The sequence below is a fragment of the Ranitomeya imitator genome, chromosome 2, assembly GCF_032444005.1.
Source record: "Ranitomeya imitator isolate aRanImi1 chromosome 2, aRanImi1.pri, whole genome shotgun sequence".
Classification (NCBI taxonomy): domain Eukaryota; kingdom Metazoa; phylum Chordata; class Amphibia; order Anura; family Dendrobatidae; genus Ranitomeya; species Ranitomeya imitator.
This window is the reverse complement of record NC_091283.1, coordinates 70,414,048-70,486,136: the sequence shown is the minus strand read 5'-3', so window position 1 is coordinate 70,486,136 and position 72,089 is coordinate 70,414,048.

Sequence of the window (72,089 nt, the reverse complement as noted above, 5' to 3'; positions counted from 1 at the left end):
ATTCCCCAAAAATTGAAAATAAAGAGTATATTTCATACAAACAAGCGCAGAATAATAAATCTGCTGTCGATTTACATGTTTGTGCTCAATTAAATTATAGCTGATTAAATCTGTGAGCAGATACACTGACCAACCAGAGGCAGAAATATGAGATTCCACTGCAGATTTTTGCAGCGGATATGAATTTAGATGTAATCTTTTTTGACTAGGGATCTGTTTCCTTTCATTTTTTTGTTTCATCATTTTGTGCTATACCTTGAATTCTAAAACATTGCAAAATATAATGGCTCTATAAAAATAAAAAAAATTCTAATATCCGAGGAAGAAAGTCACTTCTTAAATTATTGAAACCTGATATTCATAATAAAGCACAGGAAAGAATAAACTGCTCAACAATTTTATGCATCACATGACTCATAGTCAATTGTTCTTTCCTTCCTACCATAAATATTTGTTTTTGTTGTCAGAATTTTAATCTATTTTCCTTCTCACTTTTAGTCCCCAATTTGTTTTGCTACTTTTGACCTTTTAGATGCTAGCTTCAGTAACTTTTTGACAGATTTCATATCCAACCTATATTACTGGGAGGGAAACTCCCATTTTAGCTCATAAATACTGATGTAAAATACTGACCAAATACTGAACGTGTGAATAGGATACACAATATAATAGGCCGATTTCCAGTGAAGAGTTTAAAGAGACAGGACATCCCCTTTAATTGACAAAGTGTATTTACTCTTAATTTTTTTTTTATCATGATTCGTAATTACAATGAACATTTTGGATTATTATTACATTGGAGGAATACAAAACTTATTCTATTCCGACATGAAAAAAAAAGATTGAAACCATCAATTTCTGTGAGCTATAAAACCTTTTCATTTTTTAAATTGGTGCCTGAACATAAAAATATTACCACGTTCCCTGAAAATTATTACTACAGTTCGAGGCAGAAAATCTATTTTGTGAACTCGCTGAAAGATGTAGTAAAGGCTATTCTTCACAAAACATAATAGGCCTTGTATCTAAAATACTGTTATAAAGAATATTTATGACAAACATTTTTTTTCTTTTTGCTTCATTCTTCAGTTTTTCACAATTTTTAAGACCCCTCTGCTTGCTGTCATTGAAAATTGTCTCCCAGAGAGAGAGAGGGATCGTTTTATTGACTATTTGGTTGCTATTTGCAGGGAATTAGAATTTCCCACAGTTATGCAGCACGTCCACAGCCAAAGGCACAGTGTATATATTGTAAAGTGGTAAATAATACATTTTGTTTTATAAAAATTGTTATGTTTAGAATTGTCCATTAGGTGGTGCTATGCACAAGCTTTACTACTAAACCCTAGCGCCTCCCCCAAAACTCAATGCAGGTGATCAACCCTTGCAATTAACATACACTATGCACTTTGTATGCAGTGTCCTTTCTGCAAATTTAGATTTTAAAGGTGATATTTCTCTGATTTATCTACTATGTTTTATATATGGGGAAACTCTGGACAACAGTGAATTATAGATGTATACTATAGCCACTATTAACCACAGAAAAGCTAGAAACTGCATATATAGTGATTGTAATATACAGTTAGGTCCATATATATTTGGACAGAGACAACATTTTTCTAATTTTGGTTATAGACGTTACCACAATGAGTTTTAAACAAAACAATTCAGATGCAGGTGAAGTTCAGACTTTCAGCTTTCATTTGAGGGTATCCACATTAAAATTGGATGAAGGGTTTAGGAGTTTCAGCTCCTTAACATGTGCCACCCTGTTTTTAAAGGGATCAAAAGTTATTGGACAGATTCAATAATTTTAAATAAAATGTTCATTTTTAGTACTTGGGTTGAAAACCCTTTGTTGGCAATGACTGCCTAAAGTGTTGAACTCATGGACATCACCAGACGCTGTGTTTCCTCCTTTTTGATGCTCTGCCGGGCCTTCACTGCGGTGGTTTTCAGTTGCTGTTTGTTCGTGGGCCTTTCTGTCTGAAATTTAGTCTTTAACAAGTGAAATGCTGCTCAATTGGGTTGAGATCAGGTGACTGACTTGGACATTCAAGAATATTCCACTTCTTTGCTTTAATAAACTCCTGGGTTGCTTTGGCTTTATGTTTTGGGTCATTGTCCATCTGTAGTAGAAACGACGACCAATCAGTTTTGCTGCATTTGGCTGGATCTGAGCGCACAGTATGGCGGCTCTGAAGACCTCAGAATTCATTCGGCTGCTTCTGTCCTGTGTCACATCATCAATAAACACTAGTGACCCAGTGCCACTGGCAGCCATGCATGCCCAAGCCGTCACACTGCCTCCGCCATGTTTTACAGATGATGTGGTATGCTTTGGATCATGAGCTGTACCATGCCTTCGCCATACTTTTCTCTTTCCATCATTCTGGTAGAGGTTGATCTTGGTTTCATCTGTCCAAAGAATGTTCTTCCAGAACTGTGCTGGCTTTTTTAGATGTTTTTTAGAAAAGTGCAGTCTAGCCTTTTTATTCTTGATGCTTATGAGTGGCTTGCACCGTGCAGTGAACCCTCTGTATTTACTTTCATGCAGTCTTCTCTTTATGGTAGATTTGGATATTGATACGCCGACCTCCTGGAGAGTGTTGTTCACTTGGTTGGCTGTTGTGAAGGGGTTTCTTTTCACCATGGAGATTATTCTGCGATCATCCACCACTGTTGTCTTCCGTGGGCGCCCAGGTCTTTTTGCATTGATGAGTTCACCAGAGCTTTCTTTCTTTCTCAGGATGTACCAAACTGTAGATTTTGCCACTCCTAATATTGCAGCAATTTCTCGGATGGGTTTTTTCTGTTTTCGCAGCTTGAGGATGGCTTGTTTCACCTGCATGGAGAGCTCCTTTGACCGCATGTTTACTTCACAGCAAAACCTTCCAAATGCAAGCACCACACCTCAAATCAACTCCAGGCCTTTTATCTGCTTAATTGAGAATTACATAACGAAGGGATTGCCCACACCTGTCCATGAAATAGCCTTGGAGTCAATTGTCCAATTACTTTTGGTCCCTTTAAAAACAGGGTGGCACATGTTAAGGAGCTGAAACTCCTAAACCCTTCATCCAATTTTAATGTGGATACCCTCAAATGAAAGCTGAAAGTCTGAACTTCAACTGCATCTGAATTGTTTTGTTTAAAATTCATTGTGGTAATGTCTATAACCAAAATTAGAAAAATGTTGTCTCTGTCCAAATATATATGGACCTAACTGTATGCCCTCTATGAGATGGATATTAATAGGTCACAACATTCTATATCATATCTCCCCTTTTCCTTTTGTCTGAGTATCTATGTATTTCTTTGTTCCTGAGCATTTACCCTTTGTGTACTTGAAGATGTTTAACTGAAAGTTAAAGTAATATTATAGAACAATATTGGTTGACAACCTATAAACAACAGTGTAACGGGGTCACCACAACAGAGAAGAGCCAGAAGACCACAGCGTCAGAGTTAGCTTTTGCTGCATGGCTGAGAGAAGAAGTGTTTATATGAGGAGGAGTTTTGGAGGAGTTATCTGTGACTGTTGCGTGGTTTGTAAGAGGGATAATTCCCTTTCCTCCTCTTACTTTGGTTATTCCCCCATCCTCTACTCCCCAGTGCATTCCTCTGATATATGTGAGTGAATATTTGTATGCATGTTATTTTTAGTTTATCCTTGTTTGTGTTGACTTGTTTGTTGGGTTGGTGTACTGCGGTGCACAGTAGCACCTCTCTTCTCTGGGTGGGGGAAAATAGCAGACAGAGAGCTGATTCAGGAGATAAGGTAATTGTGGTGGCCCTGGCATCTTCACCTTCAGAAGTATCCCAGAGAATAGGGCAAGCAAGGGAGCCCCCTAGTGGTAGGGACGAGGAAGGAGCCCCGGGTCCCGGGTCACCTGACACCTGAGTCATGACAGATAGTGAAAAATTTAAAATGGCAATTTTTTTTTTCTTTTCCTGCATAAATTGAAAAATTTATTTAAATAAAAATTACAATTTAAAAAAAAAATTGTACAAAAATGGGTCAGATAATAAAACTCTGAAAAGAATGTAAGAATTGAGAATTAATAACATTGCAGAGTAGGGTAATGTTTGTGGATAGAGCTCACCCATCAAATATATGTATGTTGTTCAATCTGGTTCCTGGGCAATCCTCTCCACACAACCAATAGTTGTTTTTCATTTCAAAAAGAAGCTAGTCCAGCGTGGAAATGCGTTGTGGAAATAAAAATAAAAACTGTTTATCTCCTCTTGGTCCCAAGGATTCTTTATTACAGCAGCGCGGCCTGATATCGTGTTATCATCCAAACTGGTCATTCAAATAGTATGATTGGCATAGAAAATATCTGACAGTCAGCGAGACTCGAAATGCATCAGTATTTTTTATACCCATACTTTTTTTTTCTTTTACTTTCTTGGATTGAAAAACCTTTTTTATCACTTCAAATTAATTGCATTGTAATGAAAAACACAAATACACAAGGTAAAAGCGACACGATCTATGTAAACATGGATCCTTCTCATATGAAATATCACAAATTGTACATGTACTGCTCAAATCGTGTCTCCCCCTTTGATGTGGGCTCCGGCGGTGAGCCCACATCAAAGTCGCGACATGTCAGCTGTTTTGTACAGCTGACATGTGCGCGCAATAGCGGCGGGTGAAATCGCTATTCACCCGCAGCTATTAACCTGTTAAATGCCGCTGTCAAACACAGACAGCGGCATTTAACTACCGCATCCGGCCGGGCGGCCGGATATGACGTCATCGCCGACCCCCGTCACATGATCGGGGGTCGGCGATGCATCAGGAAGGTAACCATAGAGGTCCTTGAGACCTCTATGGTTACTGATCACCGGTGGCTGTGAGCGCCCCCCTGTGGTCGGCGCTCACAGCACACCTCCATTTCTACAACATAGCAGCGATCTGATGATCGCTGCTATGTAGCAGAGCCGATCAAGTGGTGCCAGCTTCTAACCTCCCATGGAGGCTATTGAAGCATGGCACAAGTAAAAAAAAAATGTTTTTAAAAATATGAAAAAAATATAAAAAATATAAAAGTTTAAATCACCCCCCTTTCGCCCCATCCTAAATAAAACAATAAAAAAAAACCAAACCTACACGTATTTGGTATCGCCGTGTTCAGAATCGCCCGATCTATCAACTAAAAAAAAGCATTAACCTGATCGCTAAACGGCGTAGCGAGAAAAAAATCCGAAACGCCAAAATTACGTTTTTTGGTCGCCGCGACATTGCATTAAAATGCAATAACGGGCGAGCAAAAGAACGTATCTGCGCAAAAATGGTATCATTAAAAACATCAGCTCGGCACGCAAAAAATAAGCCCTCACCCGACCCCAGATCACGAAAAATGGAGACGCTACGGGTATCGGAAAATGGCACTTTTTTTTTTTTTTTTTTTTTTAGCAAAGTTTGGAATTTTTTTTCACCACTTAGATAAAAAATAACCTAGTCATGTTTGGTGGCTATGAACTCGTAATGACCTAGAGAATCATAATGGAAGGTCAGTTTTAGCATTTAGTGAACCTAGCAAAAAAGCCAAACAAAAAACAAGTGTGGGATTGCACTTTTTTTGCAATTTCACCGCACTTGGAATTTTTTTCCCGTTTTCTAGGAAAAGACATGGTAAAACCAATGGTGTCTTTCAAAAGTACAACTTGTCCCGCAAAAAATAAGCCCTCATATGACCATATTGACGGAAAAATAAAAAAGTTATGGCTCAGGGAAGGAGGGGAGCGAAAAACGAAAACGCAAAAATGAAAAAGGGCCGCGACTTGACGTTTTATACTGAATTATTCCCTTTTAAATAAAGCCATGAAGGAACACTATCATCAGGCTTTTGCTACCTAATCTGAGAGCAGCATAATGTAGAGACAGAAACCCTGATTCCTGTGATGCTTAGTTTTAATAAAATCACAGTATTAACAGCAGGAGAGTTTTTCTCAGAAAAGCAACAGCATCTTAGAGTCAGACATATTAGTAAATCATGCAGCCAGTGCCGGATACATGATGCCGTGGATCGGGCGTCAGGTATCCGCTGTCAGTTTCCTTTTAAAGAATGGGAAGATAACTCTTTAAGGGCATCCATCAACATTGTCTGACAATTTCATCCTGCACAGTCATTTGAAAATATTCCTTGCATAAGACTACGGAAATCTTCTCCTTTCTATTCTGCCTTGCCTCCTTCCTTTCCAATTGGTATTCTTTAATACAATACCCCCATTGTTTGTCTACGTCTTATTGGCTCTTTTTTTTTCAAGAAAATGGCCATAATGCATTTTTACTGCCGGGTATTATTCGTACGAGGAATATTGGGAATACTTTGTGACAGCTTCTATTCATTGTAAGGTTAGAAGAAGATAGTAACTTAAGATCTGCTCAAGTTTCTAAGAAGTTATCAAGTGAATTACTAAATGGATTTTCTCCCAAGTAGCAATGGGTAACCATATGAACACTTTTAATAACCTACTATATCATATACAATATTGAGCTCTGAAGGTCTATAGTATACAGTAATCGGCCCTATATTAATCGCTAATCACATCTATGTCTAGATTATTTGGTATTAATTACTATATCAGATACTAGACACTTTATTTCTGTGCTTTTTTTTACTAATTGTAGAAAGAGTTCATATATTTGGCTGAGGATTCATAGTCCTTTAACTTCCATAAAGCCATTCAATTAATAGAAATATTTCAAGGCCATTTCTCTCTTTTCATGACGGTATTTCTATGGGACATGAATGATACATAGTTTCTTCTGTCATCGTGCATATTTTCTCTGGGCGATCAGGATAAATAAATGATGGGATGGATTTCTGACAGGTACGAGGGTGTGCAGAAAGCTAAATAGAATTGGACATTGAAGGCGTATTACCAATAAACCTCCGGAGCTGCCTTGTTTTTTTGTGGTCTTTGCTGCTTATTGATGGAAATGAATGAGATTTTTGAATATCGTTTATAGCAGGCTAGCATCATTGAAAAATCATGAAGGATTTCTTAATGTGCTGCCCTTTAGCAGCAAGGATACAACACCTATACAGTAGAAATATGGAGCCAGCTAGATAGGAATTAGTCCTAGTCAGAATCTTGCAAATTCCTGCTCGGATTGCACCCCAAACATGTCAAACATTGCCAATTTTTCATAAAAGTTAGTACCCTTGTTCCCTTAAAATTAGGATTGTTGGTACATGTGTTTTCCTTATTTTTTCCCCCCATGGGTAGATGTAATGTCCCATTTTTTCCCCCATAATTTTCTATAGGTCAGTTTTTTGGTGATCCAGAACTGGTATTCTGGGGTTGCAAATTTGGCTATAGACCCAATGATGTAACCTAAAGGTACCGATATACTAAACGATTTACCAACGATCACGACCAGCGATACGACCTGGCCGTGATCGTTGGTAAGTCGTTGTGTGGTCGCTGGAGAGCTGTCACACAGACAGCTCTCCAGCGACCAACGATGCCGAAGTCCCCGGGTAACCAGGGTAAACATCGGGTTACTAAGCGCAGGGCTGCGCTTAGTAACCCCATATTTACCCTGGTTACCATTGTAAATGTAAAAAAAAAACAGTACATACTCACATTCCGGTGTCTGTCATGTCCCTCGCCATCAGCTTCCCGCACTGACTGTGAGCACCGGCCGTAAAGCAGAGCACAGCGGTTGACGTCACCGCTGTGCTTTATGGCCGGCGCTCACAGTCAGTGCGGGAGGCTGATGGCGAGGAACGTGACAGACACCGGAATGTAAGTATGTAGTGTTTTTTTTTTTTAAATTTACAATGGTAACCAGGGTAAATATCTGGTTACTAAGCGCGGCCCTGCACTTAGTAACCCGATGTTTACCCTGGTTACAAGTGAACACATCGCTGGATCGGCGTCACACATGCCGATTCAGCGATGACAGCGGGCGATCCAGCGACGAAATAAAGTTCTGGCCTTTCTGCTCCAACCAGCGATGTCACAGCAGGATCCTGATTGCTGCTGCGTGTCAAACACAACGAGATCGCTATCCAGGACGATGCAACGTCACGGATCGCTATTGTTATCATTCAAAAGTTGCTCAGTGTGAAGGTACCTTTAAGGTACCGTCACACTAAGCGACGCTGCAGTGATACCGACAACGATCCGGATCGCTGCAGCGTCGCTGTTTGGTCGCTGGAGAGCTGTCACACAGACAGCTCTCCAGCGACCAACGATGCCGGTAACCAGGGTAAACATCGGGTTACTAAGTGCAGGGCCGCGCTTAGTAACCCGATGTTTACCCTGGTTACCATCGTTAAAGTAAAAAAAACAACCACTACATACTTACCTACCGCTGTCTGTCACCGGCGCTGGGCTTCTCTGCTCTGGCTGTGAGCACAGCGGCCGGAAAGCACAGCGGTGACGTGACCGCTCTGCTTTCCGGCTGCCCGGCGCTCACAGCCAGAGCAGAGAAGCCCAGCGCCGGGGACAGACAGCGGTAGGTAAGTATGTAGTGGTTGTTTTGTTAACGTTTACGCTGGTAACCATGGTAAACATCGGGTTACTAAGCGCGGCCCTGCGCTTAGTAACCCGATGTTTACCCTGGTTACCAGCGAAGACATCGCTGAATCGGCGTCACACACGCCGATTCAGCGATGTCAGCGGGAGAGCCAGCGACGAAACAAAGTGCTGGACTTTCTGCCCCGACCAGCGATATCACAGCAGGGGCCTGATCGCTGCTGCCTGTCACACTGGACGATATCGCTAGCCAGGACGCTGCAACGTCACGGATCGCTAGCGATATCGTCCAGTGTGACCGGTACCTTTAGAGTAACCTAAAGATGGTCACATGCTTATAGCTATGTCTCCTGACTCCCGCATATGCTGAATGTTCAGTTCAAGGCCATGTTCATTGGTTTTCAATGGGAAAAAGTGGACAAAGTGGCTGCCATATAACTCTCATGACAGCTTATCTCAGGGAGAACAAAGTAATTGGGCAGTTAATGTCACATTGCCCATTCTTTCGCTCTTTAAGACATTATTTGAGAGGGACTTGTGGAGCAGATAAACAAAACATGGCTAGTTAGTCCCTTAAAAATTTGTGACTTTAAAAGGGTTGTTTGGTATTTTAACATTTAGACTAGGTGCAGACGATCATCCGAGAGAATCAGTTTAAGGGCTCATATTCATCATCATGAAAAAAGTTCCGATTTCAGTCCGGAAAAGTAGGACTAGTGATTCATAAGGGCCATGTGATTTTCATATGAGTACAATCACAATGCTTTACACCTAATATCTGAATGCCATGCGATTTTAACATGAGCTTTTACATAGAGCAATATATAAATATATATACTGTGAGGGGTTGACTTACTCAGCTGTTTCTCAAGGTAGACACAGGAACGCTTCTTGTGATAAAACACCTGCTGGTTTACTGTGGAACAGCATAAACCATAGCAGGATTCAACAATGTAAACAGAGCCTTTCTGGCATAACGGCTAAGCAAAAGGATAACGTACTACAAAGTCCAACTATCTGAGGGATTCGCCCTCTCAGACCACCATGGTTCTTCAGCTCCACCTGGAGTCACCGTTTGTAGTCTTTCCTCTCCAAAACAACACACAGACTGCCTGTCAAGGCCAGCCATTTAAACCCAGACTATGCGACTGATCACATGACCGTGACATCACACAGGATCTATTAGCACATGGGTGTGCCGACTCCACCCACTCTATAGATGTCCACCTAAAAGGAGCCCATGTATGCAACTTTAATTAAACCCTCACAACACGTAGTTTGCTGGAGGAAAATACTCTTGTTTCACATCACTGACACCATTATGCGCAGTGACACATATCTGTTGTGAATTCTGTGGCAGAGCTCCCTCCTGTGGTCACAAGTGGTACTTCGGCTGATTCTCTCTGTGAGCTTCCGTTGGTGGAGGAAAGTGGTACTGCGGCTTCTGAGTTTCCTTCCTCAGGTGATGTGGTGAAGTTGTTAGGTGCTGCTCTATTTAACTCCACCTAGTGCTTTGATCCTGGCCTCCAGTCAATGTTCTAGTATTGGACCTGTTTCCTCCTGGATCGTTCCTGTGGCCTGCTGCTCTGCATAGCTAAGTTCTGCTTTGCTATTTTGTTTGCTGGTTTTTTCTGTACAGCTTGTCTATTTGTTTTTTCCTGCTTGCTGGAAGCTCTGGGACGCAGAGGGTGTACCTCCGTGCCGTTAGTTTGGTACGGAGGGTGTTATGTTTGCTAATGACAGGTGTTATGAAGGCAATCCAGAAACACAGTGTGCTTAGCGATCAGAGCGCACACAGTGATCTGACAAATACCCAAAAATACAAGAACGAGCTCTGAGACGTGGAAACTCTGTAGACTGCACACCTGATCCTATCCTAAACACAACTAAAAGCGGCTGTGGATTGCGCCTAACAACTACCTAGGCAACTCGGCACAGCCTAAGAAACTAGCTAGCCTGAAGATAGAAAAATAGGCCTGACTTGCCCCAGAGAAATTCCCCAAAGGAAAAGGCAGCCCCCCACATATAATGACTGTGAGTAAGATGAAAAGACAAAACGTAGGGATGAAATAGATTCAGCAAAGTGGGGCCCGATGTTCTAGGACAGAGCGAGGACAGTAAAGCGAACTTTGCAGTCTACAAAAAACCCTAAAGCAAAACCATGCAAAGGGGGCAAAAAAAACCCACCGTGCCGAACTAACGGCACGGCGGTACACCCTTTGCGTCTCAGAGCTTCCAGCAAAAAAAAAAGACAAGCTGGACAGAAAAAAAGCAACAAAAAAAGCAAAAAGCACTTAGCTATACAGAGCAGCAGGTCACAGGAACAATCAGGAGAAGCTCAGATCCAACACTGAAACATTGACAAGGAGCAAGGATAGCAGCATCAGGCGGAGTTAAGTAATGAAGCAGTTAACGAGCTCACCAGAACACCTGAGGGAGGAAGCTCAGAAGCTGCAGTACCACTTGTGACCACAGGAGTGAATTCAGCCACAGAATTCACAACAGTACCCCCCCCTTGAGGAGGGGTCACCGAACTCTCACCAGAGCCCCCAGGCCGACCAGGATGAGCCGCATGAAAGGCACGAACAAGATCGGAAGCATGAACATCAGAGGCAAAAACCCAGGAATTATCTTCCTGAGCATAACCCTTCCATTTAACCAGATACTGGAGTTTCCGTCTAGAAACACGAGAATCCAAAATCTTCTCCACAATATACTCCAATTCCCCCTCCACCAAAACTGGGGCAGGAGGCTCAACAGATGGAACCATAGGTGCCACGTATCTCCGCAACAACGACCTATGGAATACATTATGTATGGAAAAGGAGTCTGGGAGGGTCAAACGAAAAGACACAGGATTGAGAACCTCAGAAATCCTATACGGACCAATAAAACGAGGTTTAAATTTAGGAGAGGAAACCTTCATAGGAATATGACGAGAAGATAACCAAACCAGATCCCCAACACGAAGTCGGGGACCCACACGGCGTCTGCGATTAGCGAAAAGTTGAGCTTTCTCCTGGGACAAGATCAAATTGTCCACTACCTGAGTCCAGATCTGCTGCAACCTATCCACCACAGAATCCACACCAGGACAGTCCGAAGACTCAACCTGTCCTGAAGAGAAACGAGGATGGAACCCAGAATTGCAAAAAAATGGAGAAACCAAGGTAGCCGAGCTGGCCCGATTATTAAGGGCGAACTCAGCCAACGGCAAAAAGGACACCCAATCATCCTGGTCTGCAGAAACAAAACATCTCAGATATGTTTCCAAGGTCTGATTGGTTCGTTCGGTCTGGCCATTAGTCTGAGGATGGAAAGCCGAGGAAAAGGATAGGTCAATGCCCATCCTACCACAAAAGGCTCGCCAGAACCTTGAAACAAACTGGGAACCTCTGTCAGAAACAATATTCTCAGGAATGCCATGCAACCAAACCACATGCTGAAAGAACAAAGGTACCAAATCAGAGGAGGAAGGCAATTTAGCCAAGGGCACCAGATGGACCATTTTAGAAAAGCGATCACAGACCACCCAAATGACTGACATCTTTTGAGAAACGGGAAGGTCAGAAATGAAATCCATCGAAATATGTGTCCAAGGCCTCTTTGGGACCGGCAAGGGCAAAAGCAACCCACTGGCACGAGAACAGCAGGGCTTAGCCCTAGCACAAATCCCACAGGACTGCACAAAAGTACGTACATCCCGTGACAGAGATGGCCACCAGAAGGATCTAGCCACTAACTCTCTGGTACCAAAGATTCCAGGATGACCAGCCAACACCGAACAATGAAGTTCAGAGATAAGTTTATTAGTCCACCTATCAGGGACGAACAGTTTCTCTGCTGGACAACGATCAGGTTTATTCGCCTGAAATTTTTGCAGCACCCGCCGCAAATCAGGGGAGATGGCAGACACAATGACTCCTTCCTTGAGGATACCCGCTGGCTCAGATAAACCCGGAGAGTCGGGCACAAAACTCCTAGACAGAGCATCCGCCTTCACATTTTTAGAGCCCGGAAGGTACGAAATCACAAAGTCGAAGCGGGCAAAAAATAACGACCAACGGGCCTGTCTAGGATTCAAGCGCTTGGCAGACTCGAGATAAGTCAAGTTCTTATGATCAGTCAATACCACCACGCGATGCTTAGCTCCTTCAAGCCAATGACGCCACTCCTCGAATGCCCACTTCATGGCCAGCAACTCTCGATTGCCCACATCATAATTACGCTCAGCGGGCGAAAACTTCCTGGAAAAGAAAGCACATGGTTTCATCACTAAGCAATCAGAACCTCTCTGTGACAAAACCGCCCCTGCTCCAATCTCAGAAGCATCAACCTCGACCTGGAACGGAAGAGAAATATCTGGCTGACACAACACAGGGGCAGAACAAAAACGACGCTTCAACTCCTGAAAAGCTTCCACAGCAGCAGAAGACCAATTAACCAAATCAGCACCCTTCTTGGTCAAATCGGTCAATGGTTTGGCAATGCTAGAAAAATTACAGATGAAGCGACGATAAAAATTAGCAAAGCCCAGGAACTTTTGCAGACTTTTCAGAGATGTCGGCTGAATCCAATCCTGGATGGCTTGGACCTTAACTGGATCCATCTCGATAGTAGAAGGGGTAAAGATGAACCCCAAAAATGAAACTTTCTGCACACCGAAGAGACACTTTGATCCCTTCACAAACAAAGAGTTAGCACGCAGGACCTGAAAAACCATTCTGACCTGCTTCACATGAGACTCTCAATCATCTGAGAAGATCAAAATGTCATCCAAGTAAACAATCAGGAATTTATCCAGATACTCACGGAAGATGTCATGCATAAAAGACTGAAACACAGATGGAGCATTGGCAAGTCCGAACGGCATCACTAGATACTCAAAATGACCCTCGGGCGTATTGAATGCAGTTTTCCATTCATCTCCTTGCCTGATTCTCACCAGATTATACGCACCACGAAGATCTATCTTAGTGAACCAACTAGCCCCCTTAATCCGAGCAAACAAGTCAGATAACAATGGCAAGGGATACTGAAATTTAACAGTGATCTTATTAAGAAGGCGGTAATCAATACACGGTCTCAGCGAACCATCCTTCTTGGCTACAAAGAAGAACCCTGCTCCCAGTGGTGATGACGATGGGCGAATATGTCCCTTCTCCAGGGATTCCTTCACATAACTGCGCATAGCGGCGTGTTCGGGCACGGATAAATTAAATAATCGACCTTTAGGGAATTTACTACCAGGAATCAAATTGATAGCACAATCACAATCCCTATGCGGAGGTAGAGCATCGGACTTGGGCTCTTCAAATACATCCTGATAATCAGACAAGAACTCTGGGACCTCAGAAGGGGTGGATGACGAAATCGACAAAAATGGAACATCACCATGTACCCCCTGACAACCCCAGCTGGATACCGACATGGAATTCCAATCCAATACTGGATTATGGGTTTGTAGCCATGGCAACCCCAACACGACCACATCATGCAGATTATGCAACACCAGAAAGCGAATAACTTCCTGATGTGCAGGAGCCATGCACATGGTCAGCTGGGCCCAGTATTGAGGTTTATTCTTGGCCAAAGGTGTAGCATCAATTCCTCTCAATGGAATAGGACACCGCAAAGGCTCCAAGAAAAACCCACAACGTTTAGCATAATCCAAATCCATCAGATTCAGGGCAGCGCCCGAATCCACAAACGCCATGACAGAAAACGACGACAAAGAGCATATCAAGGTAATGGACAGAAGGAATTTGGACTGTACAGTACCAATGACGGCAGACCTAGCGGACCGCTTAGTGCGCTTAGGACAATCAGAAATAGCATGAGTGGAATCACCACAGTAGAAACACAGACCATTCAGACGTCTGTATTCCTGCCGTTCAACTCTAGTCATAGTCCTATCGCACTGCATAGGCTCAGGTTTAACCTCAGGCAGTACCGCCAAATGGTGCACAGATTTACGCTCGCGCAAGCGTCGACCGATCTGAATGGCCAAAGACAAAGACTCATTCAAACCAGCAGGCATAGGAAATCCCACCATGACATCCTTAAGAGCCTCAGAGAGACCCTTTCTGAACAAAGCTGCCAGCGCAGATTCATTCCACTGCGTGAGTACTGACCATTTCCTAAATTTCTGACAATATACTTCTATATCATCCTGACCCTGGCACAAAGCCAGCAAATTTTTCTCAGCCTGATCCACTGAATTAGGCTCATCATACAGCAATCCGAGCGCCAGGAAAAACGCATCGACACTACTCAATGCAGGGTCTCCTGGCGCAAGAGAAAATGCCCAGTCTTGAGGGTCGCCGCGCAAAAAAGAAATAATAATCAAAACCTGTTGAATAGGATTACCAGAAGAATGAGGTTTCAAGGCCAGAAATAGCTTACAATTATTTTTGAAACTAAGAAACTTAGTTCTATCTCCAAAAAACAAATCAGGAATAGGAATTCTTGGTTCTAACATAGATTTCTGATCAATAGTATCTTGAATTTTTTGTACATTTATAACGAGATTATCCATTGAAGAGCACAGACCCTGAATATCCATGTCCACACCTGTGTCCAGAATCACCCAAATGTCTAGGGGAAAAAAAAAAAAAAAAAAAAGTGAACACAGAGCAGAAAAAAAAAAAAAAATGATGTCAGAACTTTTTCTTTCCCTCTATTGAGAATCATTAGTTTGGCTCCTTGTACTGTTATGTTTGCTAATGACAGGTGTTATGAAGGCAATCCAGAAACACAGTGTGCTTAGCGATCAGAGCGCACACAGTGATCTGACAAATACCCAAAAATACAAGAACGAGCTCTGAGACGTGGAAACTCTGTAGACTGCACACCTGATCCTATCCTAAACACAACTAAAAGCGGCTGTGGATTGCGCCTAACAACTACCTAGGCAACTCGGCACAGCCTAAGAAACTAGCTAGCCTGAAGATAGAAAAATAGGCCTGACTTGCCCCAGAGAAATTCCCCAAAGGAAAAGGCAGCCCCCCCACATATAATGACTGTGAGTAAGATGAAAAGACAAAACGTAGGGATGAAATAGATTCAGCAAAGTGGAGCCCGATATTCTAGGACAGAGCGAGGACAGTAAAGCGAACTTTGCAGTCTACAAAAAACCCTAAAGCAAAACCACGCAAAGGGGGCAAAAAAAACCCACCGTGCCGAACTAACGGCACGGCGGTACACCCTTTGCGTCTCAGAGCTTCCAGCAAAAAAAAAGACAAGCTGGACAGAAAAAAAGCAACAAAAAAAGCAAAAAGCACTTAGCTATACAGAGCAGCAGGTCACAGGAACAATCAGGAGAAGCTCAGATCCAACACTGAAACATTGACAAGGAGCAAGGATAGCAGCATCAGGCGGAGTTAAGTAATGAAGCAGTTAACGAGCTCACCAGAACACCTGAGGGAGGAAGCTCAGAAGCTGCAGTACCACTTGTGACCACAGGAGTGAATTCAGCCACAGAATTCACAACAGGAGGGTCTTTTTGCCCCCTTTGCGTGGTTTTTGTAGGGTTTTGTGTTGACCGCAAAGTTACCTTTCCTATCCTCGCTCTGTTCAGAAAGTCGGGCCTCACTTTGCTAAATCTACAGTTAGGGCCAGAAATATTTGGACAGTGACACAATTTTCGCAAGTTGGGCTCTGCATGCCACCACATTGGATTTGAAATGAAACCTCTACAACAGAATTCAAGTGCAGATTGTAACGTTTAATTTGAAGGGTTGAACAAAAATATCTGATAGAAAATGTAGGAATTGTACACATTTCTTTACAAACACTCCACATTTTAGGAGGTCAAAAGTAATTGGACAAATAAACATAACCCAAACAAAATATTTTTATTTTCAATATTTTGTTGCAAATCCTTTGGAGGCAATCACTGCCTTAAGTCTGGAACCCATGGACATCACCAAACGCTGGGTTTCCTCCTTCTTAATGCTTTGCCAGGCCTTTACAGCCGCAGCCTTCAGGTCTTGCTTGTTTGTGGGTCTTTCCGTCTTAAGTCTGGATTTGAGCAAGTGAAATGCATGCTCAATTGGGTTTAGATCTGGAGATTGACTTGGCCATTGCAGAATGTTCCACTCTTTGGCACTCATGAACTCCTGGGTAGCTTTGGATGTATGCTTGGGGTCATTGTCCATCTGTACTATGAAGCGCCGTCCAATCAACTTTGCAGCATTTGGCTGAATCTGGGCTGAAAGTATATCCCGTTACACTTCAGAATTCATCCGGCTACTCTTGTCTGCTCTTATGTCATCAATAAACACAAGTGACCCAGTGCCATTGAAAGCCATGCATGCCCATGCCATCACGTTGCCTCCACCATGTTTTACAGAGGATGTGGTGTGCCTTGGATCATGTGCCGTTCCCTTTCTTCTCCAAACTTTTTTCTTCCCATAATTCTGGTACAGGTTGATCTTTGTCTCATTTGTCCATAGAATACTTTTCCAGAACTGAGCTGGCTTCTTGAGGTGTTTTTCTGCAAATTTAACTCTGGCCTGTCTATTTTTGGTATTGATGAATGGTTTGCATCTAGATGTGAACCCTTTGTATTTACTGTCATGGAGTCTTCTCTTTACTGTTGACTTAGAGACAGATACACCTACTTCACTGAGAGTGTTCTGGACTTCAGTTGATGTTGTGAACGGGTTCTTCTTCACCAAATTAAGTATGCGGCGATCATCCACCACTGTTGTCATCCGTGGACGCCCAGGCCTTTTTGAGTTCCCAAGCTCACCAGTCAATTCCTTTTTTCTCAGAATGTACCCAACTGTTGATTTTGCTACTCCAAGCATGTCTGCTATCTCTCTGATGGATTTTTTCTTTTTTTTCAGCCTCAGGATGTTCTGCTTCACCTCAATTGAGAGTTCCTTTGACCGCATGTTGTCTGCTCACAGCAACAACTTCCAAATGCAAAACCACACACCTGGAATCCACCCCTGACCTTTTAACTACTTCATTGATTACAGGTTAACGAGGGAGACGCCTTCAGAGTTAATTGCAGCCCTTAGAGTCCATTGTCCAATTACTTTTGGTCCCTTGAAAAAGAGGACGCTATGCATTACAGAGCTATGATTCCTAATCCCTTTCTCCGATTTGGATGTGGAAACTATCATATTGCAGCTGGGAGTGTGCACTTTCAGCCCATATTATATATATAATTGTATTTCTGAACATGTTTTTGTAAACAGCTAAAATAACAAAACTTGTGTCACTGTCCAAATATTTCTGGCCCTAACTGTATTTCATCTCTACGTTTGTCTTTTCATCTTAACTCACAGACATTATATGTGGGGGCTGCTTTTTCCTTTGGGGTATTTCTCTGAGGCAAGGTAGGCTTATTTTCTATCTTCAGGCTAGCTAGTTTCTCAGGCTGTGCCGAGTTGCATAGGGAGCGTTAGGCGCAATCCACGGCTGCCTCTAGTGTGGTTGGAGAGGATTAGGGATTGCGGTCAGCAGAGTTTCCACGTCTCAGAGCTCGTTCTATGTTTTTGGGTTATTGTCAGGTCACTGTATGTGCTCTGACCTCTATGTCCATTGTGGTACTGAATTACCTTATCATAACAGTACTGGAGGCCTAAAGTACTAATGATTCTCAATAGAGGGAAAAAAGAAGTTCTGAGACCATTTTTTTTTCTCTGCACTGTGTTTTGCCTTTTTTTTCCCCTAGACATTTGGGTGGTTCAGGACACAGGTGTAGCGATGGACATTAAAGGTCTGTCTTCATGTGTGGATCAGCTCACGGCAAGAGTACAAAATATTCAAGACTTTGTGGTTCAGAATTCTATGTTAGAACCGAGAATTCCTATTCCTGATTTGTTTTTTGGAGATAGAACTAAATTTCTGAGTTTCAAAAATAATTGTAAACTATTTCTGGCTTTGAAACCTCGCTCCTCTGGTGACCCAGTTCAACAAGTTAGGATCATTATTTCTTTTTTACGTGGAGAAAAATTTGCTGGCTCTGTGTCAGGGTCAGGATGAGATAGAGGTATATTGTCAGAAATTTAGAAAGTGGTCTGTACTCACTCAATGGAATGAAGGTGCGCTCGCAGCTATTTTCAGAAAAGGTCTCTCTGAAGCCCTTAAGGATGTCATGGTGGGATTTCCTATGCCTGCTGGTCTGAATGAGTCTATGTCTTTGGCCATTCAGATCGGTCGACGCTTGCGTGAGCGTAAATCTGTGCACCATTTGGCGGTATTACCTGTCATGATCCCAATGGCAGGGGATCACAAAAGGACAACCACAAAAAACAAAACAAGCTCTAGGGTGATGGAAACTGAGCTGACCGCGATCCTGAACCTAACACACAACTAGCTGTAGCCGGGGAACGTGCCTACGATGATTCCTAGACGTCTCGCGCCAGCCGAAGGACTAACTTCCCCTATTAGAAGAAACACAGACCTCTCTTGCCTCCAGAGAAACACCCCACAGAAATAGCAGCCCCCCACATGTAATGACGGTGAAATGAGAGGAAGGCACATACGTAGTTATGAAAACAGATTCAGCAAAATGAGGCCCGCTAAAGCTAGATAGCAGAGGATACAAAAGTGAACTGCGCGGTCAGCGAAAAACCCTACAAAAAAAACATCCTGAAATTACTTGAACTCATGTGCCAACTCATGGAACATGAGGAGTAATATCAGCCCATTAGAGCAACCAGCAAAAAGGAATCACATATCTGCAAGCTGGACTAAGACAAAAATTAAGCAAAACGTGGAACAGGAAAATCAAAAACTTAGCTTGTCCTGAAGAATACAGAAGCGGGAAGCAGAGGTAACAAGACACACTGATTACATTGATAGCCGGCGAGGAAATGACAAGAAAGCCAGGTTAAATAGGAAACTCCCATATCCTGATAGAACAGGTGGACACCAGAGACCGCAGAAAACACAAGTCACCCAGTACCATCTGTAACCACCAGAGGGAGCCCAAAAACAGAATCCACAACAGTACCCCCCCCCTTGAGGAGGGGTCACCGAACCCTCACGAGAACCACTAGGGCGACCAGGATGAGCCCTATGAAATGCACGGACCAAATCAGCAGCATGAACATCAGAGGCAACCACCCAAGAATTATCCTCCTGACCATAACCCTTCCACTTGACCAAATATTGAAGTTTCCGTCTGGAAACACGAGAATCCAAGATCTTCTCCACAACATACTCCAATTCTCCCTCCACCAGCACCGGAGCAGGAGGTTCAAGCGAAGGAACAACAGGTACTCATACCTCCGCAACAACGACCGATGGAACACATTATGAATAGCAAACGATGCCGGGAGATCCAAACGAAACGACACAGGGTTAAGAATTTCCAAGATCCTATAGGGACCGATGAACCGAGGCTTGAACTTAGGAGAAGAGACCTTCATAGGAACAAAACGAGAAGACAACCACACCAAGTCCCCAACATGAAGTCGAGGACCCACGCGGCGACGGCGATTAGCAAACTGCTGAGCCCTCTCCTGGGACAACTTCAAATTGTCCACCACATGACTCCAAATCTGATGCAACCTATCCACCACCATGTCCACTCCAGGACAATCAGAAGGCTCCACCTGACCAGAGGAAAAACGAGGATGAAACCCCGAATTACAAAAGAAAGGAGAAACCAAGGTAGCAGAACTAGCCCGATTATTATTAAGGGCAAATTCGGCAAGCGGCAAAAAGGTAACCCAGTCATCTTGATCAGCAGAAACAAAACACCTTAAATAAGTTTCCAAGGTCTGATTAGTTCGTTCCGTCTGGCCATTCGTCTGAGGATGGAATGCAGACGAAAAGGACAAATCAATGCCCATCTTAGCACAGAACGTCCGCCAAAATCTAGACACAAACTGGGATCCCCTGTCAGAAACGATGTACTCCGGAATCCCATGCAAACGATCCACGTTCTGAAAAAACAGAGGGACCAACTCAGAGGAGGAAGGTAACTTAGGCAAGGGTACCAGATGAACCATCTTAGAAAAGCGGTCACACACAACCCAGATGACGGACATTTTTTGAGAGACAGGGAGATCCGAAATAAAGTCCATGGAAATGTGCGTCCAAGGCCTCTTCGGGATAGGCAAAGGTGACAACAATCCACTGGCCCGAGAACAGCAAGGCTTAGCCCGAGCGCAAACTTCACAAGACTGCACAAAAGAACGCACATCCCTCGACAAGGAAGGCCACCAAAAAGACCTGGCCACCAAGTCTCTAGTACCAAATATTCCAGGATGACCTGCCAACACAGAAGAATGGACCTCGGAGATGACTCTACTGGTCCAATTATCCGGAACTAGAGTTGAGCGACCTTGACCTTTTTAGAGTCGAGCCGGGTTTCGCGAAACCCGACTATCTCAAAAGTCGGGTCGAGTGAAATCGGCCGATTATGACGTAAAGTCGGGATTGACCGAAACACGAAACCCAATGCAAGTCAATGGGGCAGCATAGTCGGCAGTGAGTGGGGGCCAGGAAAACACCTAGAGTGCCCATTTTAATGTCAAAACCATCCATTCTTCTTAATGAAGCTTGTCAAGCGTAATTTACCTTATAATAATTGGAAGGCATTTGAAATTGGGGGTCATTTGGCTAAAGTTGTGGTGGGTAGGGCTGGTTCAAGTAATTAGTGGGCCCAGGAAATCTGGACCACGTCACGGCAGTGGAGCAGGGAGAGGTAAGTATTTCAACTTTGCAAGTGCTGTGAACCTGAGCAAGCAGGGGGGGCCCACTCGTTGGCATTGGCACTGGCACAGGGCCCCTCAAAGTACAGCGGTGTGTTTGCACGGCGGGGGCGCCTCCCACCGGCAGCAACACTTTTGCGTACTATGAGAGGCCCTGTGCCAGTGACGTCGCCAACTAGTATTCCTCCCCCCACCTGATGAAGGAACCTGCACTTTCATCTGCACCTTCCTCTTTGTCCCCGTGTAAGGTGGTATGGTATGCGGGAAGAGCAACCTGACTTTCAGCAGGGTCACAATGTTGTTGTGTAGCGTGCACGGGGAATGTTGCGTTATGGGTCAATGTACCAGCAGACTCATCTATCACTGGCTGGGCAATGGGCAGGATGAGGAGGAAACACAGATATAGGCCCAAAGAATAAAGTTGGCTAAATGCAGTTCAAAATTGGTAACACAGGAATAACCAGGGGGCATTGCAGTGGAGGACAACTGAAATGAGAGGCTGACACAGAGAGTAGGCCCAAATCAGTAAGTAGTCGAAATGCAGTTCAAAATTGGCAACCGTAGTAAACAGGCGGCACAGCTTTGTTCAGTGGAGGAGAACAGCAAGGAGTGGCAGACACCGATAGTAGGCCCCAACCCAACTAGCAGGCCAAATGCAGCCTAACATTAACAACTACTTAACGAGCGCCTGAAAACGGAATTTCAGGACAGGAAACCAGGAGAACAGCAAGGAGTGGCAGACACCGATAGTAGGCCCCAAACCAACTAGTACGCCAAATGCAGTTGTTCCGTTTAACCACAATTTAATGAGAGCCTGAAGATAGAAGTTCAGGAAAGGCAACCTGGAGAACACCTTGGAGTGGAACACACCATCTCTCTACACCCCATACCCAATTTGTAGGCCTAATGCAGTGTAGTTTCCAAGAACTACTAAATGAGAGCCGGAAGATCGAAGCTCAGGAAAGGCAACCTGGAGAACACCTTGGAGTGGAACACACCATCTCTCTACACCCCATACCCAATTTGTAGGCCTAATGCAGTGTAGTTTCCAAGAACTACTAAACGAGAGCCGGAAGATCGAAGCTCAGGAAAGGCAACCTGGAGAACACCTTGGAGTGGAACACACCATCTCTCTACACCCCATACCCAATTTGTAGGCCTAATGCAGTGTAGTTTCCAAGAACTACTAAACGAGAGCCGGAAGATCGAAGCTCAGGAAAGGCAACCTGGAGAACACCTTGGAGTGGAACACACCATCTCTCTACACCCCATACCCAATTTGTAGGCCTAATGCAGCGTAGTTTCCAACAACTACTAAACGAGAGCATGAAGATCGAAGCATTGGCGAGGAAACCTGGGGAACACCTTGGAGTGGAACACACCATCTCTCTACACCCCATACCCAATTTGTAGGCCTAATGCAGCGTAGTTTCCAACAACTACTAAACGAGAGCATGAAGATCGAAGCATTGGCGAGGAAACCTGGGGAACACCTTGGAGTGGAACACACCATCTCTCTACACCCCATACCCAATTTGTAGGCCTAATGCAGTGTAGTTTCCAACAACTACTAAACGAGAGCCGGAAGATCGAAGCTCAGGAAAGGCAACCTGGAGAACACCTTGGAGTGGAACACACCATCTCTCTACACCCCATACCCAATTTGTAGGCCTAATGCAGTCTAACATTAACAACTACTTAACGAGCGCCTGAAAACGGAATTTCAGGACAGGAAACCAGGAGAACAGCAAGGAGTGGCAGACACCGATAGTAGGCCCCAAACCAACTAGTACGCCAAATGCAGTTGTTCCGTTTAACCACAATTTAATGAGAGCCTGAAGATAGAAGTTCAGGAAAGGCATCCTGGAGAACACCTTGGAGTGGAACACACCATCTCTCTACACCCCATACCCAATTTGTAGGCCTAATGCAGTGTAGTTTCCAAGAACTACTAAACGAGAGCCGGAAGATCGAAGCTCAGGAAAGGCAACCTGGAGAACACCTTGGAGTGGAACACACCATCTCTCTACACCCAATACCCAATTTGTAGGCCTAATGCAGTGTAGTTTCCAAGAACTACTAAACGAGAGCCGGAAGATCGAAGCTCAGGAAAGGCAACCTGGAGAACACCTTGGAGTGGAACACACCATCTCTCTACACCCCATACCCAATTTGTAGGCCTAATGCAGTGTAGTTTCCAAGAACTACTAAACGAGAGCCGGAAGATCGAAGCTCAGGAAAGGCAACCTGGAGAACACCTTGGAGTGGAACACACCATCTCTCTACACCCCATACCCAATTTGTAGGCCTAATGCAGCGTAGTTTCCAACAACTACTAAACGAGAGCAGGAAGATCGAAGCATTGGCGAGGAAACCTGGGGAACACCTTGGAGTGGAACACACCATCTCTCTACACCCCATACCCAATTTGTAGGCCTAATGCAGCGTAGTTTCCAACAACTACTAAACGAGAGCATGAAGATCGAAGCATTGGCGAGGAAACCTGGGGAACACCTTGGAGTGGAACACACCATCTCTCTACACCCCATACCCAATTTGTAGGCCTAATGCAGCGTAGTTTCCAACAACTACTAAACGAGAGCCGGAAGATCGAAGCTCAGGAAAGGCAACCTGGAGAACACCTTGGAGTGGAACACACCATCTCTCTACACCCCATACCCAATTTGTAGGCCTAATGCAGCGTAGTTTCCAACAACTACTAAACGAGAGCATGAAGATCGAAGCATTGGCGAGGAAACCTGGGGAACACCTTGGAGTGGAACACACCATCTCTCTACACCCCATACCCAATTTGTAGGCCTAATGCAGCGTAGTTTCCAACAGCTACTAAACGAGAGCCGGAAGATCGAAGCTCAGGAAAGGCAACCTGGAGAACACCTTGGAGTGGAACACACCATCTCTCTACACCCCATACCCAATTTGTAGGCCTAATGCAGCGTAGTTTCCAACAACTACTAAACGAGAGCATGAAGATCGAAGCATTGGCGAGGAAACCTGGGGAACAACTTGGAGTGGAACACACCATCTCTCTACACCCCATACCCAATTTGTAGGCCTAATGCAGCGTAGTTTCCTACAACTACTAAACGAGAGCCGGAAGATCGAAGCTCAGGAAAGGCAACCTGGAGAACACCTTGGAGTGGAACACACCATCTCTCTACACCCCATACCCAATTTGTAGGCCTAATGCAGTGTAGTTTCCAAGAACTACTAAACGAGAGCCGGAAGATCGAAGCTCAGGAAAGGCAACCTGGAGAACACCTTGGAGTGGAACACACCATCTCTCTACACCCCATACCCAATTTGTAGGCCTAATGCAGCGTAGTTTCCAACAACTACTAAACGAGAGCATGAAGATCGAAGCATTGGCGAGGAAACCTGGGGAACACCTTGGAGTGGAACACACCATCTCTCTACACCCCATACCCAATTTGTAGGCCTAATGCAGCGTAGTTTCCAAGAACTACTAAACGAGAGCCGGAAGATCGAAGCTCAGGAAAGGCAACCTGGAGAACACCTTGGAGTGGAACACACCATCTCTCTACACCCCATATCCAATTTGTAGGCCTAATGCAGCATAATTTCCAACAACTACTAAACGAGAGCATGAAGATCGAAGCATTGGCGAGAAAACCTGGGGAACACCTTGGAGTGGAACACACCATCTCTCTACACCCCATACCCAATTTGTAGGCCTAATGCAGTGTAGTTTCCAACAACTACTAAACGAGAGCCGGAAGATCGAAGCTCAGGAAAGGCAACCTGGAGAACACCTTGGAGTGGAACACACCATCTCTCTACACCCCATACCCAATTTGTAGGCCTAATGCAGTGTAGTTTCCAACAACTACTAAACGAGAGCCGGAAGATCGAAGCTCAGGAAAGGCAACCTGGAGAACACCTTGGAGTGGAACACACCATCTCTCTACACCCCATACTCAATTTGTAGGCCTAATGCAGCGTAGTTTCCAACAACTACTAAACGAGAGCCGGAAGATCGAAGCTCAGGAAAGGCAACCTGGAGAACACCTTGGAGTGGAACACACCATCTCTCTACACCCCATACCCAATTTGTAGGCCTAATGCAGCGTAGTTTCCAACAACTACTAAACGAGAGCATGAAGATCGAAGCATTGGCGAGGAAACCTGGGGAACACCTTGGAGTGGAACACACCATCTCTCTACACCCCATACCCAATTTGTAGGCCTAATGCAGCGTAGTTTCCAACAACTACTAAACGAGAGCCGGAAGATCGAAGCTCAGGAAAGGCAACCTGGAGAACACCTTGGAGTGGAACACACCATCTCTCTACACCCCATATCCAATTTGTAGGCCTAATGCAGCATAATTTCCAACAACTACTAAACGAGAGCATGAAGATCGAAGCATTGGCGAGAAAACCTGGGGAACACCTTGGAGTGGAACACACCATCTCTCTACACCCCATACCCAATTTGTAGGCCTAATGCAGTGTAGTTTCCAACAACTACTAAACGAGAGCCGGAAGATCGAAGCTCAGGAAAGGCAACCTGGAGAACACCTTGGAGTGGAACACACCATCTCTCTACACCCCATACCCAATTTGTAGGCCTAATGCAGTGTAGTTTCCAACAACTACTAAACGAGAGCCGGAAGATCGAAGCTCAGGAAAGGCAACCTGGAGAACACCTTGGAGTGGAACACACCATCTCTCTACACCCCATACCCAATTTGTAGGCCTAATGCAGTGTAGTTTCCAACAACTACTAAACGAGAGCATGAAGATCGAAGCTCAGGAAAGGCAACCTGGGGAACACCTTGGAGTGTAACAAGCCCTCTCTCTACACCACGGAAGGGCTGATTCTTAGGAAGGAAGGCTGTCGGAAAGAAGCAGGGCGCGTCCGAGGGTGATTATATTCTTATTAGGTATATACTCACCCTCGGACGCGCCCTGCTTCTTTATTTGTAATGAATGTTTATTTGCAATGTTGTTTTGACTTACTCTATTTTTTTGGTAAATAATGATTTTATTATTTTCATTGTTTTGCATCTTCTTGGCAATAATATAAAGAAGACGCGACAGGACAACACTCGGTGGATGCCATATCTGTGTTTTAAATTGAAAAAAACTTTCAGTTAACTACTTGCAGGAGAAAGTTATTGTAGCTGGTGGCCATTTTTAGCACTGTACCAGATTTTTGTTGTATGTGTTTGTTTTTAATGTTAAAATGTCTGTATTTGATATCTCTCCAGTATTTTCTTTTTTATAAGCAAAATACTTATTTTTATATTTTCTGATGTTGGTTCAAGGGGTACACGGGCAGCAGTAGACAGGTCAGTGGAGGCCTAGTGGAAGGAGGGACCACAGACAGGCTTCGAAGCCCTAACATAATAAATTGGGCTGGCTGTAGGCAATTTAAAATTGGTTCCAGGGGCACACGGGCGGCAGTAGACAGGTCAGTGGAGGCCTAGTGGAAGGAGGGACCGCAGACAGGCTTCGAAGCCCTAACATAATAAATTGGGCTGGCTGTAGGCAATTTAAAATTGGTTCCAGGGGAACACGGGCAGCAGTAGACAGGTCAGTGGAGGCCTAGTGGAAGGAGGGACCGCAGACAGGCTTCGAAGCCCTAACATAATAAATTGGCCTGGCTGTAGGCAATTTACAATTGGTTCCAGGGGAACACGGGCAGCAGTGGCCTGGTCAGTGTAGTAGTAGTGGAAAAACGGGCCGCAGACAGGCTTCGAAGGCCTAACATAACAAAAATTGGGATGTAGGCAATTTACAATTGATTCCAGGGGAACACGGGCAGCAGTAGACAGGTCAGTGGAGGCCTAGTGGAAGGAGGGACCGCAGACAGGCTTCGAAGCCCTAACATAATAAATTGGCCTGGCTGTAGGCAATTTACAATTGGTTCCAGGGGAACACGGGCGGCAGTAGACAGGTCAGTGGAGGCCTAGTGGAAGGAGGGACCGCAGACAGGCTTCGAAGCCCTAACATAATAAATTGGGCGGGCTGTAGGCAATTTAAAATTGGTTCCAGGGGAACCCGGGCAGCAGTAGACAGGTCAGTGGAGGCCTAGTGGAAGGAGGGACCGCAGACAGGCTTTGAAGCCCTAACATAATAAATTGGGCTGGCTGTAGGCAATTTACAATTGGTTCCAGGGGAACACGGGCGTCAGTAGACAGGTCAGTGGAGGCCTAGTGGAAGGAGGGACCGCAGACAGGCTTCGAAGCCCTAACATAATAAATTGGGCGGGCTGTAGGCAATTTAAAATTGGTTCCAGGGGAACACGGGCAGCAGTAGACAGGTCAGTGGAGGCCTAGTGGAAGGAGGGACCGCAGACAGGCTTCGAAGCCCTAACATAATAAATTGGGCTGGCTGTAGGCAATTTAAAATTGGTTCCAGGGGAACCCGGGCAGCAGTAGACAGGTCAGTGGAGGCCTAGTGGAAGGAGGGACCGCAGACAGGCTTCGAAGCCCTAACATAATAAATTGGGCTGGCTGTAGGCAATTTAAAATTGGTTCCAGGGGAACCCGGGCAGCAGTAGACAGGTCAGTGGAGGCCTAGTGGAAGGAGGGACCGCAGACAGGCTTCGAAGCCCTAACATAATAAATTGGGCTGGCTGTAGGCAATTTAAAATTGGTTCCAGGGGAACCCGGGCAGCAGTAGACAGGTCAGTGGAGGCCTAGTGGAAGGAGTGACCGCAGACAGGCTTCGAAGGCCTAACATAAGAAAAATGTCAATACAATGGTATTGACAGTGCCAGGCATTGAAGGATGTCAGCGCATAGACTAAACATTGGTGGAGCTGTGAGAGAAAATTTTGCAAGTGGTAGAGCACTGTTTGACCTGGGGGGGGGGACTGTCTTGTGGCCGGCGGTACAGGCCCAGGGCCCCTCATATTACAACGGTGTGTCTGACGTTGGGTGCGCACCACCACCGCCAGACACTTTATTGTACTATGAGGGACCTAGTGGCAGTGCCGTCGACCAAAAGCGGGCACACCCACCTCTTCAGACAAACAGTACTCTCACGGGTGCTGACGCCAAGTGGCGATACCACGGCCCCGTGTGGGGACTTTGGCCATTTAGGGAGGTGTTAACATGTCGGATGCTGGACAATCAGGTGCTGCAAATTACGAGATTGGAAAAGTCGTTTAGAATAGTCCACAGGCAAGACCTTTACATAGGAAAGCTAGGTGTCAGCCGGGCAAGGTGGGGCAAAAGATTTCGAAATTCAGTTGTGGTTCATTTTAATGAAGGTTAGATCATCTACATTTTGGGTAGCCAGACGAGTCCTTTTTTCTGTTAGTATTGAACCTGCAGCACTGAATACTCTTTCTGATAGGACACTAGCTGCCGGGCAAGCAAGCTCCTGCAATGCATATTCTGCCAATTCTGGCCAGGTGTCTAATTTTGATGCCCAGTAATCAAATGGGAATGACGGTTGAGGGAGAACGTCGATAAGGGATGAAAAATAGTTAGTAACCATACTGGACAAATGTTGTCTCCTGTCACTTTGAATTGATGCTGCAGTACCTGTCCTGTCTGCGGTCATAGCAAAATCACTCCACAACCTGGTCAGAAAACCCCTCTGGCCAACGACACTTCTGATTTCTGCCCCTCTAACACCTCTGGTCTGCTGGCCCCTGCAGCTCGTGCTAGAACAATCACGGGCGCTGTGTGCAGGGAATGCCAGAAGCAAACGGTCAACAAGATTTGATTGTTTGGTTGCTAATATTAGTTCCAAGTTCTCATGTGGCATTATATTTTGCAATTTGCCTTTATAGCGAGGATCAAGGAGGCAGGCCAACCAGTAATCGTCATCGTTCATCATTTTTGTTATGCGTGTGTCCCTTTTGAGGATACGTAAGGCATAATCCGCCATGTGGGCCAAAGTTCCAGTTCTCAAATCTGTGGTTGTGCTTGGTTGAGGGGCAGTTTCAGGCAAATCCACGTCACTTGTGTCCCTCCAAAAACCAGAACCCGGCCTTGCCGCGCCAACAATTTCCACTGGCCCCGGAAAAGCTTCCTCATTAAAAATATAATCATCCCCATCATCCTCCTCGTCCTCCTCCTCCTCTTCGCCCGCTACCTCGTCCTGTACACTGCCCTGGCCAGACAATGGCTGACTGTCATCAAGGCTTTCCTCTTCCTCAGCTGCAGACGCCTGATCCTTTATGTGCGTCAAACTTTGCATCAGCAGACGCATTAGGGGGATGCTCATGCTTATTATGGCGTTGTCTGCACTAACCAGCCGTGTGCATTCCTCAAAACACTGAAGGACTTGACACATGTCTTGAATCTTCGACCACTGCACACCTGACAACTCCATGTCTGCCATCCTACTGCCTGCCCGTGTATGTGTATCCTCCCACAAAAACATAACAGCCCGCCTCTGTTCACACAGTCTCTGAAGCATGTGCAGTGTTGAGTTCCACGTTGTTGCAACGTCTATGATTAGGCGATGCTGGGGAAGGTTCAAAGAACGCTGATAGGTCTGCATACGGCTGGAGTGTACGGGCGAACGGCGGATATGTGAGCAAAGTCCACGCACTTTGAGGAGCAGGTCGGATAACCCCGGATAACTTTTCAGGAAGCACTGCACCACCAGGTTTAAGGTGTGAGCCAGGCAAGGAATGTGTTTCAGTTGGGAAATGGAGATGGCAGCCATGAAATTCCTTCCGTTATCACTCACTACCTTGCCTGCCTCAAGATCTACAGTGCCCAGCCACGACTGCGTTTCTTTCTGCAAGAACTCGGACAGAACTTCAGCGGTGTGTCTGTTGTCGCCCAAACACTTCATAGCCAATACAGCCTGCTGACGTTTGCCAGTAGCTGCCCCATAATGGGAGACCTGGTGTGCAACAGTGGCAGCTGCGGATGGAGTGGTTGTGCGACTGCGGTCTGTGGATGAGGTCTCGCTTCTGCAGGAGGACGAGGAGGAGGAGGAGGGGGTGCGAATGGCTACAGCCAACTGTTTCCTAGACCGTGGGCTAGGCAGAACTGTCCCAAACTTGCTGTCCCCTGTGGACCCTGCATCCACCACATTTACCCAGTGTGCCGTGATGGACACGTAACGTCCCTGGCCATGCCTACTGGTCCATGCATCTGTTGTCAGGTGCACCTTTGTGCTCACAGATTGCCTGAGTGCATGGACGATGCGCTCTTTAACATGCTGGTGGAGGGCTGGGATGGCTTTTCTGGAAAAAAAGTGTCGACTGGGTAGCTCGTAGCGTGGTACAGCGTAGTCCATCAGGGCTTTGAAAGCTTTGCTTTCAACTAACCGGTAGGGCATCATCTCTAACGAGATTAGTCTAGCTATGTGGGCGTTCAAACCCTGTGTACGCGGATGCGAGGCTAAGTACTTCCTTTTTCTAACCATAGTCTCATGTAGGGTGAGCTGGACTGGAGAGCTGGAGATCGTGGAACTAGCGGGGGTGCCGGTGGACATGGCAGACTGAGAGACGGTGGGAGATGGTATTGTTGCCGCCGGTGCCCTAGATGCAGTGTTTCCTACTACGAAACTGGTGATTCCCTGACCCTGACTTCTTTGGCCTGGCAAAGAAACCTGCACAGATACTGCAGGTGGTGCAGAAAATGGTGGGCCTACACTGCCGGAAGGGATGTTGCATTGATGACTAGCTTCATTGGCCGAGGGTGCTACAACCTTAAGGGACGTTTGGTAGTTAGTCCAAGCTTGCAAATGCATGGTGGTTAAATGTCTATGCATGCAACTTGTATTGAGACTTTTCAGATTCTGCCCTCTGCTTAAGGTAGTTGAACATTTTTGACAGATGACTTTACGCTGATCAATTGGATGTTTAAAAAAATGCCAGACTGCACTCTTTCTAGCATCGGATACCTTTTCAGGCATTGCAGACTGAGCTTTAACCGGATGGCCACGCTGTCCTCCAACAGGTTTTGACTTTGCCACGCGTTTTGGGCAAGATACGGGCCCGGCAGATGGAACCTGTTGCGATGTTGATGCCTGCTGCGGCCCCTCCTCCTCCGCTTCAGAACTGCTGCCGCCTGCACCCTGTTCCCCCAATGGCTGCCAATCGGGGTCAAGAACTGGGTCATCTATTACCTCTTCTTGTAGCTCGTGTGCAACTTCGTCTGTGTCACCTTGTCGGTCGGTGGTATAGCGTTCGTGATGGGGCAACATAGTCTCATCAGGGTCTGATTCTTGATCAGCACCCTGCGAGGGCAATGTTGTGGTCTGAGTCAAAGGACCAGCATAGTAGTCTGGCTGTGGCTGTGCATCAGTGCACTCCATGTCAGATTCAACTTGTAATGGGCATGGACTGTTAACTGCTTCACTTTCTAAGCCAGGGACGGTATGTGTAAAGAGCTCCATGGAGTAACCCGTTGTGTCGCCTGCTGCATTCTTCTCTGTTGTTGTTTTTGCTGAAGAGGACAAGGAAGCGACTTGTCCCTGACCGTGAACATCCACTAACGACGCGCTGCTTTTACTTTTACCAGTTTCACGAGAGGAGGCAAAAGAGCTAGAGGCTGAGTCAGCAAGATAAGCCAAAACTTGCTCTTGCTGCTCCGGCTTTAAAAGCGGTTTTCCTACTCCCAGAAAAGGGAGCGTTCGAGGCTTTGTGTAGCCAGACGACGAACCTGGCTCCACAGCTCCAGACTTAGGTGCAATATTTTTTTCCCACGACCACCTGATGCTCCACCACTACCACTACCCTCATTACCAGCTGACAATGAACGCCCCCGGCCACGACCTCTTCCACCAGACTTCCTCATTGTTTTAAAAACGTTACCAAACTAACGGTATTTGTTGCAGTCACACAACTTACACGGTGAGCTATAACTTCAGTATGATTTAGCTACCCCTTTACAGGTGGGTGAGACCACAACGAAAATCAGGCACAATGTTACACACTCTGATGTTGGTGGCAACAAATGAGAGAGATGGCACACACGCAGGACTGTCACTGAAGCGCAAATGTAAATATTAATCTCCCACTGATTTGTGTTTTTTTTTTTAAAAAGAGACTTTAGAAAAAAAAAAAAATAAAAATGATTTTTTAAGGAAGAATTTATAAACCAAATAAAATGAAATGATTTTTTCAGGGAGAATTTAGAAAACAAATAAAACATAAAATAGCCTTTCTAGGGCCCAGTGAGTGAGAGAGGACGCACACAGGAGTCAGGAGTGGCACACAAGCCCAGAGGCCAATATTTATCTCCCACTGATTGATTTAGTGATTTTTTCAGGTAGATTTTGTAACCCAAATCAAGCAAAAAAATTAATAGGCTTTCTATGGCCCACAATTGGAGAGAGAGAGATGGCACACCCAGGAGTCAAGACTGGCACACAAGCAGAAAGGGCAATATTAATCTCCCACTGATTTGATTTTTTTTTTTTTCAGGGAGACTTTAGAAAAAAAAATACAAAAAAATGAATTTTTCAGGAAGAATTTAGAAACAAAATAAAATAAAATGATTGTTTCAGGGAGAATTTAGAAAACAAATTAAAAAAAAATAGGCTTTGTAGGGCCCACTGAGTGAGAGAGGACGCACACAGGAGTCAGGAGTGGCACACAAGCCCAGAGGCCAATATTTATCTCCCACTGATTGATTTAGTGATTTTTTCAGGTAGATTTTGGAACCCAAATCAAGCAAAAAAATTAATAGGCTTTCTTTGGCCCACAATTGGAGAGAGAGAGATGGCACACCCAGGAGTCAAGACTGGCACACAAGCAGAAAGGGCAATATTAATCTCCCACTGATTTGTTTTTTGTTTTTTTTTCAGGGAGACTTTAGAAAAAAAAAATACAAAAAAAATGATTTTTTTCAGGAATAATTTAGAAACCAAATAAAATAAAATGATTTTTTCAGGGAGAATTTAGAAAACAAATAAAACAAAAAATAGGCTTTCTAGGGCCCACTGAGTGAGAGAGGACGCACACAGGAGTCAGGAGTGGCACACAAGCCCAGAGGCCAATATTTATCTCCCACTGATTGATTAAGTGATTTTTTCAGGTAGATTTTGGAACCCAAATCAAGCAAAAAAATTAATAGGCTTTCTATGGCCCACAATTGGAGAGAGAGAGATGGCACACCCAGGAGTCAAGACTGGCACACAAGCAGAAAGGGCAATATTAATCTCCCACTGATTTGTTTTTTTTTTTTTTTCAGGGAGACTTTAGAAAAAAAAAATACAAAAAAAATGATTTTTTTCAGGAATAATTTAGAAACCAAATAAAATAAAATGATTTTTTCAGGGAGAATTTAGAAAACAGATAAAACAAAAAATAGGCTTTCTAGGGCCCACTGAGTGAGAGAGGACGCACACAGGAGTCAGGAGTGGCACACAAGCCCAGAGGCCAATATTTATCTCCCACTGATTGATTTAGTGATTTTTTCAGGTAGATTTTGGAACCCAAATCAAGCAAAAAAATTAATAGGCTTTCTATGGCCCACAATTGGAGAGAGAGAGATGGCACACTCAGGAGTCAAGACTGGCACACAAGCAGAAAGGGCAATATTAATCTCCCACTGATTTGTTTTTTTTTTTTTTTTTTCAGGGAGACTTTAGAAAAAAAAATAAAAATGATTTTTTTCAGGAATAATTTAGAAACCAAATAAAATAAAATGATTTTTTCAGGGAGAATTTAGAAAACAAATAAAACAAAAAATAGGCTTTCTAGGGCCCACTGAGTGAGAGAGGACGCACACAGGAGTCAGGAGTGGCACACAAGACCAGAGGCCAATATTTATCTCCCACTGATTGATTTATTGATTTTTTCAGGTAGAATTTAGAACCCAAATCAACCAAAAAAATAAATAGGCTTTCTATGGCCCACTATTTGTGAGAGAGATGGCACGCTCAGGACTGGCACACAAGCCCAGAGGCCAATATTAATCTCCCACTGATTGATTTAGTGATTTTTTCAGGTAGATTTTGGAACCCAAATCAAGCAAAAAAATTAATAGGCTTTCTATGGCCCACAATTGGAGAGAGAGAGATGGCACACTCAGGAGTCAAGACTGGCACACAAGCAGAAAGGGCAATATTAATCTCCCACTGATTTGATTTTTTTTTTTTTCAGGGAGACTTTAGAAAAAAAAAATACAAAAAAAATGATTTTTTTCAGGAATAATTTAGAAACCAAATAAAATAAAATGATTTTTTCAGGGAGAATTTAGAAAACAAATAAAATAAAAAATAGGCTTTCTAGGGCCCACTGAGTGAGAGAGGACGCACACAGGAGTCAGGAGTGGCACACAAGCCCAGAGGCCAATATTTATCTCCCACTGATTGATTAAGTGATTTTTTCAGGTAGATTTTGGAACCCAAATCAAGCAAAAAAATTAATAGGCTTTCTATGGCCCACAATTGGAGAGAGAGAGATGGCACACCCAGGAGTCAAGACTGGCACACAAGCAGAAAGGGCAATATTAATCTCCCACTGATTTGTTTTTTTTTTTTTTTTTCAGGGAGACTTTAGAAAAAAAAAATACAAAAAAAATGATTTTTTTCAGGAATAATTTAGAAACCAAATAAAATAAAATGATTTTTTCAGGGAGAATTTAGAAAACAAATAAAACAAAAAATAGGCTTTCTAGGGCCCACTGAGTGAGAGAGGACGCACACAGGAGTCAGGAGTGGCACACAAGCCCAGAGGCCAATATTTATCTCCCACTGATTGATTTAGTGATTTTTTCAGGTAGATTTTGGAACCCAAATCAAGCAAAAAAATTAATAGGCTTTCTATGGCCCACAATTGGGGAGAGAGATATGGCACACCCAGGAGTCAAGACTGGCACACAAGCAGAAAGGGCAATATTAATCTCCCACTGATTTGTTTTTTTTTTTTTCAGGGAGACTTTAGAAAAAAAAAAAAAAATGATTTTTTTCAGGAATAATTTAGAAACCAAATAAAATAAAATGATTTTTTCAGGGAGAATTTAGAAAACAAATAAAACAAAAAATAGGCTTTCTAGGGCCCACTGAGTGAGAGAGGACGCACACAGGAGTCAGGAGTGGCACACAAGCCCAGAGGCCAATATTTATCTCCCACTGATTGATTTAGTGATTTTTTCAGGTAGATTTTGGAACCCAAATCAAGCAAAAAAATTAATAGGCTTTCTATGGCCCACAATTGGAGAGAGAGAGATGGCACACTCAGGAGTCAAGACTGGCACACAAGCAGAAAGGGCAATATTAATCTCCCACTGATTTGTTTTTTTTTTTTTTTTCAGGGAGACTTTAGAAAAAAAAAAAAATGATTTTTTTCAGGAATAATTTAGAAACCAAATAAAATAAAATGATTTTTTCAGGGAGAATTTAGAAAACAAATAAAACAAAAAATAGGCTTTCTAGGGCCCACTGAGTGAGAGAGGACGCACACAGGAGTCAGGAGTGGCACACAAGACCAGAGGCCAATATTTATCTCCCACTGATTGATTTATTGATTTTTTCAGGTAGAATTTAGAACCCAAATCAACCAAAAAAATAAATAGGCTTTCTATGGCCCACTATTTGTGAGAGAGATGGCACGCTCAGGACTGGCACACAAGCCCAGAGGCCAATATTAATCTCCCACTGATTGATTTAGTGATTTTTTCAGGTAGATTTTGGAACCCAAATCAAGCAAAAAAATTAATAGGCTTTCTATGGCCCACAATTGGAGAGAGAGAGATGGCACACTCAGGAGTCAAGACTGGCACACAAGCAGAAAGGGCAATATTAATCTCCCACTGATTTGATTTTTTTTTTTTTCAGGGAGACTTTAGAAAAAAAAAATACAAAAAAAATGATTTTTTTCAGGAATAATTTAGAAACCAAATAAAATAAAATGATTTTTTCAGGGAGAATTTAGAAAACAAATAAAATAAAAAATAGGCTTTCTAGGGCCCACTGAGTGAGAGAGGACGCACACAGGAGTCAGGAGTGGCACACAAGCCCAGAGGCCAATATTTATCTCCTACTGATTGATTAAGTGATTTTTTCAGGTAGATTTTGGAACCCAAATCAAGCAAAAAAATTAATAGGCTTTCTATGGCCCACAATTGGAGAGAGAGAGATGGCACACCCAGGAGTCAAGACTGGCACACAAGCAGAAAGGGCAATATTAATCTCCCACTGATTTGTTTTTTTTTTTTTTTTTCAGGGAGACTTTAGAAAAAAAAAATACAAAAAAAAATGATTTTTTTCAGGAATAATTTAGAAACCAAATAAAATAAAATGATTTTTTCAGGGAGAATTTAGAAAACAAATAAAACAAAAAATAGGCTTTCTAGGGCCCACTGAGTGAGAGAGGACGCACACAGGAGTCAGGAGTGGCACACAAGCCCAGAGGCCAATATTTATCTCCCACTGATTGATTTAGTGATTTTTTCAGGTAGATTTTGGAACCCAAATCAAGCAAAAAAATTAATAGGCTTTCTATGGCCCACAATTGGGGAGAGAGATATGGCACACCCAGGAGTCAAGACTGGCACACAAGCAGAAAGGGCAATATTAATCTCCCACTGATTTGTTTTTTTTTTTTTCAGGGAGACTTTAGAAAAAAAAAAAAAAAATGATTTTTTTCAGGAATAATTTAGAAACCAAATAAAATAAAATGATTTTTTCAGGGAGAATTTAGAAAACAAATAAAACAAAAAATAGGCTTTCTAGGGCCCACTGAGTGAGAGAGGACGCACACAGGAGTCAGGAGTGGCACACAAGCCCAGAGGCCAATATTTATCTCCCACTGATTGATTTATTGATTTTTTCAAGTAGAATTTAGAACCCAAATCAACCAAAAAAATAAATAGGCTTTCTATGGCCCACTATTTGTGAGAGAGATGGCACGCTCAGGACTGGCACACAAGCCCAGAGGCCAATATTAATCTCCCACTTTTTTTTTTTTTTTTACAGGGAAAATTTATAAACCCAATAAAAAAAATAATAAATAGGCTTTCTATGGCCCACTATCTGAGAGAGAGAGATGGCACGCTTAGGACTGGCACACAAGCCCAAAGGCCAATATTAATCTCCCACTGATTGATTTATTGATTTTTTAAGGTAGATTTTGGAACCCAAATCATGCAAAAAAATAAATAGGCTTTCTATGGCCCACTGAGAGATGGCACACACAGGAGTAAGGAGTGGCACACAAGCCCTGAGGCCAATATTTTTCTCCCACTGATTGATGTAGTGATTTTTTCAGGTAGATTTTAGAACCCAAATCAAGCAAAAAAATAAATAGGCTTTCTATGGCCCACTGAGTGAGAGATGACACAGACAGGGATGGCACTCTAGCAGAAATGCCAATCTTAATCTCCCACAAAAAAAAAAAAAAAAAGGAACTGTCCTTCAATTACTATCTCCCTGCAGTAATCTCAGCCAGGTATGGCAGGCAGCAATAAGGAGTGGACTGATGCACAAATTAAATAAAAAGTGTGGACAAACAAACAAGATAGCTGTGCAGAAAGGAAGGAACAAGAGGATTTGTGCTTTGAAAAAAGCAGTTGGTTTGCACAGCGGCGTACACACAGCAATGCAGCTATCAGGGAGCCTTCTAGGGCAGCCCAATGAGCTACAGCGCTGAGGGGAAAAAAAAAAAAAAATGTAGCTTCCACTGTCCCTGCACACCGAAGGTGGTGTTGGGCAGTGGAAATCGCTACAGCACAAGCGGTTTGGTGGTTAATGGACCCTGCCTAATGCTATCCCTGCTTCTGACGAAGCGGCAGCAACCTCTCCCTAGGCTCAGATCAGCAGCAGTAACATGGCGGTCGGCGGGAACGCCCCTTTATAGCCCCTGTGACGCCGCGGACAGCAAGCCAATCACTGCAATGCCCTTCTCTAAGATGGTGGGGACCAGGACCTATGTCATCACGCTGCCCACACTCTGCGTTTACCTTCATTGGCTGAGAAATGGCGCTTTTCGCGTCATTGAAACGCGACTTTGGCGCGAAAGTCGCGTACCGCATGGCCGACCCCGCACAGGGGTCGGATCGGGTTTCATGAAACCCGACTTTGTCAAAAGTCGGCGACTTTTGAAAATGTTCGACCCGTTTCGCTCAACCCTATCCGGAACAAACAGTCTTTCAGGCGGACAACGATCAGGTTTATCCGCCTGAAACTCCTGCAAAGCACGTCGCAAGTCTGGGGAGACAGCCGACAAAATCACCCCATCCCTAAGGATACCAGTGGGCTCAGAATTTCCAGGGGAGTCAGGCACAAAACTCCTAGAAAGAGCATCCGCCTTCACATTCTTTGAACCTGGCAGGTATGAAACCACAAAATCGAAACGGGAGAAAAACAGTGACCAACGAGCCTGTCTAGGATTCAGACGCTTGGCAGACTCAAGGTAAATCAGATTTTTGTGATCAGTCAAGACCACCACACGATGTCTAGCACCCTCAAGCCAATGACGCCACTCCTCAAATGCCCACTTCATGGCCAAAAGCTCCCGATTACCAACATCATAATTCCGCTCAGTGGGCGAAAACTTTCTAGAAAAGAACGCACATGGCTTCATCACTGAGCCATCGGAGCTTCTCTGCGACAAAACCGCCCCCGCTCCAATCTCGGAAGCATCAACCTCAACCTGAAAAGGAAGCGAGACATCTGGCTGACGCAACACAGGAGCAGAAGAAAACCGGCGCTTAAGTTCCTGAAAGGCCTCCACAGCCGCAGGAGACCAATCAGCAACATCAGCACCCTTCTTAGTCAAATCCGTCAAAGGCTTAACAACACTAGAAAAATTAGTTATGAAACGACGATAAAAATTAGCAAAGCCCAAGAACATCTGCAGACTCTTAAGAGATGTAGGCTGCGTCCAGTCACAAATAGCCTGAACCTTGACGGGATCCATCTCAATTGTAGAAGGGGAAAAAATATACCCCAAAATAGAAATCTTCTGGACTCCAAAGAGACACTTTGAACCTTTTACAAACAAAGAATTGGCCCGCAGGACCTGAAACACCTTCCTGACCTGCTGAACATGGGACTCCCAGTCATCAGAAAAAAACAAAACATCATCCAAATACACAATCATAAATTTATCCAGATATTCACGGAAAATATCGTGCATAAAGAACTGAAAGACAGAAGGAGCATTAGAAAGTCCAAAAGGCATCACCAAATACTCAAAATGGCCCTCAGGCGTATTAAATGCGGTTTTCCACTCATCACCCTGCTTTATCCGCACAAGATTATACGCACCCCGAAGATCAATCTTAGTGAACCATTTAGCCCCCTTAATGCGAGCGAACAAATCAGTCAACAATGGCAAAGGATACTGATATTTGACTGTAATCTTATTCAAAAGACGGTAATCTATACAAGGCCTCAAGGAACCATCTTTTTTGGCCACGAAAAAAAAACCTGCTCCCAAAGGGGACGAAGATGGACGGATATGTCCCTTTTCCAAGGACTCCTTAACATAATCCCGCATAGCAGTATGCTCTGGCACTGACAGATTGAACAAACGTCCTTTAGGAAATTTACTGCCAGGAATCAAATCTATAGCACAATCGCAATCCCTGTGAGGAGGAAGCGAATTGAGCTTAGGCTCCTCAAAAACATCCCGATAATCAGACAAAAATACAGGAACCTCAGAAGGAGTAGATGAAGCGATAGAAATCGGAGGTGCATCATCATGAACCCCCTGACATCCCCAGCTTAACACAGACATCGTTTTCCAGTCCAAGACTGGGTTATGAGTTTGTAACCATGGCAGACCAAGCACTAAGACATCATGTAAATTATACAGTACCAGGAAGCGAATCACCTCCTGATGAACGGGAGTCATACGCATGGTCACTTGTGTCCAGTACTGAGGTTTGTTCATAGCCAAAGGTGTAGAGTCAATTCCTCTCAAAGGAATAGGGACTTCCAGAGGCTCCAGACTAAACCCACAGCGGTTGGCAAATGACCAATCCATAAGACTCAGGGCAGCGCCTGAATCCACATAGGCATCGACGGAAATGGCTGATAATGAACAAATCAGAGTCACAGACAGAATGAACTTAGACTGTAAAGTACTAATGGCAACAGACTTATCAACCTTTTTTGTGCGTTTAAAGCATGCTGATATAACATGAGCTGAATCACCACAATAAAAACACAACCCATTTTTCCGCCTATAGTTTTGCCGTTCACTTCTGGACTGAATTCTATCACATTGCATTGTCTCAGGTGCCTGTTCAGAAGACACCGCCAAATGGTGCACAGGTTTGCGCTCCCCTAAACGCCGATCAATCTGAATAGCCATAGTCATAGACTCATTCAGACCTGTAGGCGCAGGGAACCCCACCATAACATCTTTAAAACCCTGCTGTTCTGTTCGGTCTGGGGAGACCTATTTTGAACTTTGGTATTTTTTGGGGTGTTCAAGATGCGGTTCTGAAACTTGTGGTTGATTGACTTAAATGAGGATGGGTCGGTCGGCCACGGGTTTCAGAGCCGCATCTTGAATATTTTAAAGAATATTGAAGTTCAAAGTCGGTCATTTTTGACCAACAGAACAGCAGGGTTAATGGCCTCAGAAAGGCCATCTCTGAATCTTGCAGCCAGGGCGCACTCATTCCACTGAGTAAGCACCGACCATTTCCGAAATTTCTGACAATATATTTCTGCTTCATCTTGCCCCTGAGAGAGAGCCAATAAAGCTTTTTCAGCCTGAATCTCTAGGTTAGGTTCCTCATAGAGCAAACCCAATGCCAGAAAAAACGCATCCACATTGAGCAACGCAGGATCCCCTGGTGCCAATGCAAATGCCCAATTCTGAGGGTCACCCCGCAGGAATCATATAACAATTTTGACTTGCTGCGCAGGGTCTCCAGAGGAGCGAGATTTTAAAGAAAGAAACAACTTGCAATTGTTCCTAAAATTCAGAAAACTAGATCTATCTCCAGAAAAAAACTCTGGGATAGGAATTCTAGGTTCAGACATAGGAGCATGTACAACAAAATCTTGTATATTTTGAACCTTAGCAGCAAGATTATTCAGGCTGGTAGCCAAACTCTGGACGTCCATGATAAACAGCTGAGGTCAGAGCCTTTCAGGGATTAAGAGGAGGTAAGACGCAGCCAGGCTGCAATTAAGGCTAGGCAGCAAACTCTGAGGGGAAAAAAAAACTCAGACTACTTTTCCTCCTACTTCAGCCAATACGATTACCACTTTTTTGGCCGGCTATACTGTCATGATCCCAATGGCAGGGGATCACAAAAGGACAAGCACAGAAAACAAAACAAGCTCTAGGGTGATGGGAACTGAGCTGACCGCGATCCTGAACCTAACACACAACTAGCTGTAGCCGGGGAACGTGCCTACGATGATTCCTAGACGTCTCGCGCCAGCCGAAGGACTAACTTCCCCTATTAGAAGAAACACAGACCTCTCTTGCCTCCAGAGAAACACCCCACAGAAATAGCAGCCCCCCACATGTAATGACGGTGAAATGAGAGGAAGGCACATACGTAGTTATGAAAACAGATTCAGCAAAATGAGGCCCGCTAAAGCTAGATAGCAGAGGATACAAAAGTGAACTGCGCGGTCAGCGAAAAACCCTACAAAAAAACCATCCTAAAATTACTTGAACTCATGTGCCAACTCATGGAACATGAGGAGTAATATCAGCCCACTAGAGCAACCAGCAAAAAGGAATCACATATCTGCAAGCTGGACTAAGACAAAAATTAAGCAAAACGTGGAACAGGAAAATCAAAAACTTAGCTTGTCCTGAAGAATACAGAAGCGGGAAGCAGAGGTAACAAGACACACTGATTACATTGATAGCCAGCGAGGAAATGACAAGAAAGCCAGGTTAAATAGGAAACTCCCATATCCTGATAGAACAGGTGGACACCAGAGACCGCAGAAAACACAAGTCACCCAGTACCATCTGTAACCACCAGAGGGAGCCCAAAAACAGAATCCACAACAATTACCTGAGCTTAAACCTGAGCCTATGCAGTGCGATAGGACTTTGACCAGAGTTGAACGGCAAGAACACAGACGTCTGAATGGGCTGTGTTTCTACTGTGGTGATTCCACTCATGCTATCTCTGATTGTCCTAAGCGTACTGAGCGGTTCGCTAGGTCTGCCACCATTGGTACGGTACAGTCAAAATTTCTTCTGTCCGTTACCTTGATCTGCTCTTTGTCATCGTATTCTGTCATGGCATTTGTGGATTCAGGCGCTGCCCTGAATTTGATGGACTTGGAGTATGCTAGGCGTTGTGGGTTTTTCTTGGAGCCCTTGCAGTGTCCTATTCCATTGAAAGGAATTGATGCTACGCCTTTGGCCAAGAATAAGCCTCAGTACTGGACCCAGCTGACCATGTGCATGGCTCCTGCACATCAGGAGGTTATTCGCTTTCTGGTGTTGCATAATCTGCATGATGTGGTCGTGTTGGGGTTGCCATGGCTACAAGTCCATAATCCAGTATTAGATTGGAAATCCATGTCTGTGTCCAGCTGGGGTTGTCAGGGGGTACATGGTGATGTCCCATTTCTGACTATTTCGTCATCCACCCCTTCTGAGGTTCCAGAGTTCTTGTCTGATTACCGGGATGTATTTGATGAGCCCAAGTCCGATACCCTACCTCCGCATAGGGATTGTGATTGTGCTATTGATTTGATTCCTGGTAGTAAATTCCCAAAAGGTCGACTGTTTAATTTATCTGTGCCTGAGCACGCCGCTATGCGGAGTTATGTGAAGGAGTCCTTGGAGAAGGGGCATATTCGCCCGTCATCGTCGCCATTAGGAGCAGGGTTCTTTTTTGTAGCCAAGAAGGATGGTTCACTGAGACCTTGTATAGATTACCGCCTTCTAAATAAGATCACGGTTAAATTTCAGTACCCCTTGCCGTTGTTATCTGATTTGTTTGCTCGGATTAAGGGGGCTAGTTGGTTCACCAAGATAGATCTTCGTGGTGCGTATAATCTTGTGCGTATTAAGCGAGGCGATGAATGGAAAACTGCATTTAATACGCCTGAGGGACATTTTGAGTATCTAGTAATGCCATTCGGACTTGCCAATGCTCCATCAGTGTTTCAGTCCTTTATGCATGACATCTTCCGAGAGTACCTGGATAAATTCCTGATTGTGTACTTGGATGACATTTTGATCTTCTCGGATGATTGGGAGTCTCATGTGAAGCAGGTCAGAACGGTGTTTCAGGTCCTGCGTACTAATTCTTTGTTTGTGAAGGGATCAAAGTGTCTCTTTGGTGTTCAGAAGGTTTCATTTTTGGGGTTCATCTTTTCCCCTTCTACTATCGAGATGGACCCTGTTAAGGTCCAAGCCATCCATGATTGGACTCAGCCGACATCTCTGAAAAGTCTGCAAAAGTTCCTGGGCTTTGCTAATTTTTATCGTCGCTTCATCTGCAATTTTTCTAGTATTGCTAAACCATTGACCGATTTGACCAAGAAGGGTGCTGATGTGGTCAATTGGTCTTCTGCTGCTGTGGAAGCTTTTCAAGAGTTGAAGCGTCGTTTTTCTTCTGCCCCTGTGTTGTGTCAACCAGATGTTTCGCTTCCGTTCCAGGTCGAGGTTGATGCTTCTGAGATTGGAGCAGGGGCTGTTTTGTCGCAGAGAAGTTCTGATTGCTCGGTGATGAAACCATGCGCCTTCTTTTCCAGGAAGTTTTCGCCTGCTGAGCGAAATTATGATATGGGCAATCGAGAGTTGCTGGCCATGAAGTGGGCATTCGAGGAGTGGCGTCATTGGCTTGAAGGAGCTAAGCATCGCGTGGTGGTCTTGACTGATCATAAGAACTTGACTTATCTCGAGTCTGCCAAGCGGTTGAATCCTAGACAGGCTCGTTGGTCGCTGTTTTTTGCCCGTTTTGACTTTGTGATTTCGTACCTTCCGGGCTCTAAAAATGTGAAGGCGGATGCTCTGTCTAGGAGTTTTGTGCCCGACTCTCCGGGTTTATCTGAGCCGGCGGGTATCCTCAAAGAAGGAGTAATTGTGTCTGCCATCTCCCCTGATTTGCGGTGGGTGCTGCAAAAATTTCAGGCTAATAAACCTGATCGTTGCCCAGCGGAGAAACTGTTTGTCCCTGATAGGTGGACGAATAAAGTTATCTCTGAGATTCATTGTTCGGTGTTGGCTGGTCATCCTGGAATCTTTGGTACCAGAGAGTTAGTGGCTAGATCCTTTTGGTGGCCATCTCTGTCATGGGATGTGCGTACTTTTGTGCAGTCCTGTGGGATTTGTGCTCGGGCTAAGCCCTGCTGTTCTCGTGCCAGTGGGTTGCTTTTGCCCTTGCCGGTCCCGAAGAGGCCTTGGGCACATATCTCTATGGATTTTATTTCAGATCTTCCCGTCTCTCAAAAGATGTCAGTCATTTGGGTGGTCTGTGATCGCTTCTCTAAGATGGTCCATTTGGTACCCTTGTCTAAATTACCTTCCTTCTCTGATTTGGTGCCATTGTTCTTCCAGCATGTGGTTAGTTTACATGGCATTCCAGAGAATATCGTTTCTGACAGAGGTTCCCAGTTTGTTTCGAGGTTTTGGCGAGCCTTTTGTGGTAGGATGGGCATTGACTTGTCTTTTTCCTCGGCTTTCCATCCTCAGACTAATGGCCAGACCGAACGAACCAATCAGACCTTGGAAACATATCTGAGATGCTTTGTTTCTGCTGATCAGGATGACTGGGTGTCTTTTTTGCCCTGAGTTCGCCCTTAATAATCGGGCCAGCTCGGCTACCTTGGTTTCGCCGTTTTTCTGCAACTCTGGGTTCCATCCTCGTTTCTCTTCAGGGCAGGTTGAGTCTTCGGACTGTCCTGGTGTGGATACTGTGGTGGACAGGTTGCAGCAGATTTGGACTCATGTAGTGGACAATTTGACCTTATCCCAGGAGAAGGCTCAACGTTTCGCTAATCGCAGACGCTGTGTGGGTTCCCGACTTCGTGTTGGGGATTTGGTTTGGTTATCTTCTCGTCATATTCCTATGAAAGTTTCCTCTCCTAAGTTTAAACCTTGTTTCATTGGTCCGTATAGGATTTCTGAGGTTCTTAATCCTGTGTCTTTTCGTCTGACCCTTCCAGATTCTTTTTTCATACATAACGTATTCCATAGGTCATTGTTGCGGAGATACGTGGCACCTATGGTTCCATCTGTTGATCCTCCTGCCCCGGTTTTGGTGGAGGGGGAGTTGGAGTATATTGTGGAGAAAATTTTGGATTCTCGTGTTTCAAGACGGAAACTCCAGTATCTGGTTAAGTGGAAGGGTTATGCTCAGGAAGATAATTCCTGGGTCTTTGCCTCTGATGTCCATGCTCCCGATCTTGTTCGTGCCTTTCATATGGCTCATCCTGGTCGTCCTGGGGGCTCTGGTGAGGGTTCGGTGACCCCTCCTCAAGGGGTGGGTACTGTTGTGAATTCTGTGGCAGAGCTCCCTCCTGTGGTCACAAGTGGTACTTCGGCTGATTCTCTCTGTGAGCTTCCGTTGGTGGAGGAAAGTGGTACTGCGGCTTCTGAGTTTCCTTCCTCAGGTGATGTGGTGAAGTCGTTAGGTGCTGCTCTATTTAACTCCACCTAGTGCTTTGATCCTGGCCTCCAGTCAGTATTGGACCTGTTTCCTCCTGGATCGTTCCTGTGGCCTGCTGCTCTGCATAGCTAAGTTCCGCTTTGCTATTTTGTTTGCTTTTTTTTTCTGTCCAGCTTGTCTATTTGTTTTTTCCTGCTTGCTGGAAGCTCTGGGACGCAGAGGGTATACCTCCGTGCCGTTAGTTCGGTACAGAGGGTCTTTTTGCCCCCTTTGCGTGGTTTTTGTAGGGTTTTGTGTTGACCGCAAAGTTAGCTTTCCTATCCGCGCTCTGTTCAGAAAGTCGGGCCTCACTTTGCTAAATCTATTTCATCTCTACGTTTGTCTTTTCATCTTAACTCACAGTCATTATATGTGGTGGCTGCTTTTTCCTTTGGGGTATTTCTCTGAGGCAAGGTAGGCTTATTTTCTATCTTCAGGCTAGCTAGTTTCTCAGGCTGTGCCGAGTTTCATAGGGAGCGTTAGGCGCAATCCACGGCTGCCTCTAGTGTGGTTGGAGAGGATTAGGGATTGCGGTCAGCAGAGTTTCCACGTCTCAGAGCTCGTTCTATGTTTTTGGGTTATTGTCAGGTCACTGTATGTGCTCTGACCTCTATGTCCATTGTGGTACTGAATTACCTTATCATAACACATATCTCCCCTCATATACCATGCCAGTGACCCTGTCACAATATATATACATATATATCGGTTAGTTAGATCGATGAAAAACTGGCAATTCATCTGCCGCGTACAGTAAAATTACAGCGTGATAAGTTAGCATGAAATAGATAGAATAGATACATACATACATACATATGCAATAGATAGACATAAAGATGTCAGTTACAACTTTTCTCACGGCACTTGTGCTGATGTCAGTGAGTTGAACTGAGTTTATTGGCGGGTCGCAGGACCTTTCTGATGGCACCGCGAGCGTGTGAACTTTCTCATGCTTGCAGTGACATCAGTGAGGTGAAAGGAGTTCACCGGGAGCCACTGAGCTGAGCAATCATGTACAACTCAGAGCTTCTGCTGGATGACAGGCTGTAAGTATGGTTTAATTTAGATTCATTAAAGGAGTCTGTCATTATTTCAACTAAAGGACTATATTCTGAGTGTGTGTATTTTTTTTACAATATCACTATGGGGTTATAGATTCTCTATGGGTTTAAGGTCAGGCGAGTTTGCTGGCCAATCAAGCACAGTGAGATTTCTGTTTTTAAACTAGCTATTTGTACTTTTGGCGGTGTGGACACGTGCCAAAGCTTGTCGGCAGTGGGAAGCATGAAGTGCTCTAAAATTTCCTGGTAGACGGCTGCGATGACTTTGATAAAACACAGTGAAATTGCACAACAAATTTTGGGGTCCATTTTTACCTGTTACCCTTGTGAAAATAAAAATAATGGGGTCTAAATTAAAATCTTTGTGAAAAAAAGTTTATTTTTTTCCACATTCCAAAATTTCATAAAGTGCTCTAAAATTTCCTGGTAGATGGCTGCGCTGACTTTGGTGTTGATAAAAGACAGTGGATACCAGCTGATGACATGGTTCCCCAAATCATCAATGATTGTGGAAACTTTACACTAGCCCTCAAGCAGCTTGGATTGTGGCCTCTCCACTCTTCCTCCAGACTCTGGGACCTTGATTTCCAAATAAAATGCAACATTTACTTTCATCTGAAAACAACACCTTGGACCACTGAGGAACAGTCCAGTTCTTTTTCTCCTTGGCCCAGGTAAGAGGCTTCTGGCATTGTCTATTGGTCATGAGTGGCACAAGGAATGCGATACTTGTAGCCCATGTCCTGGATACGTCTGTGTGTGGTGGCTCTTGAAGCAATGACTCCAGCAGCAGTCCACTCCCTGTGAATCTCCCCTAAATTTTTGAATGGCCTTTTCTTAACAATCCTTTCAAAGCTGCGGTTATCCCAGTTGTTTGTGCACCGTTTTCTACCACACTTTTTCCTTCCACTCAACTTTCCATTAAAATGCTTGGACACAGCACTCTGTGAACAGCCAGCTTCTTTAGCAATGACCTTTTGTGGCTTACCTGTTGTGAATTCTGTTGTCAGGCTCCCTCCTGTGGTCATGAATGGTACTTCGGCTGGTTCTGTCCATGGACTTCCTCTGGTGGGTGTTTCTGAGTTTCCTTCCACAGGTGACGAGGTTAATTCGTTAGCTGCTGCTCTATTTAACTCCACTTAGATCTTTGCTCCATGCCACCTGTCAATGTTCCAGTATTGGTCTAGTTCACTCCTGGATCGTTCTTGTGACCTGTCTTCCCATCAGAAGCTAAGTTCCAGCTTGTATTTCTTTGGTTTGCTATTTTTCTGTCCAGCTTGCTATTTAGTTTGTTGTCTTGCTTGCTGGAAGCTCTGGGACGCAGAGGGAGCGCCTCCGCACCGTGAGTCAGTGCGGAGGGTCTATTTGCGCCTTCTGCATGGTCTTTTTGTAGTTTTTTTTGCTGACCGCAAAGTAACCTTTCCTATCCTCGGTCTGTTCAGTAAGTCGGGCCTCACTTTGCTTAATCTATTTCATCTCTGTGTTTGTATTTTCATCTTTACTCACAGTCATTATATGTGGGGGGCTGCCTTTTCCTTTGGGGAATTTCTCTGAGGCAAGGTAGGCTTTATTTTTCTATCTTCAGGGCTAGCTAGTTTCTTAGGCTGTGCCGAGTTGCATAGGGAGCGTTAGGCGCAATCCACGGCTATTTCTAGTGTGGTTGATAGGTTTAGGGATTGCGGTCAGCAGAGTTCCCACGTCCCAGAGCTCGTCCTTTATTATTAGTAACTATCAGGTCATTCCGTTTGCTCTTAACCACCAGGTCCATTATTGTCCTGACCTCCAGGTCATAACAGTACAGGTGGCCCAAAGTACTAATGCATCTCAATAGAGGGATAAGAGAAGTTCTGAGACCATTTTTTTTTCTTTGCAGTGTGTTTTGTCTCAATTTTCCCCTTTACCTCTGGGTGGTTCAGGACACTGGTGTAAACATGAACATTCAAGGTCTGTCCTCTTGGATGGATAATCTCACTACAAGGATACAAAACATTCAAGATTATGTGGTTCAGAATCCGATGTCAGAGAATAGGATTCCTATTCCTGATTTGTTTTTTGGTGATAGATCTAAGTTCTTGAATTTCAAAAATAATTGTAAATTGTTTCTTGCCTTGAAACCTTGCTCCTCAGGTGACCCTTTTCAACAAGTAAAGATCATTATTTCTTTGTTACGTGGTGACCCTCAAGACTGGGCATTTTCCCTTGCGCCAGGAGATCCGGCATTGCGTGATGTTGATGCGTTTTTCCTGGCGCTTGGATTGCTTTATGACGAACCTAATTCAGTGGATCAGGCAGAGAAAATCTTGCTGGCTCTGTGTCAGGGTCAGGATGAAGCGGAGATATATTGTCAGAAGTTTAGAAAGTGGTCTGTGCTCACTCAGTGGAATGAATGTGCCCTGGCAGCAATCTTCAGAAAGGGTCTCTCTGAAGCCCTTAAGGATGTCATGGTGCGATTTCCCATGCCTGCTGGTCTGAATGAGTCTATGTCCTTGGCCATTCAGATCGATCGACGCTTGCGTGAGCGTAAAGCTGTGCACCATTTGGCGGTACTATCTGAGCATGGGCCTGAACCTATGCAATGTGATAGGACTTTGACCAGAGCTGAACGGCAAGAACACAGACGTCGGAATGGGCTATGTTTTTACTGTGGTGATTCCACTCATGCTATCTCCGATTGTCATAAGCGCACTAAGCGTTTTGCTAGGTCTGCCACCATTGGTACGGTACAGTCTAAATTTCTATTGTCTGTTACTCTGATTTGCTCTTTGTCATCCTATTCTGTTATGGCATTTGTGGTTTCAGGCGCTGCCCTGAATTTGATGGACTTGGAGTATGCTAGGCGCTGTGGTTTTTTCTTGGAGCCCTTGCAGTATCCTATTCCATTGAGAGGAATTGATGCTACGCCTTTGGCCAAGAATAAGCCTCAGTTTTGGACCCAATTGACCATGTGCATGGCTCCTGCACATCAGGAGGATATCCGCTTTCTGGTGTTGCATAATCTGCATGATGTGGTCGTTTTGGGGTTGCCATGGCTACAGGTTCATAATCCAGTATTGGACTGGAAATCTATGTCTGTGTCCAGCTGGGGTTGCCAGGGGGTACATGGTGATGTTCCATTTTTGTCTATTTCGTCTTCCACTCCTTCTGAAGTTCCAGAGTTTTTGTCGGATTATCGGGATGTATTTGATGAGCCCAAAGCCAGTGCCCTACCTCCTCATAGGGATTGCGATTGTGCAATTAATTTGATTCCTGGTAGTAAGTTTCCTAAGGGCCGATTGTTCAATTTATCTGTGCCAGAACACGCCGCTATGCGGAGTTATATAAAGGAATCCTTGGAGAAAGGCCATATTCGCCCGTCGTCATCACTATTAGGAGCAAGGTTCTTTTTTGTGGCCAAGAAGGATTGTTCTTTGAGACCTTGTGTTGATTACCGCCTTCTTAATAAAATTACAGTCAAATTTCAGTATCCTTTGCCGTTGCTGTCTGATTTGTTTGCTCGTATTAAAGGGGCTAGTTGGTTCACCAAGATAGATCTTCGAGGGGCGTATAATCTTGTGCGTATTAAACAAGGCGATGAATGGAAAACAGCATTTAATACGCCCGAGGGCCATTTTGAGTACCTGGTTATGCCATTCGGGCTTTCCAATGCTCCATCAGTATTTCAGTCCTTTATGCATGACATCTTCCGAGAGTACCTGGATAAATTCCTGATTGTGTATTTGGATGATATTTTGGTCTTTTCGGATGATTGGGAGTCTCATGTGAAGCAGGTCAGAATGGTGTTCCAGGTCCTTCGTGCGAATTCCTTGTTTGTGAAGGGGTCAAAGTGTCTCTTTGGAGTTCAGAAGGTTTCATTTTTGGGGTTCATTTTTTCCCCTTCTACTATCGAGATGGACCCTGTTAAAGTCCAGGCCATTTACGATTGGACTCAGCCGACATCTGTGAAGAGCCTGCAAAAGTTCCTGGGCTTTGCTAATTTTTATCGACGCTTCATCGCTAATTTTTCTACTGTTGCTAAACCGTTGACTGATTTGACCAAGAAGGGTGCTGATGTGGTCAATTGGTCTTCTGCGGCTGTAGAGGCTTTTCAGGAGTTGAAGCGTCGTTTTTCTTCTGCCCCTGTGTTGTGCCAGCCAGATGTTTCGCTTCCGTTTCAGGTTGAGGTTGATGCTTCTGAGATTGGAGCAGGGGCTGTTTTCTCGCAAAGAAGTTCTGATGGCTTGGTGATGAAGCCATGTGCTTTCTTTTCTATAAAGTTTTCGCCTGCTGAGCGTAACTATGATGTTGGTAATCGTGAATTGTTGGCCATGAAGAGGGCATTCGAGGAGTGGCGTCATTTTCTGGAGGGAGCCAAGCATCGCGTGGTGGTCTTGACAGATCACAAGAATTTGACTTATCTTGAGTCTGCCAAACGGTTGAATCCGAGACAGGCTCGATGGTCGTTATTTTTCTCCCGTTTTGATTTTGTGGTTTCGTACCTTCCGGGCTCTAAGAATGTGAAGGCTGATGCCCTGTCGAGGAGTTTTGTGCCTGACTCTCCGGGTGTTCCTGAGCCGGCGGGTATTCTCAAAGAGGGGGTAATTTTGTCTGCCATCTCCCCTGATTTGCGGCGGGTGCTGCAAAAATTTCAGGCTGATAGACCTGACCGTTGCCCAGCGGAGAAACTGTTTGTCCCTGATAGATGGACTAGTAGAGTTATCTCTGAGATTCATTGTTCAGTGTTGGCTGGGCATCCTGGAATCTTTGGTACCAGAGATTTGGTGGCTAGATCCTTCTGGTGGCCGTCTTTGTCGCGGGATGTGCGTTCTTTTGTGCAGTCCTGTGGGACTTGTGCTCGGGCTAAGCCCTGCTGTTCTTGTGCCAGTGGGTTGCTTTTGCCCTTGCCGGTCCCAAAGAGGCCCTGGACGCATATTTCTATGGATTTTATTTCGGATCTCCCCGTCTCTCAAAAGATGTCGGTCATTTGGGTGGTTTGTGATCGCTTCTCTAAGATGGTCCATTTGGTCCCTTTGTCTAAATTGCCTTCCTCCTCTGATTTGGTGCCATTATTTTTCCAGCATGTGGTTCGTTTACATGGTATCCCGGAGAACATCGTTTCTGACAGAGGTTCCCAGTTTGTTTCAAGGTTTTGGCGATCCTTTTGTGCTAGGATGGGCATTGATTTGTCTTTTTCCTCGGCTTTCCATCCTCAGACAAATGGCCAAACTGAACGAACTAATCAAACTTTGGAAACATATCTGAGATGCTTTGTTTCTGCTGATCAGGATGATTGGGTGTCCTTTTTGCCGTTGGCTAAGTAAGCCCTTAATAATCGGGCCAGCTCGGCTACTTTGGTTTCGCCGTTTTTCTGCAATTCTGGTTTCCATCCTCGTTTCTCTTCAGGGCAGGTTGAGTCTTCAGACTGTCCTGGTGTAGATACTGTGGTGGATAGGTTGCAGCAGATTTGGACTCATGTGGTGGACATTTTGACATTGTCCCAGGAGAAGGCTCAACGTTTCGCTAACCGCCAGCGCTGTGTGGGTCCCCGATTTCGTGTTGGGGATTTGGTTTGGTTGTCGTCTCGTTATGTTCCTATGAAGGTTTCCTCTCCTAAGTTTAAGCCTCATTTCATTGGTCTGTATAAGATTTCTGAGGTTATCAATCCTGTGTCATTTCGTTTGGCCCTTCCTGCTTCTTTTGCCATCCATAATGTGTTCCATAGGTCGTTATTGCGGAGATACGTGGCGCCTGTGGTTCCATCCGTTGATCCTCCTGCCCCGGTGTTAGTTGAGGGGGAGTTGGAGTATGTGGTGGAGAAGATTTTGGATTCTTATGTTTCGAGACGGAAACTCCAGTACCTGGTCAAGTGGAAGGGTTATGGTCAGGAAGATAATTCCTGGGTTTTTGCCTCTGATGTTCATGCTGCCGATCTGGTTCGTGCCTTTCATTTGGCTCATCCTGGTCGGCCTGGGGGCTCTGGTGAGGGTTCGGTGACCCCTCCTCAAGGGGGGGGGGTACTGTTGTGAATTCTGTTGTCGGGCTCCCTCCTGTGGTCATGAATGGTACTTCGGCTGGTTCTGTCCATGGACTTCCTCTGGTGGGTGTTTCTGAGTTTCCTTCCACAGGTGACGAGGTTAATTCATTAGCTGCTGCTCTATTTAACTCCACTTAGATCTTTGCTCCATGCCATCTGTCAATGTTCCAGTATTGGTCTAGTTCACTCCTGGATCGTTCTTGTGACCTGTCTTCCCATCAGAAGCTAAGTTCCAGCTCGTATTTCTTTGGTTTGCTATTTTTCTGTCCAGCTTGCTATTTAATTTGTTGTCTTGCTTGCTGGAAGCTCTGGGACGCAGAGGGAGCGCCTCCGCACCGTGAGTCAGTGCGGAGGGTCTTTTTGCGCCCTCTGCATGGTCTTTTTGTAGGTTTTTTTGCTGACCGCAAAGTAACCTTTCCTATCCTCGGTCTGTTCAGTAAGTCGGGCCTCACTTTGCTTAATCTATTTCATCTCTGTGTTTGTATTTTCATCTTTACTCACAGTCATTATATGTGGGGGGCTGCCTTTTCCTTTGGGGAATTTCTCTGAGGCAAGGTAGGCTTTATTTTTCTATCTTCAGGGCTAGCTAGTTTCTTAGGCTGTGCCGAGTTGCATAGGGAGCGTTAGGCGCAATCCACGGCTATTTCTAGTGTGGTTGATAGGTTTAGGGATTGCGGTCCGCAGAGTTCCCACGTCCCAGAGCTCGTCCTTTATTATCAGTAACTATCAGGTCATTCCGTGTGCTCTTAACCACCAGGCCCATTATTGTCCTGACCACCAGGTCATAACACTTACCCTCCTTGTGGAGTGTGTCAATGACTGCCTTTTGGGCATCTGTCAACTCAGCAGTCTTCCCCATGATTGTGGAGCCTACTGAAACAGACCAAGGGACCTTTTTAACCCCTTAAGCCCCAAGGGTGGTTTGCATGTTAATGACCGGGCCAATTTTTACAATTCTGACCACTATCCCTTTATGAGGTTATAACTCTGGAATGCTTCAACAGATCTTGGCGATTCTGACAATGTTTTCTTGTGACATATAGTACTTCATGATAGTGGTAAAATTTCTTCGATATAACTTACGTTTATTTGTGAAAATAATGGAAATTTGGCAAAAATTTTGAAAATTTTGCAATTTTCCAAATTTGAATTTTTATGCTCTTAAATCACGGAGATATGTCACACAAAATAATTAATAAGTAACATTTCCCACATGTCTACTTTACATCAGCATAATTTTGGAACCAATTTTTTTTGTTAGGGAGTTATAAGGGTTAAAAGATGACCAGCAATTTCTCATTTTTACAACACCAATATTTTTTAGGGACCATATCACATTTGAAGTCATTTTGAGGTGTCTATATGATAGAAAATAACCAAGTGCGACACCATTCTAAAAACTGCACCCCTCAAGGTGCTCAAAACCACAATCAAGAAGTTTATTAACCCTTCAGGTGTTTTATCGGAATTTTTGGAATGTTTAAAAAAAATGAACATTTACCTTTTTTCACAAAATATTTACTTCAGCTCCAATTTGTTTAATTTTACCAAGGATAACAGGAGAAAATGGACCCCAAAAGTTGTTGTACAATTTGTACTGAGTATGCTGATACCCCATATGTGGGGGTAAACCACTGTTTGGGTGCATGGCAGAGCTCTGAAGGGAAGGAGCGCTGTTATGACCTGGTGGTAAGGACAATAATGGACCTCGTGGTTAAGAGCACACGGAATGACCTGATAGTTACTAATAATATAGGACGAGCTCTGAGACGTGGGAACTCTGCTGACCGCAATCCCTAACGCTCCCTATGCAACTCGACACAGCCTAAGAAAGTAGCTAGCCCTAGAGATAGAAAAATAAAGCCTACCTTGCCTCAGAGAAATTCCCCAAAGGAAAAGGCAGCCCCCCACATATAATGACTGTGAGTAAAGATGAAAATTACAAACACAGAGATGAAATAGATTTAGCAAAGTGAGGCCCGACTTACTGAACAGACAGAGGATAGGAAAGGTAACTGCGGTCAGCACAAAAAACTACAAAAAGACCACGCAGAGGGCGCAAAAAGACCCTCCACACCGACCCACGGTGCGGAGGAGCTCCCTCTGCGTCCCAGAGCTTCCAGCAAGCAAGACAAAAATCAAAATAGCAAGCTGGACAGAAAAATAGCAAACCAGAAAAAAACAAGCAGGAACTTAGCTTCTGCTGGGAAGACAGGCCACAAGAACGATCCAGGAGAGAACTAGACCAATACTGGAACATTGACAGGTGGCATGGAGCAATGATCTAATTGGAGTTAAATAGAGCAGCCAGCTAACGAATTAACCTCGTCACCTGTGGAAGGAAACTCAGAAGCCGCAGCTCCACTCACAACCACCAGAGGAAGCCCATGGACAGAACCAGCCGAAGTACCATTCATGACCACAGGAGGGAGCTTGACAACAGAATTCACAACAGTACCCCCCCTTGAGATGGGGTCACAGAACCCTCACCAGAGCCCCCAGGCCGACCAGGACGAGCCAAATGAAAGGCACGAACCAGATCGGCAGCATGAACATCGGAGGCAAAGACCCAGGAATTATCGTCCTGACCATAACCCTTCCACTTGACCAGGTACTGGAGTTTCCATCTCGAAATACGAGAATCCAAAATCTTCTCCACCACATACTCCAACTCCCCCTCAACAAACACCGGGGCAGGAGGATCAACGGATCGAACCACAAGCACCACGTATCTCCGCAACAATGACCTATGGAATACATTATGGATGGCAAAAGAAGCTGGAAGGGTCAAACGAAACGACACAGGATTGAGAACCTCAGAAATCTTATACGGACCAATGAAACGAGGCTTAAACTTAGGAGAGGAAACCTTCATAGGAATATAACGAGACGACAACCAAACCAAATCCCCAACACGAAGTCGGGGACCCACACAGCGCCGGCGGTTAGCGAAACGTTGAGCCTTCTCCTGGGACAATGTCAAATTGTCCACCACATGAGTCCAAATCTGCTGCAACCTATCCACCACAGTATCTACACCAAGACAGTCCGAAGACTCAACCTGCCCTGAAGAGAAACGAGGATGGAAACCAGAATTGCAGAAAAACGGCGAAACCAAAGTAGCCGAGCTGGCCCGATTATTAAGGGCGAACTCAGCCAAAGGCAAAAAGGACACCCAATCATCCTGATCAGCAGAAACAAAGCATCTCAGATATGTTTCCAAAGTCTGATTAGTTCGTTCGGTTTGGCCATTTGTCTGAGGATGGAAAGCCGAGGAAAAAGACAAATCAATGCCCATCCTAGCACAAAAGGCTCGCCAAAACCTCGAAAAAAACTGGGAACCTCTGTCCGAAACGATGTTCTCCGAAATGCCATGTGAACGAACCACATACTGGAAAAACAATGGCACCAAATCAGAGGAGGAAGGCAATTTAGACAAGGGTACCAAATGGACCATCTTAGAGAAGCGATCACAAACCACCCAAATGACCGACATCTTTTGAGAGACAGGGAGATCCGAAATAAAATCCATAGAAATATGCGTCCAGGGCCTCTTCGGGACCGGCAAGGGCAAAAGCAACCCACTGGCACGAGAACAGCAGGGCTTAGCCCGAGCACAAGTCCCACAGGACTGCACAAAAGAACGCACATCCCGCGACAAAGACGGCCACCAAAAGGATCTAGCCACCAAATCTCTGGTACCAAAGATTCCGGGATAACCAGCCAACACCGAACAATGAACCTCAGAGATAACTCTGCTAGTCCATTTATCAGGGACAAACAGTTTCTCTGCTGGGCAACGGTCAGGTCTATCAGCCTGAAATTTTTGCAGCACCCGCCGCAAATCAGGGGAGATGGCAGAGAAAATTACCCCCTCTTTGAGAATACCCGCCGGCTCAGGAACACCCGGAGAGTCGGGCACAAAACTCCTTGACAGGGCATCAGCCTTCACATTCTTAGAGCCTGGAAGGTACGAAACCACAAAATCAAAACGGGAGAAAAATAACGACCAACGAGCCTGTCTAGGATTCAACCGTTTGGCAGACTCGAGATAAGTCAAATTCTTGTGATCCGTCAAGACCACCACGCGATGCTTGGCTCCTTCAAGCCAATGACGCCACTCCTCGAATGCCCACTTCATGGCCAACAACTCTCGATTGCCAGCATCATAATTGCGCTCAGCAGGCGAAAACTTTCTAGAAAAGAAGGCACATGGTTTCATCACCGAGCCATCAGAACTTCTTTGCGACAAAACAGCCCCTGCTCCAATCTCAGAAGCATCAACCTCGACCTGAAACGGAAGCGAAACATCTGGCTGGCACAACACAGGGGCAGAAGAAAAACGACGCTTCAACTCCTGAAAAGCTTCCACAGCCGCAGAAGACCAATTGACCACATCAGCACCCTTCTTGGTCAATTCAGTCAACGGTTTAGCAACACTAGAAAAATTACTGATGAAGCGACGATAAAAATTAGCAAAGCCCAGGAACTTCTGCAGACTCTTCACAGATGTCGGCTGAGTCCAATCATAAATGGCCTGGACTTTAACAGGGTCCATCTCGATAGTAGAAGGGGAAAAAATGAAACCCAAAAATGAAACCTTCTGAACTCCAAAGAGACACTTTGACCCCTTCACAAACAAAGAATTCGCACGAAGGACCTGGAACACCATTCTGACCTGCTTCACGTGAGACTCCCAATCATCCGAGAAGACCAAAATATCATCCAAATATACAATCAGGAATTTATCCAGGTACTCTCGGAAGATGTCATGCATAAAGGACTGAAATACTGATGGAGCATTGGAAAGCCCGAATGGCATAACCAGGTTCTCAAAATGGCCTTCGGGCGTATTAAATGCTGTTTTCCATTCATCGCCCTCTTTAATACGCACAAGATTATACGCACCACGAAGATCTATCTTGGTGAACCAACTAGCCCCCTTAATCCGAGCAAATAAATCTGACAGCAGCGGAAAAGGGTACTGAAATTTGACTGTGATCTTATTAAGAAGGCGGTAATCAATACAAGGTCTCAAAGAACCATCCTTCTTGGCCACAAAAAAGAACCCTGCTCCCAATGGTGACGACGACGGGCGAATATGACCCTTCTCCAAGGATTCCTTTACATAACTCCGCATAGCGGCGTGCTCTGGCACAGATAAATTGAACAGTCGGCCCTTAAGGTACCTTCACACATAACGATATCGTTAACGATATCGATGCTTTTTGTGACGTAGCAACGATATCGTTAAGGAAATCGTTATGTGTGACAGCGACCAACGATCAGGCCCCTGCTGGGAGATCGTTGGTCGCTGAACAAAGTCCAGAACTTTATTTCGTCGCTGGATCTCCCGTGGACATCGCTGGATCGGCGTGTGTGACACCGATCCAGCGATTGTACAACGAGGTCAACCATCAGCACTCAGACCGATCCAGCGATGTCTTCACTGGTAACCAGGGTAAACATCGGGTAACTAAGCGCAGGGCCGTGCTTAGTAACCCGATGTTTACCCTGGTTACCAGCGTAAAAGTAAAAAAAAACAAACACTACATACTTACCTACCGCTGTCTGTCCCCGGCGCTGTGCTCTGCACTCCTCCTGTACTGGCTGTGAGCGTCGGTCAGCCGGAAAGCAGAGCGGTGACGTCACCGCTCTGCTTTCCGGCCGCTGTGCTCACAGCCAGTACAGGAGGAGCTACCAAACAGCGACCAAACAGCGACGCTGCAGCGATCCGGATCGTTGTCGGTATCGATGCAGCGTCGCTTAATGTGAAGGGGCCTTTAGGAATCTTACTACCAGGAATCAAATTGATAGCACAATCGCAATCCCTATGAGGAGGTAGGGCACTGGATTTGGGCTCATCAAATACATCCCGGTAATCCGACAAAACTCCGGGACTTCAGAAGGGGTGGATGACGAAATAGACAAAAATGGAACATCACCATGTACCCCCTGACAACCCCAGCTGGACACAGACATAGATTTCCAATCCAATACTGGATTATGGACCTGTAGCCATGGCAACCCCAAAACGACCACATCATGCAGATTAAGCAACACCAAAAAGCGAATATCCTCCTGATGTGCAGGAGCCATGCACATGGTCAATTGGGTCCAGTACTGAGGCTTATTTTTGGCCAAAGGCATAGCATCAATTCCTCTCAATGGAATAGGATACTGCAAGGGCTCCAAGAAAAAACCACAGCGCCTAGCATACTCCAAGTCCATCAAATTCAGGGCAGCGCCTGAATCCACAAATGCCATAACAGAATAGGATGACAAAGAGCAAATCAGAGTAACGGACAAAAAAAATTTCGACTGTACCGTACCAATGGTAGCAGACCTAGCGAAACGCTTAGTGCGCTTAGGACAATCGGAGATAGCATGAGTGGAATCACCACAGTAAAAACACAGCCCATTCCGACGTCTGTGTTCTTGCCGTTCAGCTCTGGTCAAAGTCCTATCACATTGCATAGGCTCAGGTCTATGCTCAGATAATACCGCCAAATGGTGCACAGCTTTACGCTCACGCAAGCGTCGATCGATCTGAATGGCCAAAGACATAGACTCATTCAGACCAGCAGGCATGGGAAATCCCACCATGACATCCTTAAGGGCTTCAGAGAGACCCTTTCTGAAAATCGCTGCCAGGGCACATTCATTCCACTGAGTACAGACCACTTCCTAAACTTCTGACAATATATTTCTACCTCATCCTGACCCTCACACAGAGCCAGCAAGATTTTCTCTGCCTGATCCACTGAATTAGGTTCATCATAAAGCAATCCGAGCGCCAGAAAAAACGCATCAACATCACGCAATGCCGGATCTCCTTGCGCAAGGGAAAATGCCCAGTCTTGAGGGTCGCCACGTAACAAAGAAATAATGATTTTCACTTGTTGAACAGGGTCACCTGAGGAGCGAGGTTTCAAAGCAAGAAACAATTTACAATTATTTTTGAAATTCAGAAACTTAGATCTATCCCCAAAAAACAAATCAGGAATTGGAATCCTAGGCTCTAACATCGGATTCTGAACCACAAAATCTTGAATGTCTTGTACCCTTGCAGTGAGATTATCCATACAAGAGGACAGACCTAGAATGTCCATATCTACACCTGTATCCTGAACCACCCAGAGGTAAAGGGGAAAAGAGAGACAAAACACACTGCAAAGAAAAAAAAATGGTCTCAGAACTTCTCTTATCCCTCTATTGAGATGCATTAATACTTTGGGCCACCTGTACTGTTATGACCTGGTGGTAAGGACAATAATGGACCTGGTGGTTAAGAGCACACGGAATGACCTGATAGTTACTAATAATATAGGACGAGCTCTGAGACGTGGGAACTCTGCTGACCGCAATCCCTAATCCTATCACACACACTAGAAATAGCCGTGCATTGCTCCTAACGCTCCCTATGCAACTCGACACAGCCTAAGAAACTAGCTAGCCCTAGAGATAGAAAAATAAAGACTACCTTGCCTCAGAGAAATTCCCCAAAAGGAAAAGGCAGCCCCCGACATATAATGACTGTGAGTAAAGATGAAAATTACAAACACAGAGATGAAATAGATTTAGCAAAGTGAGGCCCGACTTACTGAACAGACAGAGGATAGGAAAGGTAACTTTGCGGTCAGCACAAAAAACTACAAAAAGACCACGCAGAGGGCGCAAAAAGACCCTCCGCACCGACTCACGGTGCGGAGGCGCTCCCTCTGCGTCCCAGAGCTTCCAGCAAGCAAGACAAAAATCTATATAGCAAGCTGGACAGAAAAATAGCAAACCAGAAAAAAACAAGCAGGAACTTAGCTTCTGCTGGGAAGGCAGGTCACAAGAACGATCCAGGAGAGAACTAGACCAATACTGGAACATTGACAGGTGGCATGGAGCAATGATCTAATTGGAGTTAAATAGAGCAGCCAGCTAACGAATTAACCTCGTCACCTGTGGAAGGAAACTCAGAAGCCGCAGCTCCACTCACAACCACCAGAGGAAGCCCATGGACAGAACCAGCCGAAGTACCATTCATGACCACAGGAGGGAGCTTGACAACAGAATTCACAACAGAGCGCCGTTTCACTTTTCAATGCAAAATTGACTGGAATTGAGATGGGACGCCATGTTGCGTTTGGAGAGCCCCTGATGTGCCTAAACATTGAAACCCCCCACAAGTGACACCATTTTGAAAAGTAGACCCCCTACGGAACTTTTCTAGATGTGTGGTGAGCACTTTGATCCTCCAAGTGCTTCACAGAAGTTTATAATGCAGAGCCGTCAAAATAAAATATCATATTTTTTCACAAATATGATCTTTTCGCCCCCAATATTTTAATTTTCCAAGGGCAAGAGAAGAAATTGGACCCGAAAAGTTGTTGTGCAATTTGTCCCGAGTACGCTGATACCCCATATGTGGGGGTAAACCACTGTTTGGGTGCATGGCAGAGCTCGGAAGAGAAGGAACGCCATTTGACTTTTCAATGCAAAATTGACTGGAATTGAGATGGGACACCATATCACGTTTGGAGAGCCCCTGATGTGCTTAAACATTGAAACCCCCCACAACTGACACCATTTTGGAAAGTAGATCCCCTAAGGAACTTATCTAGATGTGTTTTGACAGCTTTGAACCCCCAAGTGTTTCACTACAGTTTATAAGGCAGAGCCGTGAAAATAAAAATTCTTTTTTTTTTCACAAAAATTATTTTTTAGCCCCCAGTTTTGTATTTTTCCAAGGGTAACAGGAGAAATTGGACCCCAAAAGTTGTTGTCCAATTTGTCCTGAGTACGCAGATACCCCATATGTGGGGGGGAACCAATGTTTGGGCGCATGGCAGAGCTCGGAAGGGAAGGAGCGCCATTTGGAATGCAAACTTAGATGGATTGGTCTGCAGGCATCACGTTGCATTTGCAGAGCCCCTGATGCACCTAAACAGTAGAAACCCCCCACAAGTGACACCATTTTGGAAACTAGACCCCCCCAAGAACTTATCTAGATGTGTTGTGAGAACTTTGAACCCCCAAGTGTTTCACTACAGTTTATAACGCAGAGTCGTGAAAATAAAAATTTATTTTTTTCCCACAAAATGTTTTTTAGCCCCCCAAATTTTTATTTTCCCAAAGGTAACAAGAGAAATTGGACCCCAATAGTTGTTGTCCAATTTGTCCTGAGTACGCTGATACTCCATATGTTGGGGTAAACCCCTGTTTTGGCGCACAGGAGAGCTCGGAAGGAAAGGAGCACTGTTTTACTTTTTCAACGCAGAACTCGCTGGAATTGAGATCGTACGCCATGTTGCGTTTGGAGAGCCCTGATGTGCCTAAACAGTGGAACCCCCAAATTCTAACTGAAACCCTATCCCAAACACACCCCTAACACTAATCCCAACCATAACCCTAACCACACCCCTAACCCTGACACACCCCTAACCCTATTCCCAACCGTAAATGTAATCCAAACCCTAACCCTAACTTTAGCCCCAACCCTAACTCTAACTTTAGCCCCAACCCTAACTTTAGCCCCAACCCTAACTGTAACCCTAACCTTAACTTTAGCCCCACCCCTAACCCCAACCCTAGCCCCAACCCTAGCCCTAACTTTAGCCCTAGCTCTAACCCTAGCCCTAACCATAACCCAAGCCCTAACCCTAGCCTAACCCTAGCCCAAACCCTAATCCTAGCCCTAACCCTAACCCTAGCCCTAATGGGAAAATGGAAATAAATACATTTTTTTTAATTTTTTTATGTTTACCTAACTAAGGGGGTGATGAAGGGAGGTTTGATTTACTTGTATAGCGGGTTTTTTAGCGGATTTTTATGATTGACAGCTGTCACACACTAAAAGACGCTTTTTATTGCAAAAAATATTTTTTGGGTTATCACATTTTGAGACCTATAATTTTTCTATATTTTGGTCCACACAGTCATGTGAGGTCTTGTTATTTGCGGGACGAGTTGATGTTTTTATTGGTACCATTTTTGAGCATGTGGATATTTTTTGATCGCTTTTTATTCCTATTTTTGTGAGGCAGAATGAATTTCTTTTTGGGGGGCGTTTATACCATTCCGCGTTTGGTAAAATTGATAAAGTAGTTTTATTCTTCGGGTTAGTACGATTACAGTGATACCTCATTTACATAATATTTTTATGTTTTGGTGCTTTTATACGATAAAAACTTTTATAGAAAAAATAATTATTTTTGCATTTTTGCATCGCTTTATTCTGAGGACTATAGCTTTTTATTTTTTTTGCTGATGATGCTGTATGGTGGCTCGTTTTTTGTGGGACAAGATGATGTTTTCAGTGGTACCATGGTTATTTATATTTGTCTTTTTGGTCGCGTGTTATTCCACTTTTTGTTCAGCGGTATGATAATAAAGCGTTGTTTTTTGCCTGTTTTTTTTTTTTACGGTGTCGGACGCGGCGATGCTAAATATGTGTATTTTTATTGTTTTTTTTAATTTAGATAAAGAAATGTATTTATTCGAAAAATATTTTTTTTTCTTTATTAAGGATTTTTTTTTTTTTTTTACACATTGAAAAATTTTTTTAAAACTTTTTTACTTTGTCCCAAGGGGGACATCACTGTATAGTGACAGATCGCTGATCTGACACTTTGCAGAGCACTGTGTCAGATCAGCGATCTGACATACAGGGCTCCTGGCTTACCAGCGCCTGCTCTGAGCAGGCACTTGGTAAGCCGCCTCCCTGCAGGACCCAGAAGTAGCCCCACGGCCATTTTGGAACCGGGGCCTGCAGGGAGGAGACGCTCGGTACAAGGTGAGCACATTGCCTTGTACCGATCGTCTCAGGGAAGCCCTTAGGGAGCCCCCTCTCTGCGCGATGCTTCCCTGTGCTGCCGGAACACTGCGATCATGTTTGATCTCAGTGTGCCGGGGGTCCATGTGTCGGGAGCAGTCCGTGACCGCTCCTGGCACATGGCACATAGTGCCGGATGTCAGCTGTGATAGTCAGCTGACACCGGCTGCGATCGGCCAAACTCCCCCCGGGAGCGCAGCCGATCGCATATGACGTACTATCCCGTCACTGGGAATTAAGTCCCAGGTCACCTTGACGGGATAGTACGTCATATGGGATTAAGGGGTTAAACACTTAGAAAGCTTTTTCAGGTGTTTTTGTTAACTATTCTAATTTATTGAGATAATGGCTTTTGGGTTTTCATTGGCTGTAAGCCATAATCATCAACATTAACAGAAATAAACAACTGAAATAGATCACTCTGTTTGTCATCACCCTATATAACATATGAGTTTCAGTTTGTGTATTGAAGAACTGAAATAAATTAACTTTTTCAGGATTATCTAATTTTGTGAGAAACACCTGTATCTATCTATTCTATGCGTATAGATCTATTCTATGCTGTCGGGTCACGCTGTGATTTTACTGTATGTGGCAGATGAGTTGCTTTTCAAAGGACATTGGTGTGTAAAAATCGAATGGCACTCGCATGGTCCGAGTGCTGTGCGATTTTTTTTAATCACACCCATTGTCTTGCATTGGCATGTCTGGTCCCAGATACGAGGACAATCGCAACATGCTGCGATTTTTTTCTCAGTCCGATTTCAGGTAAAAAAATTGCAGATGAGCAGGGACTCATAGATTAACATTGGTCAAAGTGCAATACGATTTTTTAGCGCAGATGAGTATGAACCTTAATGATGCAAATCACACTCTGCTCAAACTCTGATCAGAGTTTTATTAGTGTGATCATAGTTTGATACGATTCTCTCGGATGAGGAAAACATGGAGAAAAAAATGTCTCCATTTTCTCCATTCTGTCAGTCCGTGGAAATTGGACTGCACTCAGATGTCATCTGACTCATTGAATTGCATGGCTGAGTGCAAATATGATACTCAGGCATGCATCAATTTTTTTACTAGAAGGAAAAACTCTGACGTGCACAAACCCATAAACTAACATTGGTCCAAGTGGGCTCATCTGCAAATACCCTTAGGACAGGTAATCAATACCAGATTAGTTGGTGTGCAGCACCAGGCACCCCCACCGATCAGATGTTCATGGAATTGGCAGCATCCGATGTGTTTAGTTGCGAAGCTGCACAGCACAGTTCCGTCAACTACAGTCCAGTAGGTGCCTCATTTTTTGCCTCCACCCGGGGCCCATTTAGACTTTGATTTAAAGTAGTGGCAACCATTATAATGTTAATGTCTTCTGCACATTATTTATCCATTTGGAAACAAATTGTGTTTTTGATGAGCTTTCTACAGAAGGCATTGTAATAAACTGTAGTGCAGACATTTATGGAAGCGAGCCTTGGGAATAATTCCAGCATAATATTCTCCAGCTCAAACAGTTAACTTTCACAGTGAACTGTACAGCGCTGACACATATATGCATTTTTGGCAGCAAAAGGAAATACAGCAATTTGCTGAGCTAGATGTGATCTGATAAATTGATCTTGACTTGGGGACTTCCTGGGAAATGCACTGACTGTCCTTGAAAAGCTGATATGGAACAAACAGTATTTTAGCAATTCTGGTGCTGTCTGGCTATAAAGCAATTTAGAAAGAAGTTAAAGGAAACTCGTCATATTGAAAATGCAGTCAAACCTGCGGGCAATATGTCATTGTACCTCACCCGGACCTAGACTCCGGTCCAGCGCTGAGTCTCCGCTGCTGCTGTCTGTTATTTTCTGCAGTGCTGTGAAATAAAGGGAAATTATCATCCTCAACATCCTATCCCAATATGTAGTAAATGTAATAATAATAATAATAATAGCAAATATCTCCAATTATAAATGTAGTATAGTATAGAGAACACTGCAAAGTCCTGCATGTGGGATAAGCTACATAGTGAAGAATTATACTACAATTCTAAGTGGAGGTATTTGCTAACATCATTATTTTTACAATTCTGACCAGTGTCAATTTATGCTCTGGAACACTTCAATGGATCCCACTGATTCTGACAATGTGTTTTCGTGACATATTGTACTTCATTATAGTGTTAAAAATTTTTTGATTTGACTTGCATTTACTTGAGAAAAAAAAAACAGAAATTTGGCGAAAAGTTTGCAATTTTCAAACTTTGAATTCTTATGCCCTTAAATCAGAGAGACATGTCACATAAATAGTTAATACATAACATTTCCCATATGTCAACTTTACATCAGCACAATTTTTTAAACAATTTTTTTTAATTAGGAAGTTATAAGAGTTAAAAGTTGACCGGGGATTTCTCATTTTTCCAAGAAAATTTACAAAACCTTTCTTTTTAGGGACCAGATTTCATTTGAAGTAACTTGAGGGGTCTATGTGATAGAAAATGCCCCAAAATGACACCATTCTAAACACTGCACCCCTCAAGGTCCTCAAAACCACATTCAAGAAGTTTATTAACTCTTCAGATGCCTCACAGGAATTTTGGAATATGGAAAAAATGAACATTTAACTTTTGTTCACAAAAATATTTAATTTAGACCTTAATTTTTTTTATTTTCACAAGGGTAACAGGTAAAAATGGACACCAAAATTTGTTGTGCAATTTTTCCTGAGCATGCTGATACCCCATATGTGGGGGAAAACTGCTGTTTGGGCGCACGGCAAAGCTCGGTAGGGAATGAATGCCATTTGACTTTTTGAATGCAAAATATGCTGGAACAATTAGCTGACACCATGTCACATTTGGAGAGCCCCTGATGTGCCTAAACAGTGAAAATCCCTCACAAATGACATCATTTTGGAAACTAGACCTTTTAGGGAACTTATCTAGATATATCGTGAGCAACCCCAGATGCTTCACAGAAGTTTATAGAGTTGATGTCGTGATCCAGGCCGGGTTCTAATTTTTCTTTCCCGGTATGGTCATGTCAGGGGTTAACTTTCACAGCCTCGTTCCTGTGTCCGGTCTGCTATATATCTGTGCTGCTGCCTGTGTTCAGTGCCAGCTGGCTTTGGTGAGTTCCTGATCTGTCCTGCTGCATTCAGTTAACCCGACTCGTGTTTGTTTATCTCCCATATACCTGTCTCAGCTCCTGACTTCCCTGTTTGTTTGGATTTCCTGGTACCTGACTTTGGCTTGACTCTGACCTGATTTTGTCTTTCTCCTCTGGCATTCCTGACTGGAACTGACCCTTGCTCTCCCCTGACTCTGCACCTCATTTTTTTCCCTTTTGTACTGCGTTTTCCTCAGGTACTGACTTGGCTCTCTGACTATTCTGCTGCCACCTAGTGATGGCTTTGCTGTACTGCTGTGGGATTGCTTCTAGGCAGGATATTCAGCTCACTCTCCACTCTGTTGCCATATAGTGGCGCTTGCGTTACTCTGCATTAACCCTCAGTAGTACAGAGTGACAGTTGATTCATGAAAATAAAAAAAATCCCATTTTCCCCATAAGAATGATTTTTAGCCCCATATTTTGCATTTTCCCCCACAAATTGACACCATTTTTGGAAACTAAAACCCTCAAGGAATGTATTTAGATGTGTGGTGAGCAACTTGAACCCTCAGGTGCTTCACAGAAGTTTATAATGTTGAACCATGAAAGTTCAGCTCAGTGAGTTCACTGCAAATCTTTGATCTGTGATGAACTCACTGAGCTGAACTCAGTGACTTTTCCTCACGGTGCTGAGGTCACCGCAGTTCAGTCCACCTGGGAATGCAGCCTCAGTAACTGTCGGTAACCCTGATGAGGTCACTGCTGCTCACTGATGCTGCTCTCATTCATTTGTGGTTCTTAGTCTGGATGGTTGCATCATGGCATTATCCAGGTTGAAAACTGTTTATCTCCAGACATGGATTACGGCGTGTGACAAAATGTCGGACAGGTGAGGGATATTTTTGTTCTTAATTTTTGTTTCATTACAGGAGATGTTGGCTTCAATGTAATGGGCATTAGGTGAGTATAATTGTTTTTTTTTAAATAAAAATGTAAATGTGTGTTTTGTTTTTATTTAAAATAAAAGACTTTAAACTTGCTGTGTCTTTATTCATAATACAAGGATTATACATAATCCGTGGACTTGAAGTCACCAGACAATACAAAGGTGACATCAACCCCACAAATTTTACCCCATTTGCGTCTGCTACATGGCAAGTGGGAAGAGCTGGGCAAAGTACCAGAATTGGTGCATCTAATAGATGTGCCTTTTTGGGCGTCTGTGGGCTGCTAGTTTTAGGCTGGGTGGGGCCAATATCCATGGCCATTTACCAACCTGAGAATACCAGACCCAGCCAGCTGCTTTAGCAAGGCTGGTTGGCAAAATGGGGGGAGCCCATGACATTTTTTAAAATTATTTATTTAAATAATTAAAAAACAGCCTGGGGACCCTCTAGTTTTAATAACCAGCTTTGCTGAAGTCAACATCTGAGGTATGCAGCCCCCAGCTGTGAGTTTTGCCTGGCTGGTTATGAAAAATACAGGGGAACCCACATTCACATAGTGCAGGTGGCTGATGAATACTCCCATCATTTGCTGCCTGTTCTCACTGCTATTAGCGGCAGCAGTTGTAGGCTGATGGGAGTAATAGTCCCATCAGCCATAACCTGCTCTCTCTGTTGAATATAGCTCCCCTACTAGCGCTGATCGATGGCAGAGCAGGGGAGAATGATGTGAGCCATCTTCAGCACCCGGTGCCAGGGAACAGCGTTGACTGTACCGCTGCTTCTTAGGCGCCAGTACGTGTCACACTATTGACACACAAATGTCATCCGTGTGTCATCAGTGTGCACGTGTGGGACGTTTTGCAGCCTGTGCTGCTTTTAACCCCTTTCTGACATGTGACACAGCGTATGGGTCATGAAAACCTGTGCCAATCCGACCTGTGGTGCAGCATACGCTCCTGCAGGTCGGGTGAAAGGGTTAATTGAAATTTCACCCGCCCTGCAGGTACAGGAGGAGTTATACTTGAGCCCAAGGGGGGTCACTCTGATTGGCTATTGAAAGTGATACAGTCAATCAGAGCAGTCGTAATATTTCACCAATGAAAATTGGTGAAATATTACAATCCAGCCATGGCCGATGCTGCAATATCATCGGCCATGACTGGAGACCCCAATCTGGCCCCTCCACCGACTGACGACGGCAATCTGCCACCGCCGTCAGTCTTTCCTCCTTTCCGTCCTGTCCTCTGCTGCTCATCTCGCCCCTTCATCATCCCCTCCACTCCCCCGTGGTCCGATCTCACTCCCCATACCTACCGAGTCCGGGTTCTCCATGGGCGCCACCATCTTCCAAAATGGCGGGTGCATTCGCAGTGTGCCCACCGAACCTGCCGGCCGGCAGATTCATTCCAGGTACATTTTGATCACTGTGACAGGAACTATCACAGTGATCAAAATAAACAAAATAGTAAATAACCCCCCCTTTATCACCCCCATAGGTAGGGAAAATAATGAAATAAAGAAAATATATTTATTTTTATTTTTCCTCTAGGGTTAGGGTTAGAAATATGGTTAGGGTTGAAATTAGGGTTCAGGTTAGAATTAGGGTTAGGGTTAGAATTAGGGTTAGGGTTGCAATTAGGGTTAGGGTTAGAATTAGGGTTGGGCTTAGAATTAGGCTATGCGCGCACGGTGCGGATTTGGCTGCGAATCCGCAGTGGAATGGCCGCTGCGGATTCGTAGCAGTTTTCCAACATGTTTACAGTACCATGTAAAACCTATGGAAAACTAAATCCGCTGTGCTCATGGTGCAGAAAATACCGCGCGGAAAAGCTATGTTGTATTTTCCGCAGCATGTAAATTTTTGTGTGGATTCCGCAGCGTTTTAAACCTGTTCCTCGATAGGAATGTGCAGGTGAAATCCACACTAAAAACACTGGAAATCCATGGTAAATCTGCAGGTAAAACGCACTGCGTTTTAACTGCGGATTTTTCAAAAACGGTGCGGAAAAATCCGCACACGAATCCGCAGCATGGGCACATAGCCTTATGGTTAGGGTTGGAATTAGAGTTAGGGTTGGTGATGGGGTTAGGGTTAGGCTTGTGGTTAGGGTTATGGTTAGGGTTGGGATTAGGATTAGGGGTGTGTTGGGGTTAGGGTTTTGGTTAAGGTTACAGTTGGGATTAGGGTTAAGGGTGTGTTGGGGTTAGGGTTGTGGTTAGGGGTGTGCTGGGGTTAGGGTTGCGATTAGGGTTATGGTTAGAGTTGGGATTAGGGTTAGGGGTGTGTTGGGGTTAGTGTTGGAGTTAGAATTGAGGGGTGTCCACTGTTTAGGCACATCAGGGGGTCTCCAAATGCGACATGGAGCCACCATTGATTCCAGCCAATCTTGCGTTCAAAAAGTCAAAAGGTGCTCCCTCCTTTCCAAGCCCCGGCGTGCGCCCAAACAGTGGTTTACCCAAACATATGGGGCATAAGCGTACTCAGGAAAAATTGCACAACAACTTTGGGCTCTGGGGGTCTAATTTCTCCTGTTACCCTTGAGAAAATAAAAAAATGGGGGCTAAAAAATAATTTTTGTGGGAAAAAAATGATTTTTTATCTTAACGGCTCTGCGATATAAAATTCTGTGAAGCACTTGGGGGTTTAAAGTGCTCACCACACATCTAGATAAGTTCCTTGGGGGGACTAGTTTCCAAAATGGGGTCACGTGTGGGGGGTTTCTACCTCTACTGTTTAGGTACATCAGGAGCTCTGCAAATGCAACATGACGCCCACAGACCATTCCATCAAAGTCTGCATTCCAAAACGTTACTACTTCCCTTCCGAGCCCCGACGTATGCCCAAACAGTGGTTCCCCCCACATATGGGGTATCAGCGTACTCAGGACAAACTGGAAAACAACTTTTGGGGTCCAATTTCTCCTGTTACCCTTGTGAAAATAAAAAATTGTGGGCTAAAAAATAATTTTTGAGGAAAGAAAAATGATTTTTTATTTTCACGGCTCTGCATTATAAACTTCTGTAAAGCACTTGGGGGTTCAAAGTGCTCACCGTACATCCAGATTAGTTTCTTGGGAGGTCTGATTTTCAAAATGGGGTCACTTGTGGGGGAACTTGTTATGAATAGGTAATTCAGAACCACAGTGGACCTTGAAGTTCAGAGCACACAAGTGACCTGACAAAAACCACAAACCATAGGACGAGCTCTGAGACGTGGGAACTCTGCTGACCGCAATCCCTAAACCTATCAAACCACACTAGAGGTAGCCGTGGATTGCGCCTAACGCTCCCTATGCAACTCGGCACAGCCTGAGAAACTAGCTAGCCTGAAGATAGAAAAATAAGCCTACCTTGCCTCAGAGAAATTCCCCAAAGGAAAAGGCAGCCCCCCACATATAATGACTGTGAGTTAAGAAGAAAATACAAACACAGAGATGAAATAGATTTAGCAAAGTGAGGCCCGACTTACTGAATAGACCGAGGATAGGAAAGATAGCTTTGCGGTCAACACAAAACCCTACAAACAGCCACGCAGAGGGGCAAAAAGACCCTCCGCACCGACTAACGGTACGGAGGTGCTCCCTCTGCGTCTCAGAGCTTCCAGCAAGCAAGCAAAACCAAAAAAGCAAGCTGGACAGAAAATATAGCAACAAAAGTAACACAAGCAGAACTTAGCTTATGCTGAGCAGACAGGCCACAGGAACGATCCAGGAGGAAGCAAGACCAATACTAGAACATTGACTGGAGGCCAGGATCAAAGCACTAGGTGGAGTTAAATAGAGCAGCACCTAACGACTTAACCTTATCACCTGAGGAAGGAAACTCAGAAGCCGCAGTACCACTCGTGACCACAGGAGGGAGCTTGATCACAGAATTCACAACAGGAACTCCAATGTTTAGGCACACAGGGGCTCTCCAAACGCGACATGGTGTCCACTAACGACTAGAGTTAATTTTTCATTCAAAGTCAAATGGCGCTCCTTCCCTACCGAGCCCTGCCGTGCGCCCAAACAGTGGTTTACCCCCACATGTGAGGTATCAGTGTACTCAGGAGAAATTGCCCAACAAATTGTAAGATCTATTTTATCCTGTTGCTCATGTTAAAATGAAAAAATTGAGGCTAAAAGATTTTTTTTGTGAAAAAAAGTACTTTTTCATTTTTACAGATCAATTTGTGAAGCACCTGGGGGTTCAAAGTGCTCACTATGCATCTAGATAAGTTTCTTGGGTGGTCTAGTTTCCAAAATGGGGTCACTTGTGGGGGAGCTCCAATGTTTAGGCACACCGGGGCTCTCCAAACGTGACATGGGGTTCCCTAACGATTGGAGCTAATTTTTCGTTTAAAAAGTCAAATGGCGCTCCTTCCCTTCTGAGCCCTGTCGTGCGCCCAAACATTAGTTCCCCCCACATATGGGGTGTCGGCATACTCAGGACAAATTGTACAACAACTTTCAGGGTC